The 72,089-nt window shown below is 42.3% G+C and overlaps 1 protein-coding gene across 1 annotated transcript; it reads left to right on the forward strand.

The window, feature by feature from the left end:
* Positions 1-13,700: 13,700 nt before the first annotated feature.
* LG02H3orf52 (linkage group 02 C3orf52 homolog) lies at positions 13,701-55,048 on the forward strand. The gene is made up of 6 exons (XM_073616053.1): positions 13,701-13,883; positions 30,625-30,739; positions 42,474-42,613; positions 47,131-47,204; positions 50,728-50,897; positions 54,479-55,048. Exons 1-6 carry the CDS (start codon positions 13,785-13,787, stop codon positions 54,484-54,486), a joined length of 606 nt encoding a protein of 201 aa, XP_073472154.1. The 5' UTR covers positions 13,701-13,784; the 3' UTR covers positions 54,487-55,048.
* The last annotated feature ends 17,041 nt before the right edge of the window (positions 55,049-72,089 follow it).

A 72,089-nucleotide genomic window follows, 5' to 3' on the forward strand; every position in this document is an offset into this window, starting at 1 on the left:
AAGAGATCATGGGAGGATCCCAGGTTAACAAAGACTCCTTAGGGGAGCATCTTTGTGTTTGAGAAACATTTGCAAAGGGGAGGTATTAGTAGTATTAGTAGTAGATGACCATGCCTACGTGGGGGCGCCCAAAATAATTCTGCACCCAGGCCTCTGTGACCCTAGGATCGGCCCTGCTAACAAGGTAAGATATTTGAGAGATACATCAAACCTCCAACTGCCCTGGATCCCAAAGGACTGTCCTGCTATTTACTAACTGAATTCCAGTCTCACTGGTCCAGGTGGCAGCTAGGCTAAGCGGTCTACCATAGAAATTAATTAGTGGCCACTGAGCCAAGCTGTCTGCTGATTCATTTCTATGACAGGCAGTTTGGCCCAGCAACTGTGTATTCACTTCTAGGGCATACGGTTTTGCTGCTGTACTGGGGTATATGCTGATGTTATTGTAAACACGAGTACAGCATACAGGCATATGCATAAAAAAATTCTAAAATCTTTTATCTGTGTTGAAAATATACAGTACATGAGTACAACAGAGCACAGCCATTCATGTCTATGAACCCGGTGAAGCTTTATGCTGCACCTGAGCTTCCTGGGTGGCGGGAAAGACGTCGGCATTTACATTGAATAGGCTGTGTCCCCCATGTGTAAGAGCTTTAACTATGCCTCTTTAAGCCAATATTCAGTGCAATACCCATACCCATTATTTGCCATCAACATGTGTCCTTCTTGAGGGTGTATTTATAATAAATTTGCAAAGCTATTAATCCTGTGATACTGTCTGTACATATTTACTCTGTGTGAATGGGGACACGTCAAATGTTATCAGGCTATCTTCTCTCCAGGTCAAATGCTTTTCTTCATACAGAATAGAGTGAATCAGAGAAATACAGAGGTATGGCCACTAGATGGAGCTTATGATCATAGTAAACAATTATTTATAGCCTATGGTCATCAGCTCCATCTAGTGGCCATAATGCAATATTTTTCCAGATTCTCTCTATTATGTATGAATAGAGCCTATTCATAGCCTAATAATAGCCTAAGAACAATTGATTTGTCCCAAAATGTAGATATTATTATTTATTTATTTAATAATAAAAAAAACCTAAGTGCCCCTTTTAAGTTGTAAAGTTAGTATATATATATATATGTAGCAATCAAGTTTTTTACTTGGATAACATTGAAAGTCCTTAAAAGAAGTCACAAAGGGGTTTCCCACAGCTCTGTGACTTATCTCAGAAATCAGGTACTTTCATAAAAGAGGTTTCTCTTCTGATTCGTTAGCATTTATTGAATGTGGGTGCTAATGTATTACAATAGACATATTTATAAACTGACAAGGGATCAATTCTCTTATTGATTACTCCTGTATAATTTGTCACATTTATAAACATTCCTTGTACACTAAACTATTGATTTCCCCTTCTTCAATGGGAAATTGAGGTAGCAGTAATATTAGCCGTGTAAGTAATGTAGCCCATGTTACATTTGCCAGTATCTATCACATTTAACCACTTTAGCTCTTTATAACTCTTCTAAACTCCTGTATCTTTAAAACCCTTTTGGACCACAGATATTTTTTTAACTTCAGCCATTAGCCTGTTTATTTGGTAATAACTTAAGCGCTTACTGCCCAGAGGCCATATATACATGGCCTCAGCAGAAAGTGGTTATACCAGGATCATGGCTGCAGCTACTTTCCAGTAAAAGTGAATGGCTTTACAGCCGCCCAATAATTTTTACAGCTCAGAATGCACCTCCCAAGTAGAGCCTGGGATAACTGTAAGCAGATGGGCCAGCTGTGCACGGAGGAGATGGAGGATCATATGTTCCACAACCTCTTCTGTGACAAATGAAGCCATTTGAGGATTTAGTCACTAATGCCTAGTACACCTGATCAGAAAACTGAATGAAAAATAGTGCTTTTGAAGCAATCGCACGATAATCTGATCATTAGTACACAGCTTTCGAGAGCCGATCACAACAGTTCATGTGAAATTATCTAAATGGGACAAGCATGAAAAAATTTCTCGTATGATACCAGAATGAAGACCACGTATGCTCGTAAATGAAAGAATACATTACAATACAATTCAACATATTACATTACTTCTGAAGTTATATTCTGTCGTTATAGGAATTTTCATAATTTTAGTATCCTCTTCATTTTCGATATGAGACTAGCATGCAAAAAAAAAAAACTGGACTATCATTCGTTCTATATTCTCATATTGTGTACATAACTCATGTTTTATTCTAAACTGATAACCTGTAAAGGCTTTGAAAGCATCACCTATGGACAATTTTCTGTACCGTAGTGTGTCGCCATTTAACAGGCATGCACAATTCTTGGTTTAGTATCTATTTACTCAACATTGTCTTATATTTTACCCAAAAACTTTTTAAACGTGCATCTTCTTTTTAAAGTGGTAGTAAACCTGTACTTTGATTTTCTGTTAAAAAAAACCTGTACTTTGACTTTGTACATACAGGTTACCCTATAAAAAGGCATACCTCTGGGTACAGTGGGATATCTCCTAAACTTACACAGTTTAGGAGATATTCACACGGGATGCAGCCGGTGACATTCTTGGCGCATGCGCCCTGAAGGGTACCGTGCCGTCCCTACAGACGTCTGTGCCATGAACATGCGTCATGACGTCATGGCAGTTCAGCCATTTAAGCGGCCGCAGCCCGCGAACCCGGAAGGAAGACCGAGTGAAGATGGAAGCCCTGTCAGCGATGACAGCACACTGCTGGAGGGCTTCGTTTTTAGGTAAGTATGCCATAATGTGCTAGTATGCGGTTCACACTAGCACATAATAGCTTAAACCACCAGGTGCCCAAGTTTTTTTTCTTTTTAAATAGCAAGTTTACTACCGCTTTAATACTTTGACCAGTGTTAGTAAAAAAAGGTAGCTCTACTGTAAATAAAAAGTATACATTCTATAATTTGTCCCATTTCAATTAACACTAAAATTATGTTTCTGGTACAGAGCATGGCACAGTTATTTGCAAAGAAAAAGGCACTTTTTTTTTTCTGTGCTTCTTCATGCACCACTGATAACCATAACAAGCAAACAAAGTAAATAGTAATGGTAATATCTACTTTGTAAATATTAATGGTAAAAAATTTAAATAAATAAGTGCTAAAAATAAAATAAGAGCAAAGGGGAGTAAGGAGTTATTTAGGACTCATTGAGGTTAGTCAAGGTTAATACGGGTTAAATAGAATACATTTAATTGTATTTTTTTTTTTTTAATCTTAAAAAAATTGTCATATGTTGGTCAAAGATTACACCTATGATCTATATAATGAATGAAATAGTAACTATAATGTAACAATACATTGTCACACTGTATTACTCAGTGACACTTACAGACTATCTGAAAGTGTCATTATACACAGAAATAGCTGCATTTTGACATTTGCCAGTAATAGCTGCATGGTTTTGGCCACGAAGGTAAAGGAGCTGAATGTTAATGTTTTTGGTGTATATCCTATGTGTAAAACTCTCATATGGTTAAAGCAGTAATAAACCCCAAAGCAAATGTTTATTATATTGCAGCTTACCAATTCTGAGATGTGATGGCTGCATTAGCTTTCTTACTTCTCTTTTCATCTGGTGATCCAGCCAATTAGTCTTTTGTTTTTCAAAAGAATACACAATCCTTAAAATCTTCAGCACATTCAGCTGGGTTGGAGCAATCAAACACATTATATGGTATGACCACTGGGTGGCTTCGTGTGTGGTGCCCATAGAACACCAGCCCTGACCAATGTGTGATATAAATGTGGATGGTTCCCAAATTGTGTAGTCTACAAGAAGCTGTATGAGTTCCAACCAGAATGTGGAAAACATTTAAGAGCCAGTCCACATGTATGCAAATAAGTACAAAGAGATGGGAAGGTAATAATAGTTTTCTTTATTAAACAAATAAAAGTGCAACTTACATCCAAAAGATAATCACACTCCAACCTCCAAAGTGTATCTTAGAAAGCTGTGTCAAAAGAAGTTTCATCTATACTGCCTGTGGCCACCAGGTAGGCAAGAACCGAACAATGGGCAAAGTGAACAGGGGGTAAGGGATACCTAGGGACCACCAGGAGGTAAATAAGAAGACTTTAAGGAAAAAGAGTGCATATTTTTCATGAGTATGGCCTTTTTTTTTTCAAGAAAATCGTCAGTTTAGCATGACAGATCGTTGGGGGAAAGTGACTCATACAGTCCAAGCAAGACTTGCCTGAGATAGCACAAAAGCTTTCATAAACACAAGCACTTATATTCTCCTGAAGGGTCACAGTGACCCAAAGAGAAGAAGTGCTTAGCCTGTGGTACGGACCCAATGCTAGACAAACTTGTCTGTGAGAATTGTCTCCGGGACCTCTCCATGGACAGGGACTTTGAGAGCCAGCAGGTCGCAACCCTGCTCAGAAAAGTAATACAGGACTCACTGTCTGAATTCATTAGCCATTTTATGCAGGTGGAGCTGGGATGCAGTGTTAAAGACACAGCCCTCCCAGCAACAGTGAGGCAGCTTGATCAGTCCTCCCTAAATAGGGATGCTCCGGCACCTCTCAGTTATATGTGACACCAGCACAAGGGGCTACTTGGCACTATTCCCCTTCAGGAACACCAATGATGAGGCACTATTCCTCCCAGGAACACCCTCCCAGGAACACCAATGATGGGGCACTATTCCCCCCAAGAACACCAATGATGGGGCACTATTCCCCCCCAGGAACACCAATGATGGGGCACTATTCCCCCAAAGAACACCAATGATGGGGCACTATTCCCCCCAGGAACACCAATCATGGGGTGGGAAATGGTTAATACCTCACGCCAATTAATAATAAGAAAGCTGCTGCTCCCCTAACTAAGGTAGATGGATACTACTTTAGATAGCAATAGGTTTAGTGTGAGGAGGCGCTATTATGAGGACCGTCGTCCAATGGTAAAGTGCAAATGCTAGTGCAAATATAAATAAATAAAGTGTATTTGGTGTGCTGTATACAAATGATAAAAATAACACTATAACAGTGTTAATGTGCAATGGGCAATAATATAGAATACATCTTTAATATATAAACATCTTGTAGTGAATTCAGAAAAAAAAAATAACTGTGAATCAATAAAAAGTCCTTTTAAATAAACTTCTTCAGTACTTGTTATCTTCAATGTGACATCAAAGATAAATAATCCGTCACCAACTGAGCACCCAAAGTGCTCCATAAATTGATTCCACTTACCAGATGGATATGACCTCTTTAATTAAAAAGAAGGTCATATAGCGCTTTTAGCAAAGTGTAAACTTGCTCAATACTGTAGATTTGTTCTTGATATGAGTCCATCCTCTGCAAGCTCATGAGAAAAGTATATAAAAGATGGAAAGGGAACCAAATAGCGTAATCCCCTTTTATTCAAATAAATATTATAATACAAAGCAAAATGCCTGCTTACATGAATAAGTGCCTTAACCCGGCACTGAGGTTACTCGCGTGCTGACTGGAGCAATGGTGCCTCATGGCTCATGCTAACTTGTCTGTGTGCGTTCTACCGTACAGCATGGGGCACTATCCCCCCCCCCACGAACACCAATGATGGGGCACTATTCCCCCCAGAAATACATTCGATGGGACACTACACCTCCCCGGAATACAAATGATGCGTCACTATCCCCCCCAGGAACACCAATGATGGGGCACTATCCCCCCCAAGGAACACCAATGATGGGGCACTATTCCCCTCCAAGGAACACCAATAATGGGGCACAATCCCCCCCAGGAACACTATCAAGGAACGTCCCACACTCCGCTTGAGTGCCTCCGTCATATACCACTTCCTCCCAGTCTGTATACAGATATCAGATATTCCAACCTCTCTGAGCACAAAACAAGGCGACACTTGCTTGTTGCTAACATGAACTCACTTTATTTAGAATCAAAATTACAAGACTTTATATGCTGTTGGAACCTCCTCTAACAATACAACTGTAACCTAATTAACATAATTAACATGAGCTAATTAACTAAAAAATTTACCCAGACCAGATGACAGACTTGTGGGCACCGAGCTTCACACAGTAGTATAAACACAATAGCTGGAGCTAATTACAATTAATAATACAAACAACAATCTCCCCCCCTCCTCAGCCTAGACCGTTCGTTTCCTAGCCAGTGCTGGTGGCTAATGCGATCAGCTCATTCAATTAACATAAACACAGGTAGTTGGAGTTGATGACACCAGCATCTCCTCACAGGATGTGTCCCAACAGAATGAATCAGTCTTATCAGCAGGGGGCTGCTGGAGGAATCCCCCCTCCCTCTTCAGGGACACAAATCCACAGCAAGGAGTCCCCAACAGAATCAAACAACATACAATATATACATATATACACGATTGAGTCTGATTAGTACAGTTCAGACTGGATTTCTCATTCACCTCACAAAGAGTATTGTTCCATTGAAAATCCAGGGCCCATAATCAAAAGGCAACAGGCTTGCATTCAGTCCTCTCCAACTGCCTCTGTCCCGGCTAGGTCTGTTACAAACACCAATTATGGGGCATTACTATTCCCCCATTCCAGGAAAACCAATTACAGGGCACTATTCCTCCCAGGAACACCAATGATGGGGCACTATTCCCTCCAGAAACACCAATGAGGGGGCACTATCCCCCCCAGAACACCAATGATGAGGCATTATCCCCCCCAGGAACACTAATGATGGGGCACTATCCTCCCCAGGAGCACCAATGATGGGGCACTATCCCCCCCAGGAGCACCAATGATGGGACACTATCCCAGGAGAGAGGCGGACCTGCCTGGTCACATGAGTGCCGCTATGAGAAAGGTCAGGGCCGATCCTAGGGTCACAGATGCCTGGGTGCAGAAATATTTCTGGCGCCCCTACATGGGCGTGGTCACCTTACTCCTCCCCCTTTACAAACCTTTCTATGGCAATGACTCAAACACAGAGATACTCCCCTAAGGAGTCTTCGTTACCCTGGGATCCTCCCACGATCTCTTAACAATAAACAAAATACAGGAAGAGAAGCAGAGTGCTCTTATTGGACCTGATGGGGGTCTCTCTAATGGACAGAGAGAGGGCCTCTGTTAGAGAGTCTGTTTAGAAAGAGCCCCCAGACATACTACAGGAGATGGTCAGAGACTGCAGACATGATCCGCCTCCTAGACCAGCTCACGGCTCCTATGGTACAAGTCACACTGATTCAATTTCATGGCATTGGGTCAGTGTTCCGTCTGTCACAGGAGCCGGTCTAGAAGACGGGACTTTGTTACAGCGCCGCCGGGCATTTCAGACCAAAGCTCATGCGGTGTGTGTGACATACACATGGAGAGAAAGAGGGAGAGGAGCACTCAGAGCTGGTGCAAGGATTTTTGACTACATAGGCGAAGATGCATTTTGCCCCCCCAACCCATACGCACCATCCTCTTGCTACTCCCTTTCTAAAACCGAGCTGGTACCTCCTTCACAGTGTGCCTGTAATGTGATGGGGTGCGACGTGAAGGACATCACATGCCATTGAAAATAGAACTTCCACTAAACGGCAGTGTGTAATGAGGGGGTGGGGCTATGCATTTCTTGCTTCCCTTCACTGGCCACAGGCAGCTGAAGCCAACTAAAACTTCCAATGGTTGGGTTACCCCCATAAGCAACTCCAGGGTCACACCCCCCAAATACTCCCACTTTGATCACACCTCCCCAGATTCCCCCACCCTAATTATACCCCCATATACCCCCCCCACCCTGATCACACCTCCCCTGATAGCCCTACCCTGATTACATCCCTAGATACCCCCCACTCTTATCACACCCCCAGATAACCCACCCCACCCTGATCACACTTCCCCAGATACCAGTACCCTGATTACACCCGTAGATACCCCTCTACACATTGCAGAGCACTCCATCTCTACTAGAGATGGGGGGGCTGAGAGAGAGGGGGCTGAGAGAGAGAGGGGGTCTCAGACAGTGAGGTGGGGATGAGAGAGAGAGGGGCTTGGAGAGAGGGTGGTGGACAGAGAAGGGGCTGAGAGAGCGGGGGACTGACAGGGGGGGCTGACAGAGAGAGCAGGCTCAGAGAGAGGGTGTCTGAGAGAGAGAAAGAGAGAAAGAGGGGGTCTCAGAGAGAGAGGTGGGGCTGAGAGAGGGAGAGGCTGAGAGAGAGGGAGGGGTTGAGAGAGAGGAGCTCAGAAAGAGGGCGGTGGCTAGAGAGGGGGGCTGAGAGAGAGGTGAGGCTGAGAGAGAGGTGGGGCTGAGAGAGCGGGAGGCTGAGAGAGAGGGGCTCAGAGAGAGGGTAGTGGACAGAGAGGGGGGCTGAGAGAGAGAGGGAGGCTGAAGGAGAGGGGCTCAGAGAGAGGGTGGTGGAAAGAGAGGGGGCTTAGAGAGAGAGGTGGGGCTAAGAGAGAGGGAGGGACTGAGAGAGAAGGGGCTGAGAGGGGGGCTTAGAAAGGAGGGGTTGAGAAAGAGAGAAAGAGGGTTGTGGACAGAGAGGGTGGCTGAGAGAGGGGGGGGGGGGCTGACAGAGAGACTGCTAGCCCTGTCCCAGTCTGTATCTGCAGGTAGGTCCGTGTCAGTGTATATTGCCCAGTACCTTCTTGATCCAGGAGGTGCTCTGCTGCTTCTTCCAGCAGCTCCCTGGCAGCTTGTGTCTCTTCCTCTCGTCAGTGTCCTCCCGGCCTCACTGCTGATGCTGGAGCAGAGAGGAGGTTGGAGGAGACGAAGTCCAGGCTTTGAGACTCGGGGGATGCTTCTCCGCGCCACCTCGGGGGTCAAGGAGGCTGTGAAGCTCTTCTCTCTCCTGGGCTCCCACCTGACATTACAACAGGGCTGGTGCAAGGATTTTTTGACACCCTAGGCAAAAACCTTATTTTGCCACTATGGCACATGGAAGGCAGGAATGAAGGATCACTATGGCACATGGAAGGCAGGAAGACTATGGTGCATGGAAAGCAGGAAGACTATGGCGCATGGAAGGCAGGAAGTCTATGGCACATGGAAGGCTGGAAGACTATGGCGCATGAAAGGCTGGAAGACTATGGCGCATGGAAGGCAGGAAGACTATGGCACATTTAAGGAAGAGAGAGAGGGGAGAGATCACTCACCCAGGCTGCATTGTCTTAGGAAGCACAGGCAGCGAAAAACAGGACAGTATCACTGGTCTGGCTTCTTTGAAATCTCCCGCCCACACCCCCTTCCGGGCACAGATGGCTGCACAAAGAGGTTGTGGGTGGGCACAGCGGGGACATGAGAAGGGGGTGGGGCAGACCTAACTTACCTCCTCTTCCCTCCTTGTACGGATACAGTGGGCAGGGGATGCGTACATTGCAGCGGGTGCGCCGGTGGGTGGGTCAGTGGGCGGTGGAGGTGAGGGGCAATGAACGAGGCCACGGTGCCCTTGCTGACATGCGCTCTAGGACGATACACCAGCGCCCAGCCCTGATTACAAGGGGCAGCTGCTGCGGGCTGTACAATGCCGACTGGGCTCGAGGCAGCACACATGGGACCAACGGTGCCCTGGCATTTTGGCGCCCCCTCCTCTGCAGCACCCAGGTGCGGTGCACCCCGCGCACCCACCCAGGATTGGCCCTGAGAAAGTTATACAGCGGCGCCGGCTTGTACACATGGGATTGTAACGGGGATTGTAACACTAGGACGGAGGCGGGACTGACAGGCAGGGAGGAAGGTGCATGCCGTTAGCAGACCAACTAATCGATAATGAAATTCGTTGACAACGATTTTCATTATCGATTATTATCGATTTTGTTGGTTAATCGTTTCAGCCCTAGTTCCATTCCTTACCTTCGCATGCATGCGACTCCAGTTTATATCGTCCAGTCAGCTCATTCCATTTCTCCTTGTGGCTTAGACTAGCAGGGGTGACTCAGAGTGCATAAGTAATTTCCTGAAATAATGAATAAACACATTAAAACGAATATAGACAATCTTCCAAAACAAACATACTAATCCGAATATTCGAAACAAATTCCAAAAACAAATTATTCTAATAAATATGACAAAACAACAAAATTGTTTGCTTACAGAATGAATACGGAACAAAACAAAACAAATGTTTCCATTGTGAATATCTTTATACAGGGCTGTTGGAGTTTCAAAAAAGAAGGCATAGTCTCCAATGTGCTTGAAGTCCATGCAGCATTCATTGCACTAACCGCACTGTTGCCGCATATTCGGGGTTGCCCAGTCAGTCTGCACATGGACAACACAGCGGCAGTGTCTTACATACAGAGAGAAGGGGGAACGCACAACATTTAGAGCCCACTATGATCTTGACCAAACAGGACCTTTATGCAGTTTATTTTCCAGGGCCTCAGAATATTGAGGCAGACCATGTTTTTTCCAGATCACAATGAGTGGTCACACCATCCATCAGTCTTTGCCCATATCACTCAGGTTTTGGGCTCTCCGCTACTGGATTTGTTTTCATCCCCAGCCTAATATAAAATGTACAGATTCCTCTCTTGCTACCTTCAATCAAAGGTGCAGGGAGTGGACACTCTCACATATCCTCAGAGCTGCTGTCTGACATATGCATTTCCTTCTCTTCTGCTAATCATAAAGGTTCCTGAGGAGTCTGCTGCCCAAGAATTTTACAGTCCTTACAATTATTCCTTACTGGCTCCTCAGACTGTGGTTTGCCCTTGCAATGGATCTCAGTGTATGCCCACCTTTTCAGCTGCCACTGACTTCTCATATGTTATTTCCAGAGGAAAACACTCCATCTGCATCCTATTCATTTGGCCTTGGTGGCCTGGAAGTTGAAAGGCAAGGTTTACAGGAGCTAGGCTTTCCCCCCGGAAGTGATAAGAGCCCTGCAAGATTCCCAGAAATTGTCAGCTAAATATATTTTTTCCAAAATCTGGGAAAAGGTCAGAGCCTTCGCAACAGAGTGAGATTTTGACCCTCGCAGCTTTCAACCAGAAGTGGGCATCTGAGCATTTTTAGTGGAATGCTTCATGAGGGTCTCATAAGACTTTGTCACCCAGGAAGGAACAAGTTTCTCCTGTGGGAATTAACAGTGGTCCTGGATTTCCTCACCCAGGCTCCTTTTGCACCAACAGAAAACTGTTCGTTGTGGGACATCATGCAGAAAGCAGTATTTTTAGTGCCTATAACGTCAGGAGGCAGAGTGTCAAAACTGCAATGCTGGGGTCAACAGAACATTGTCTGTCTTGTTCTTTGCAGACAAAGTTGTGCTTTGCCCCTCTTTCAAGAGCCCCGGATGCCTACCTTCAGGCCACTGTCTCGTTTAGATCCTTCAAGAAGCTGTTTGTATTACTATCAAGAAAATCCAGAGTAAAGGAAGCCACATGTAGAATCTTGTCATCGTGGATAGTCAAGACCATCTAGAGAGCTTACAGAGCAGCTGGGCGAGAGCATCCAGAAGCGGTAAAGGTTCATTCCATTAGAGCCATCTCTATTCCCTGGGCAGCACATGCGAGAGTATCTATGGAGACCATTTGCAAGACTGCAGGTTGGTGGATACCTTTCTGAGACTAATGCTGGCCATACACTATATGAAAAATCCAATTTCCAAAAACCAACATTTGGCCATGAGAGCAAACGATAGTGCCATCATGTAATGACCGATAAATCGTTCAGTGGACATAAATGAATGCATTTTTTGTTCGTTTTTTTTTACATATACCTAGTGCAAACAGTTCAGACAAGAAGCACATTAACCTTTCAATTTATCGTTCATTCGGCAGAAAATTTCCAAACTTGTCCTTTGTTTTTTCAGCTCAAAAATGTCCCAACGATTTTCGATTTTGTGCCCATTAACTGGCTGAAAAACTAACGAACTGGCCAAATGACCAAATTTCGGCTGATTTTTCGTATAGTGTATGGCCAGCATTACTCCACAAAAACACTCTAGCTCTTAATACAAGGTGCTCCCAAGTATACTTAAGTGTGTAATGCTTCCTCAGGTACAGTCCTCCACAGATCTGGGAATTTTCAGTCAACTGCAAAAAAACACACACAACAGGGGCAAGCTCCTCATGCATTACCACTAAACAATTTATTAAACACCCAAAGACAAATGAATAATCATAAACCTATTAAAACAGCAGGCATATAACATGCATACTTTAGCCATGGATGGTATGTCCCATCATTGGACCATCTGATTGGAAAGCTAATGCGTTTCGAGACTGCCATGTTCAGAGTTGAGAAGCTGACCATATTATATGCCTGCTGTTTTTATATGTTTGTGAGTATTGATTTGTTTTTGAGGATTTAATAAATTGTTTGGTGGTTATGCACAAGGAGGTTGCGCTCTCTTGTGTATGTCATTTGAAGTTGACTGACAATACCTTTCTGAGACATACAGTATCTCACAAAAGTGAGTACACCCGTCACATTTATGTAAATATTTTATTATATCTTTTCATGTGACAACACTGAAGAAATGACACTTTGCTACAATGTAAATTAGTGAGAGTACAGCTTGTATAACAGTGTAAATTTTCTGTCCCCTCAAAATAACTCAACACAGCCATTAATGTCTAAACTTCTGGCAACAAAAGTGAGTACAACCCTAAGTGAAAATGTTCAAATTGGGCCCAATTAGCCATTTTCCCTCCCCAGTGTCATGTGACTCGTTAGTGTTATATGGTCTCAGGTGTGAATGGGGAGCTCTCATACTTGTCACTGGAAGTTCAACATGGCACCTCATGGCAAAGAACTCTCTGAGGATCTGAAAAAAAGAATTATTGCTCAACATAAAGATGGCCTAGGCTATAAGAAGATTACCAAGACCCTGAAACTGAGCTGCAGAATGGTGGTCAAGACAATACAGCGGTTTAACCAAACCAAACCAACCAAAGGTATTGAGTGCACATGCTCAGCGTCATATCCAGAGGTTAATGGCTGTGCGTGGAGTTATTTTGAGGGGACAGCAAATTTACACTGTTATACAAGCTGAATACTCACTACTTTACATTGTAGCAAAGTGTCATTTCTTCAGTGTTGTCACATGAAAAGATATAATAAAATATTTACAAAAATGTGAGGGGTGTACTCACTTTTGTGAGATACTGTATATGCTGCCACAGATTGGAATCAGGAAAGGAAAATTACAGTAAGTATTTGATACATATTTCCATTTTTGGTTTTGGGTTTGATACCATTTTAAATGTATTTTGTTTCATTACTTCTCAAAATAATTTACTATGAAGATCTGTCATGATTGATACTATTCACCACACATTCAATGCACTGCAAATTTTTACTTTTTCACTACATGTCAGCATTTACTATCTGCGACTGCTACAGAAAGATATTATAGATGAGAATAATCAGAGTGAATGCGAGCAAACTGTTTTTTTCTTTTATAAATATGCCTTTTGTAACACAAAATTACAAAAACAAAGAGCATCTTAAACATAAAAGATATGGATGGACAAGTGTCCATCTAACCTTGTCCCATTGAGTGGCTCAATATCAGATGATTTTAATCAGAAGGCAGATGCCAAGTGCTTTGATTATTTTGGAGAAAGTCATTTTGAAGGATTTGTAAAGTGATTGTTTCTCTTTCCCTTTCTCTTGTTAACTTGTATCTTTATTCACGCTTTCCTGTCTCGCCCAGTGCATGGGCTGCTGGGAAATGAGAGCAAACCAGAAAAACCAGTTATATGGTATTTGCTTAGTCTTGTTACTCTTTAACCATTTAGAGAAGTGATGGCCACTCCTTAAAACCCTGTAACTTCATCAGCTTTGAGAGCAGACTGAAATGCTTTCAGTATCCTGTAATCTAGGACTTCCTTCCAACATGGAATCAGAGCAGAATAACCACATAGCTCAGCTGGAGACTCTCATGCCAGAAAATGTGGTAAGTCTTTATGTAGCCTTACGTAGAGTGTGTGTTTTATTTGATTATTGATTTTTTTAATTGCGTTTCCATTGTGTAAAACCGTATGAGCTGAAACTACAATCTATCAAATATACGTAAACTTGACATAACTAAAGTTGTCCAAACATAGAGATACCTTTCATTACTTAACCACTTACAGACCAGAACACTTTCCCCCTTAATGACCAGGCCATTTTTTGCGATACGGCACTGTGTCGTTTTAACTGACAATTGCGCGGTCGTGCAACGTTGTACCCAAACAAAATTTATGTCCTTTTTTTTCCCACAAATAGAGCTTTCTTTTGGTGGTATTTGATCACCTCTGTGGTTTTTATTTATTGCTCTATAAACAAAAAAAAGCGACAATTTTGAAAAAGAAACAATATTTTTTTTTTTTACTTTTTGCAATAATAAATATCCCAAAAAAATGTCTTCATCAGTATAGGCCAATATGTATTCTTCTATTCTTTCGTCTACATATTTTTGTTTTAAAAAAATCGCAATAAGTGTATATTGGCTGGTTTGCGCAAAATGTATTGCGTCTACAAACTAGGGGATGGATTTATGGCATTTTTATTATTATTTTATTTCTTTACTAGTAATGGCGGTGATCTGTTTTTTTTTTTTTTTTTTTAGCGGGACTGCGACATTGCGGCAGGACAGATCAAACAATTTGACACTTTTTTTTTTTTTTTTTTAGACCATTTACATTTATACAGCGATCAGAGCTATAAAAATCCACTGATTACTGTGTAAATGTCACTGGCAGGGGAGGGGTTAACACTAGGGGGCGATCAAGGGGTTAAATGTACTACTATGCCCCTATACTATCTACTATTGAAGGCTTTTTATGATTTGTGTATAATACATTTATATATTTTTGTAAATTGACTGCTGTAAGTTTATACCGTACCACGAGAGTCCATGTTGCCTCCACAACTGTCCAAATTTCTAATTAGTAATAGGACGTAGGTACAAGTAGGGTTAAATGTGTTCCCTGGGAGGTGTTTCTTACTGTGGGGGGATGGGACTGACTGGAGGAGGAGAGAGTTCACTGTTCCTAATCACTACAAACAGCAGATCTTTCTCTCCTCCCCTGTCAGAACAGGGATCTGTCTGTTTACATTGAAAGATCCTCGTTCTGGCTCTCTTTCTCACGATCGCGGGTGGCCGGCAGACATCGCGGTCGCCGACCACACGCATTGGGTCCCCCGCCATGCAGCAGGCGCGCACCTGCTAGGGCTCTTAAAGGAGCTGAGGTACACTTACGGCAATTTGCGGGAACGAGCAGACCTGCCGCAGTATGACGGCGGCGGCTGATCCGCAAGTGATTAAGGTCCATACATTCATTAGATAACACTCACCTAATCCCATCAGTTATAGTCAGATTGAAGACTGTTTGTACCCCTCATCATGACACTTGCACTCCCCCCTTTTACCTTCAGAGGCAAATCTGATGAGAATTTGAAAGTCTATTGAATGTTGTATGCACAGCTGGATGCTATGTCTAGTAGCTTTTGGCTAATGTCAGATCACCTACATAGTATGGTCAGAGTTGCTAGTAAAAGCATAGTCCTGTCTCAGTGGGGTTGATTTAACAAAACTGGAGAGTTCAGAATCTGGCGCAGCTGTGCATGGTAAACAATCAGCTTCTAACCCCAATGAGACAAATGGATATTTTCCCATTCGTGTAAACAAAACCAAAGAGCTTACTACGAAAATACTTTGTAGAATGCTAGAAGATACTGCATGCAGTACTATTTGTAGTATGTGTTCTGTTTGCATGCTTATCCAACAACATGCCATGCTTTGCCTTGCAACCAATGTAAATACCAATATTACAGTTAAAGCAATTGCTATGAGTTTTATGTTAAAGGACGTGACAACCAGATGTTTTTACAGTGATTACATTTTTCTTCTTGGCTCACACATGGCACTTAGGGAAAAATGAAAAATGCCCAGAAGTCTGGAAAATAAATGTAATCAATGCTATTGATTGTCATTGCACTCCTTAATTTTTTTCAATTGATGCTAACATTTGTTGCTTGTAAAAGTCATTTAGTGCATGGTCATTAAATGAGCCCTACATCTTTGTGTGTGCTTCATCCAACAGATTGAAATGGCAAACACAGGGGTTACATCTTTCTTTCGACCTCTGTAGACCACCAGATCATTAGGGTGTGTGTGGCCAGGTGCTTGGCTAAGAATGGAGAAAACAATAGCTGCAGGTGCTCTCTGTGGCTGCTGCCCTGTCCTGCTGAACTGGTTAACAGCTATATCAGCAATAGGAGGGAGCTGCTGAGTTCAATAGACTGAGTCAGGCAGCCGTAGACTGTGGGAACTGTAGTCCAGGGGAGAGAGACTCAACTGTAATCAAGAGTTTTTGAACTGCATTTCCTAGAAAGATTGCCAGGAGGAGGGGAAAGAGCTGCATTTTATCAGGCTGTAGAGGACACAGCTTCCTTTTTGCCTTGAGCGAGACTGGATAGTGCACATCACTGTCCAGTGTGCCCCACCACTGCTGCATATTGGCGACCTGAGCAGGATTCAGAGTGCGGTGTCCAGGTGGGTCAACAGCCAGAGTCACCTAGGTGCAGAGCAGAGAGTGGACTTATTGCTGTGTGTATGACCCATGTGGTGAGCTACAGAGGCGTAACTAGAGCCTTCAGGGCCCCGGTGCAAGAAACCATGAAGAGTCCCCCCGACCCCTCCTGAGGCCCTTTCCTCTGAGCCTACGGCCCTTTCCCACTGATCCTGGGGCCCTTTACTCCTGTCGCATGGCCCTTTATTATAGTCCCACAGTAAATCCCTTTCACAAGTTTTGCAGTGGACCCCCTTCCTGCATCTTGGGGCAGAACGCCAGGGCCCGATCACAAGTGCGACCTTTACAACTCTGGTAGTTCCGCCACTGGTGATGGTAGGACTGTGAATAGTGTCAGTCAGTAGAGCAATGGACAGTGTCAATATGGCAGTGGACTTTATCAGTAATGCATTGGATGTGGTCAGTAGACAGTGGACGGGGTTAGTTAGTAGTTTTTCATTTTTGTTATTTTATTTTTTATTTTATTTCTGGGAGTTAACCCTTCATCCGATGCCTCCCTCACCTGCTCCTTACCTTTTTATCTAATATTGCTTTCCCTTGATCCACACCCCCCTAACTGACACTGCTGTCCCATATTCTTCATCCCCGCATTTAAAACCACCGTCCCTTGCTCCTCGCCTCCCGGCCATTCAGTACCATTTTCTCTCACTCCCTACCTCATTACCTTTAGACTGTTGTCCCTCATTTCTCAACCTCATCCAATACAACTGTCTTCTGTTCCTCAATCCCCCCCGCCCATCCAATGTTGCTGTCCCAACCTTTACCCCTGATCTGATGCTGCTATTCGCCATTCCTCATTCCCAATCTCATGCGGCTGTCCTCCACTCCTCTTCCCTGATTTGACCCTGTCTTCGGCAGCCATCTCCCTATCCCACGCTGCTTTCCCTAATTTCTCACCCCTTGATCTTATGCTGTTGTCCCCCACTCCTCACTCCTGATGATCTGGCCCCCGCCAACTTGCACCGTGCTGGCGCCAATCGAACTTAAAAATATCACTGTGTGACACTTCAATAAAGTTTGTTTTTAAAAGTATATATTGTGATGCGCTTAGATCAGTGCATCGGCAATACTTTAAATCTACTGCACACCAGTGTCTACATACTAACGCAGCTGATGATGTGAGCCAGCCCTATACACTACACTCTGCTCCACTATACAAACTTGCCCATTCTGGAATGGGCACACTTTTGCTAGAATAGTTTCCCTTTCCAGCAGTTTTGATATAAATATATTTATATCTCTTCTATTTTTAGTTACATTTTAAATAATTTATAATTTAGAGGAACCATTTTGTATTCTACTGTGATAAAACACACAGAAGCAGACAGTGACTAGGGATGAGCCGAAACACCCCCCGGTTCGGTTCGCACCAAAACCTGCGAACGGACCGAAAATTTGCACGAACGTTAGAACCCCATTGACGTCTATGGGACTCGAATGTTCGAAATCAAAAGTGGTCATTTTAAAGGCTAATTTGCATGGTATTGTCCTAAAAAGGGTTTGGGGACCCAGGGGACATGTATCAATGCCATAAAAACTTTTAAAAACGGACGTTTTTTTCGGGAGCAGTGATTTTAATGATGCTTAAAGTAAAAAAAAAAAAAAGTGAAATATTCCTTTAAATATCGTACCTGGGGGGTGTTTATAGTATGCCTGTAAAGTGGCGTGTGTTTCCAGTGCTTAGAACAGTCCCTGCACAAAATTTCATTTTTAAAGGAAAAAAAGTCATTTACAACTGCTTGTGGCTTTAATGTAATGTCAGGTCCTGGCAATATGGATGAAAATCAGTGAGACAAACAGCATGGGTACCCCCCAGTCCATTACCAGGCCCTTTGGGTCTTGTATGGATATTAAGGGGAACCCCGCACCTAAATTAAGGAAAGGCGTGGGACCACCAGGCCCTATATACTCTGAACAGCAGTATACAGACAGGGACTGTAGGTTTGTTGTTAAGTAGAATCTGTTTGTAATTTTGAACTGGTACATTTTTAACGTGTTTAGCTCCAGCCAAAAAATCTATTTTAAGCTTTTTGGAAAACATAGGGAAGGGTTATCACCCCTGTGACATTTGTTTTGCCGTCGTTTTGCTCCTCTTCAGAAGATTTCACCTCATTTTTTGTCCCAATGACAAATGTTTTTTGAAAATTTGGGTTTTTTTGTGAAACAAGGATTGGTAATAAAGCATCAGTGGAAAGGAGAAACTTTTTCTCATATTAACTCTTACAGGAGAAAATTTCCCTTCCTAGGGGTAGATTTCATCTCACTTCCTGTTGTCTCCTTCCGTTTGCAAGTAGGAGTCGTTTGTAAGTTGGATGTTTGAAAGTAGGGGCCTGCCCTATATACTCAGTAGAAATTTGGGCCTTAGGTGTTGTTGTGGCCACAACACTGTAAGCCCTCACAGGGCCCTGCTGTGAAATATTAGATCAAGAATTGTAATTACATGCCCCTGTTGGCAGAAAAATTGGGCCTTTGGTGGTGGTGGTGCTAGTGCCACAACACTGTAAGTCCTCACTCGCTCTTGGTGGGCGCAGAAATGGGCCCTGCTGTGAAATATTAGATCAAGAATTGTAATTACATGCCCCTGTTGAACAGGGGCTGAAAAATTGGGCCTTAGGCACTGGTGCCACAACACTGCAACCTCTCACAGATACTCTAGTTGGAACGCAGAAACGAGCCCTGCTGCAAAGTATTGCATCAAAAATTGTAATTACACGCCCCTGTTAAACACTGTGCAGAGGTCGCACTACACTAACTTGTAGTTTTAGCTGAACACTGTGCAGAGGTCTCACTACACTAACTTGTAGTTTTAGGTGAACACTGTGAGCAGAACGCACTACACTAACTTGTAGCTTTAGCTGAACACTGTGCAGAGGTCTCACTACACTAACTTGTAGTTTTAGCTGAACACTGTGAGCAGGACGCACTACACTAACTTGTAGCTTTAACGGAACACTGTGCAGAGGTCTCACTACACTAACTTGTAGTTTTAGCTGAACACTGTGAGCAGGACGCACTACACTAACTTGTAGCTTTAGCTGAACACTGTGCACTACACTAACTTGTAGTTTTAGCTGAACGCTGTGCAGAGGCCACACTAAACTAAATTGTAGCTTTAACTGAACACTGTGAGGAGGACGCACCACACTAACTGTAAATAGTCTAGCTGCCTGACTGTGGTACTAATAGGATCAAAAGAACACCAGCAATTTTCTTCAGGTAGCTGTAAATACTGTAACAAGACAAGCCTGCCTGTGAGTAGGAAGATAATAGGAACGGATCTAGCTAAACTGAATACAGTGTGTATATGTGCACATATATACGCAACACCTGGGATGCATATATATATACACTATAAGTGCATCTCTCTCTCTCTCTCTCTCTCTCTCTCTCTCTCTCTCTCTCTCTCTCTCTCTCTCTCTCTCTCTCTCTGCGGGTCATAGTGCATGCTTGGTCAATCATCAGGCAGCAATGCACTGCGATGCCGCAGTGAATTATGGGCCGTGACGCGCCACACGAATTTGGCGCAAACGGCCCATATCGTTCGCAATTCGGCAAGCGATCGAACAGCCGATGTTCGAGTCAAACATGGGTTCGACTCGAACACGAAGCTCATCCCTAACAGTGACTGACTTGGTCTATGCTTTGCAAACAATAAGACTGCAGGAACTGTATTTAATGTGTACATGTCAAGTGCCATTCCTAGAACTGTTAGAACAATTGCAGCACACCAATCCTGGATATTATTCAGCTGTTCTACAGAGGAAGGTGTTAAGCTGTTCATATATCAGTCCTATATTTTTTTTTTTTTTTTCTTGTTTTGACTGATACCTCTGAGATTCAAGCTTTGGTCTTAGAAATTTATTTAAATTATTTGAATAGCAAAATATGAAAAATTAAAATTTCAAAGAAGGAAAATCAGAGAAAACCTGTTCAAGGGATCATTGGAAGGGCCTAAGCTAGCACAATGTTCCTCTTCTGTATATTGTAGACAGTTAATTGAAAGTGAAACACCAACTCCTTCTTCTGAGGCACAATCTCTTCCATACTAAAACTGCAAAGTATTACTGTAGTCAGGTGCTTGGCTAGAGACAGGGAGTGATTTAGGATATTGTGCCCTCTGTGTTCCCAATGGACTTCAGCTGAATTGGTTAACACTACCTTGCCTCCATCCACCAGAGGGAGCTGACAAGCAGAAGGAGCTCCAGAGACTTGGTGGTTGGCAGCATTGAATTATGGAAGATGAAGAAACTTTACTATGGCAGTTAATGGACCACAATTCCCAATGTGAACTGGGTATGGGAAGAAAAAGCTGTATTTTCACAGGCTGAATACCAAGGAATTTCCTCTTTGCTGCGAGGAGACCGAGGTGTGCACATCAACCTACTACAAGCCTGTCATGAGGATCAGAGTCACTCATGGCAGACCCAGAAGAGAGCTAATCTCTGAACAGCGGGACCCCTGTTTCTGTATCCCTAGGACTGGTGAGAGGACCCTACTGCTATTAACCTGTTGCTGCTAGCAGAAACTGAGAACATAATGACATGCCATCTAACTGTCCGCATTATTTACTGTATGCAGACTCTCCTACAACTGTACTCAAGTGCACCACTGTGAAGACAGGGCCCCAAAGCTAGCTAGCTGAAGAACTAGGGCTAAAGACTGCTCACTCAGTTGCTTCACAATAACTTTGCCGATTGTCAATTAGGGGTACCTCTTTAGATAGTCTTTTCAATTTCATCACTGCCATTAATATAGATTACTGTTCACTGAAGTGGATACTACTGTTTACAGAGGAGTTATTGCTGTCTTGATGCAGCTTGCTGTTACAGTTTCTAATGCAATTACTTATTGCTATTCTTTCCTGGATTACCAGGTTTACTGTAATTTAGCTGCACAGAACTCCATTCTATGTTGCTATAGCCTAGTGAACATACAGTATTGTATACAGAGCTGTGATTGAACTAATCCTTTACTTACCCATTTATGTGCATACTGCTATTTATTGCAATCTATGATATATTGGGTTAATTTACCACTAACCAATGTGATGTTTGGTTTTTGAAACTGAACCTTGTTGTGTGCACTGTAAATGGTAAAGAGTGACCTAGATGTCTCAGGAGCCGCACATCGTCAAGACCTGCTGTGTAATAGTGAATGGCAGTCTCAGCCTAGGCCCCTGCCAGTACACCCCCTGCCCCCTGCCCCCATTGTGCAGCTCCCAGGACACCTAGTCACTCTCTACCATTGCCTGGAGCATGGAAAAGCTCCCTTCCTGGCCAGCCCTCACAGCGGTGGGCACAGGATTTTATTCCCACACAGCCTGAGTGACTCACACACATATCCTTGGTTTGTTGTGTGCACGGTATCTATATCTGTGCTCCCAGTAATTGTGCAGTATCCATTTGCTTATACTGGTGTGTCAGATGGGCTGAGGCTGTTCTCAGAATTGAGTAAGAAGAACAGAGAACCAAATCAGCCAAGTGGCTCCTATGGGGGTAGAGCTAAACTACATACTGCAGGACTGTCTAGAAAGTTGAATGGATTCCTGTAGATGCAGGCAGAGTCTCAAAGCCTGGCACACTCTGCTGTGTGTAAAATTCTTTGCTGTTTGTAGTCGGCTGCTTTGCTTCATAACTATTGGCTGAAGCTCAAAGCTGTTTTGTTTTCCTGTAATTGGCCACTCTGTGTGCTGTGGGGGGGTCACAGCTACTATCTTATGGGTTGGAGTCAGAGCAGATTTGAAATGGAGAACTCAGGATAGGTGGCGAGTGTCAGCCTGGGAGGAAATGCTCTTTAATCTAGTGTACAATGTCCAGGGCTGAATGTTGCTATAGAATAACCATATCGCCCTTTTTAATAAAACAGGGGTAAGGCACATATTTTAGATATTTTTTTGATATGTTTTTGAATGGCATCTCTTCCCCAGTCTCTTATATTCCACATATGAGGTATTTGATTTGTTATGGATTTATTTGTAATGCATATTTTATGTTTCCCTAGAGTTATTTTTGCAGGTATTAAGTGCAAACCTTTTATCCCAAAATAATTACTATTGATCTTGATGAAGCAGGGGATCCTGCAAAACGTGTAGACCTATCAACCTTCTGGAATGTACATGCCACAGCATTGGGAATGATCCATTTTCTATTGTAATCATTATTGCTTTACATTTCATAACAGTCATTAGTTTGACTTTTTGAAATTCTTTTTTTGTGAATAGAAGAATGTTGAGGAGGGTGCAGGAAAGCACTGTATTTCAGTGGATCAGCTATGCTCCCAACACAGTGCACATCAGTGGCTGCTTTATAATGCAGCTTCTATTGTTAATGAGCCCTAGGTGTTTATGCACTCTGCAGATACCCCTGATGTGTGTATATCTGGTGTTGACTGCGCTACCATCTAAATCAATCATATACAATATGCATCAATCAAAACATATACATCAGTGGTTTTCATTCACTATTAATATCGCCCCTCAGATTTATCATTCTATAAAACATATATAAAGTCCAACTTAAATACACTTGTGCTAATAAAAACGTGGGTCCCTAATTGGGTTCTCCACTGCCGTTGTGTTGTTGTGGTACTCTATTTTCTCCTTAGTGCTTAAAGTGCTATTCAGTGCCAACACCACCACCGCATATAAATTGGCCACTAACCAGATGCAAATAAATACAAGCCCTCGGTTCATTAAGGGATAACCAATCCGCTTTAAGCTGTCACCGATGCCGTTTAGCACGTCAATCCGTCCTCATAGGAAACAAATGGCATACATCTCGTTTGCCAGCGTGCACAACACTCCTCATTCCCGCTCGTGCACTCTGCAGATACCCCTGATGCCAGGCTTATGTTTACGCTAGGTTTATGCTAGCCTGCATAGTAACATGCAATGTTTTACCATGCAGGCTAGTGTTATGCCACGTACACACGACCGGTTTTTCCGTCAGAATAAACTCTGATGCTTTTTTCGACGGAGTTCTGCTGAAACAGACTTGCCTACACACGATCACACCAAAGTCCAATCGTTTAGAACGCGATGACGTACGATGGGACTAGAAAAAGGAAGTTCAAAAGCCAGTAGCCAATAGCTGCCCTTGCGTTGTTTTTGGTCTGTCTGAATAGCATACAGAAGAACGTTTTTCCCGATAGGAATTGATTCCGTCGGAAAGATTTAAAACGTTCTATTTCTAGGTCCGTCAGAATTTTTGAAAGAAAAAGCCTGATGAAGCCCACACACGATCGGAATATCCAATGGAATGATTCCGTCTGACCTTGTCTGAAAGTCCGGTTGTGTGTACGCAGCATAAGTGTTTGCTTTGGCAGGGAGTTATGTGTTGCACATTTCAACTCCCCTAACTGTTTGTGTTTTTTGTTTTTTTACTTTTCTTACTGATGTCTTTGCACAGCCGTACAGTGCATTGTACTGCAATGCGATGACCTGTGGTTCCATCCAGTGGGCTGCAGTGTCATAAACATAGGTTTCTCAGTACAACTGTAAACACACACACACGTAATCTGTCTCTCTATTAGTGCTCTGCAATCTCCTGCTAGGAGGAATACAATGATTTTTATACCTGGAACTTTTGCAGGTTATGGTTTTTAACTACTTTCTAGACTGAACCTCCTTCCTACCAAGGCCATTTTTCAGATTTTAACGCTGTCACACTTTGAGGCTCAGTTCACACCTAAACCGGCCACGGATCGCACGGCAACGCTGTTCGTCCCTGTTCTCTCTTTCAGGGACGAATCAGGGCAGAATCTTTGCCTGAATTCGGCCCTGAAACCGAGCCAAAGGTGCACAGTGTTTCTGTGCAGTGCGCTCCACAGCCGCAACAGAGATATGTGAACCGGCTCCATAGGGAGCCAGTCACATTCTCCTGCTATGCGAATTAGATGTGGAGAAAGCCGCATCTAATTTGCATAGGTGTGAACCTGGCCTGAATCACAATTACTCAGTTCTGCAACATTGTACCCAAAATATATATATATATATATATATATATATATATATATATATATATATATATATATATATATATATATATATATATATATATATATATATATATATATATATATATATATATATATATAATTTATTGTGGAGAGGTGACTCCAGGTCACGGTGTGTATTAGAACCTTCAGCCTGGTTTTTGCAAAGACAGGCATGATTGCACACCTGTGGGCTGGGTTTAGAAGAGAGCTCAGGACTCACACTTGGGAACAGCTCCACCCTACAGGCAGGTGGCCTGGTGTAGGAGTCGGGGGGGCTTTCAGGTGGAGACGGCTCCACGAAAGAGAGACAGGCGGTCTCTAGGAGTCTGAGCATGTATGTCTGCAGGAGGCAGATGTGGCCTGCGACCAAGCAGCACGCAGCTTAGGGTAGGGTGACCAGACGTACCCGGTTTCTGGGGACAGTCCCCTTATTGAGTACACTGTCCCCAGACAAAATCTGTCCCCGGATTCAGGGGCAGCGCCTATACCCATTGCTGACAGCCTAGCCCTAGCAGGACATGCAGCAATGTGAATATCTATACAGCATAGCAGGGGTGGAGGGGCAAGCCAGGGCGTATATGGCCACAAGTGAGTGGAGCTGTCAAATCGGAGCTCTGATGTTGGGAATGGGCGGGGCCGATATGCGGAGTCCGGCCCCCTTTGTCAAACAACCTGTGCATAGACAAAAAGCTGGCATTTATACATTGGTGGGCAGGGAGGAAGGTGGCAGGGGGCGGGACCAATTGTAACTACTGTATGTGTACCAGCGGCGGTGTATAATTCAGGTTTATCATGCACCGCTGTGGGAGCACATACAGTAGTTACAATTAGTCCCGCCCCCTGCCACCTTCCTCCCCACCCACCAATGTATAAACACTGTTTGTAAGTGCAGGGTTATCATCCCTGCCCATCCCCAACATCAGAGGTTGGACTTTACAGCTCCACTCACTCTCACTGCTCAGGTCACTGCCTTAGGACACCAGAACGAGGGGGCAGTACAATTAGAAACCCTGGGGGTGTGTTTGGACATAAGCATCTCCATCCAGCATCCTTCCCTGGGGAGCTACTGACCTTCCCCTACAGAGCAACACATATAGAGAGACCACCTGTACCTACCAATCACTGCACCCGGGGCATAACAAATCCTCAAGAGCGGAAGGCAGATCCAGGATGGTGGAGCAGCACTGCCTCAGAATTACCGGAGACACAACTTCTGAAGGGAGCAGCAGGTTTGCTCACTCTTTTATCAGCACTCCATCTCAACTATCTGCAGAGTGTTCACGATCTCTGGAGCACACACAAACTGCATACCTTGGCATCTCCTTCCCCCTCAGACACTGTGAGTAAAGCCTCGTACACACGATTGGATTGTTGGCCAAGACAGCTTCAGACTTTTGTCCAAAGGGTGTCTTGCTTACTAACGGTACAGAATTGTCGGCCAACAAACACGAACGTAGTGACGTACCATATGGAATTTCAGCTCTTGAGCGCCACCCTTTGGGCACCTTATGCTAATGTCGTGTTTGGGGAGCATTGATTCCGATCATGCGTGTTTGTACTTTAAATTTTTGTGTGACGGACTTGTGTACAGACGATACGAAAATCTGACAACAGACCGCTATCCGCCGAAAATTTACTAGCCTGCCATCCAACATTTGTTGGCCAAAAGTTGGACAACAATTGTCTGAAGGAGCATACTAACGGTTGGATTTTAGGCAAACAGTCTGTCATCGCACAATCCCCTGTCAACAATTGGATCGTGTGTACGAGGCTTTAGGTTACTCAGTTACCTACAACTGCTTTCTCTGTTAACTAATGATGTACCAAAAAAGTCCTGGCTGCAGTTCACACTTATGGCACTTCTCATAGATGATAATATGCTTTGGTTCACACTGTGCAGGCTGGTTGTGGGTCCAGGAATCACATCTGTTCCTGCAACTAAAAGCGCCCCCCCCATATCTCAGCCCATATGAGCTTGTGGCAACCGCAGGAAAATCACATGGTCAAAAAGACCATGTTTTTTTCCTGCCACTGTGTTTGTTTTTAAAAGGGTGCAGGCATTTTTTTTGTAGAGAACAGGCACAGCAGCCCATTCAAATGAATGGGCTATCCTGTCCACACAAGTGTGAACCAGGGCTAAAGGAGATGTATGGCCGAAGCTTATTTGACTGTACCTCTCCTATGGATCACAGGTGTGAAGTTTGTTCTGCACTCCTGTGACCCAGATTCAGCCAACAGCGGGCTGAAGTCCGCTGTCAGCTGATATCACAGAGCTGGTACAGACTCTAGGAAGATCACAAGATTAAAGTCGGGTTCCACCCAGATGCCTAACCACCATTAAGAACCTGAGCTCCCACCGCTCCACAGCCCAGCAAACCAGTGAGCATTGCAGGGACAGTCACAGCTCTCTGCTCAGAGCAGAGGGGAGTGATCAGCTGTGTTTGATCATTCAGTTCTCAGTGTGGAGCCAGCGGGGGACAGATGCAGTATCCGAGTGATGCCACATCCATCTACGTATGTATGTTTTGGGGTTTTTTTTTTATTATTATTTCTGAACTTTTTTTAAAATCCAAATCTTCAGCCACTTATTGGGTATTTGTATTTTTAAAATACCAGTCTTTCATTCCCTACCACTCTCCTACCTACTTTCATTGCACCCTCTCTCCTACCGGGCGCAACATGGACATTTTAGTTTGCCTCACCATCCATTACATAGCAGGCAGGTGGAAGAAGGAAGGGGCAGGGCCAGATCTAGCCTGTCAGTGGTATGGGCTGAAAGCCGGAGGACATGTCACAGAAGCCCCCATTGCATGCATGATCTACTGATCGCGGGTGCAATGCTTTCCAGGCCCCTGGTGGAAAAAATAAATGCAAATTTTTTTCTGCAAAAACCTGTGCATTTATTAATAGCAGATAAGGAGATGGATGAGGCTGCTTCTTTGCAGAGAGGCAGCAGAGTCCACAAATTAGATGTCTATGCTGTCTGGGCTTTGGGAGGACTCAACTGAAATCTGGGATCTGGGGGGGAAGGGGACTCAGCACTCTGTACAACACACTCCTAAACCTTGCACTATGTACGTAATACACTCCTGGACCTTGCACCCTACCCTGCACGTAGCATCCTCCTGCACCACGCACATAGCTTTCTCCTGCACCCTGCACGTAGCATTCTCCTGCACCCTGCATCAAGTGTACACTTTATTATGATTATATATAGGGGGGTTTCACCACTATTTTCACATTGCAGCTCTGCAATATTTCTTACGTTTAGCAGAGAGGGTGACACCATCACTACTATAATACACTGGTTGATTTGCATCTCTGTTATTATTATTGTATGTAGGGGGTTTCACCATTATTTGCACATTGAAGCTCTGTAATTTCTCAAATATTTTTGCAGAGGGGGTGACACAATCACTACTATATTGCAATACATTGGTTGATTTGCACTGGATATTATTTTATAGGTTTTACCATTGCACTTATAAGTCCATTTGTAGAATTGTATAAAGGAAGTGTAGGGTTGTGCTGAATTTGTTAGCTTTTTTTGCTGTTATAAGGAGGCCAGGATCACCATTGTACGATTGTACGCCGTGAAGAAACTTCCACTTGCTGACCATGCCCACTTGCTGGTCACAACCACTTTTTGCCATACACACAGGTAGCACACCCCATCCTTCCCTCCAAGTTTTTATCTATCTTATATTCTTAACATTTGGTAGTCATATCCCCAAAAATCCTAAGAAGTATCATATATTTTTTTTTTTTATCTCATTGACAAAATGTTAGAAATAACATATACATCATACAATCATACCACATACACTGCATATATCATTTGAGGAAAATATGCTTATAAAATAGATTACCATTCGCCAATAAAAAAAAAAAAAAAAAAAAGGGAGTTTGACTAAGTAAGAGTGAATGAGCCAGGAGGCTGAAGTTTTCTGTTATACAATGATGGTGGAAGCCCCTGCGAGGGAAGACTTTCTGTGAAGTTTGTTTTGTTTAAATAAAATTGGGCTGCAACGCCCTTAAAAAATATTCTGGACAGCAGCCCCAGATCCTACACAATAGAAATATGTGTATTCTAGAAAGTTTAACAATCAGCAGATAAAGATACTCCAAAAACCTGGTGTTAACGCTTCAGTCATCCCGGCACCATGGTTGTTGTGGTGTCAGGATGATTGAAGAGCATTATTTCTATTATTACATTGTAATATAAAATTAAATCATTCAACTCACCATAATGCCGAATCAGTCGGATCCCTGAGCGTGTCACCTGCCACGTCGCCTGCCACCAGCAGAGTCTGTCCTTGCATCGGGTGCCCCCGGCAGAGTCTGTCCTTGCATCGGGTGCCCCCGGCAGAGTCTGTCTTTGCATCGGGTGCCCCCGGCAGAGTCTGTCTTTGCATCGGGTGCCCCCGGCAGAGTCTGTCCTTGCATCAGGTGCCCCCGGCAGAGTCTGTCCTTGCATCAGGTGCCCCCGGCAGAGTCTGTCCTTGCATCAGGTGCCCCCGGCAGAGTCTGTCCTTGCATCAGGTGCCCCCGGCAGAGTCTGTCCTTGCATCAGGTGCCCCCGGCAGAGTCTGTCCTTGCATCAGGTGCCCCCGGCAGAGTCTGTCCTTGCATCAGGTGCCCCCGGCAGAGTCTGTCCTTGCATCAGGTGCCCCCGGCAGAGTCTGTCCTTGCATCAGGTGCCCCCGGCAGAGTCTGTCCTTGCATCAGGTGCCCCCGGCAGAGTCTGTCCTTGCATCAGGTGCCCCCGGCAGAGTCTGTGTAGACCCCCTCCATCAGTGCACCCCCACTCTATTAGTACAGCCACCCCCCCTCAGTGCAGACCCCCCTCAATGCAGCCCCCCCCGCTCAGTGCAGGAGCGGCCGGTGTGTTCTGACGAGAAAGTTCCCCTCGGCATGTAAGGACCCCCTGTAGTGCGCAGGCACAGCGCTTGCAGCAGTACGGGGCTGGGGAATTTCTCGGCAAGACACGGCGCCATCGCCGTGTCTTCTGCTTCAGTGGAGAGGGGAGGGGCCGTGCAGCTAGCCCATTGGCTGCACGGATCGAGCCCCCTTCCTCTCTCCACTTACTCAACACTAGGGGGAAGATAGAGCGGCAGTGCCGGCCGCCATTTTGCTGGAGCCAGCTGCTCCAAAAAAAAAAAAAAAAAAAAACATTCCCGATTTTCCTTATGGAAAATCCCGATTCGGGACAGCCTCCAATCGGGACGAGGGTCCCAAAATCGGGATTGTCCCGGGAAAATCGGGACTGTTGTCAACTATGGATGTGTCTACTGTGAGGGTTATTATTGTATGCTATAACTACACAGATATTAAAGCTGATACTCTGAACTACATTCCAGCAATCTTTGTATGGATTATATATCGTTTGTGACTTTCTTGGTTTTTATCCACTTACATTCTGTATTCTTCTGTTTTGTATTATATCCTTTTGCTATTTAAATGTATATCTATTTACTTTTTATATTTTTATTTGATTTGCAAGTAGTTTATTGCACTTTGTTTTTTATTTTTTGGTGTTTGTAGTTAACCAGTTTATCTGGTGTCCGTAGCAGCAACTACCTGTAATAAGATTACATTACAAAGCTTATTGCGCTTTGTGGTTTGAACTACGCTATATAGGATTTAACAGACGTACTATTTATGTCCCTAAATATTGCAGTGATCATTTATGATTTGACCATGCCTCTTAGACCACAACCATAAGGCCTTAAGGGATAAAAGCTGCCGACTTGGTATTCCTTTACACAAGCGTGAGTTTTGGAAAATATTTCACCAAAGATGACACTCCTAATCCTGTGGATTGCTGTAATTTGATTTAAAGGTCTGTGTAGATGTCTGGGAAAAGGATAAAACCACAAGAATGGGAGTGCAAGCATGGGAATACTGGAGTTGTAACATGCCTTGTACCAAACCCTTATGCTAAAAAAATACTGTGCACATGAAATGGCAATATAAATTCGTCATTAATCTACTACTAGTCTACTACGTTGTTAATTTTAGTTTTCCATGACCATCAAATGATCCCGGATGGTCTGTAGAAGTCCTTGCATACATATCACAATATAATGTGTTTTTTGTTATTATTTTTATTTTTTTTATTAGGAAAATGCTCCGAACAGGCACAAGAAGAAAATTTTTAAGAGACCTATATTCTGGATAGCCTTCATATTTGTACTGTTTCTACTTGTAATAATTATCAGTCTTGTCGTTTATTCACGTAAGTAAACATGCAATTTATTTTTATTTTTTTGGGTTTTTTTTATGCCATATATATCTTAAACTGGCCACACATCAGTTAGATTTTCATTGAAAGTAGTCTTTTAAGATCAGGAAAATTTAACACTACCTGTCTATCTAATTTATATCCAGTCAGGTAGTATCTCACATTACCTATTGGTAAATTTAGCTGATCTGCTAATGTGAAGAAAATCTGTTTTAAGGTAGTGTTGTTACAAAAACACACTGCAGCTCTCTGTAGAATCTAATTTGGAATCATCACATGTTTGTAATGGAAAGGGACAACCTAAAGAACCCATTCAATTTATATCCAGTTAGGCAGTCCCGTAAACGATATAGTTGTCGATCGATCATTATATTGAGCTTTGTCCATCCTGAAAACAGTTGCTCGAGGCTACTATTAAACAAGACTGGTGTCTGTTAAGTTGGCTATTTAATAGTAGAATTTTCATTTTAAGGACCTTTCATTTCAATTTTCTAATTGTTAGTGGGGTCAAATCAATGTTTTGTTTTTGACCACAATGACTAGACATCTTAAATGAGCAAGATGAAAATGTTTTTTTCTAAAAACAAATTTTTAACAGTGAATGGTTTCTGTTCTAAAATCGTATTAGTATTTTTGAATGACATCTAGTCCTTGAATCTGCAAAGAATGTTTGTACGATTGTGATGTATAATCAATACCAGGTTGGATACTACTGATCTATTCTTATTGTACCTGTCACCTTTATAAAGAGTGGAATTGGATCCATCTACAGTTAGCACCCATTGGGGTAGACGGATCAAAGGACACTATACAAATGTAGCGCTGGTAGATTTCTAATCTACTGCTGATAGGTAAATTTAGTGGGTTATCTGTTCATTCATAGTCAGATTTGCCTCTGTTCCAGCTCGGCTGAGTTGCATGTAATTTCGCACTGTGCCTGTGGGTGTCGTTGTTACTATGGGCCAGTGTTGGAAAGGCAACACATTGAAGTGTATGAGTGCTCCTCTGTCCCGGGGATAACTCGGTGGAGGAGGTCCTCCGAGTTGCATCCTGGGAGAGGGTATTTATGGTACAGACGCCATGTTTTGAGGTCATTTTCCGTCCACTTGCTGGCCCTCCTGGCCGACAGGTATGCGCTAAGAGTACTACCTCGTGGTACTACCTTGTGGTCCTCCGATCGGGAGGCCCACGTCGCTGTGGTGTGTGGGTGGGCCCAGAAGCCTGTCTGAGGCCTACCACAGCGGCAGAGGAACGGTCCTGAGCTGTCTATCCTGAGTGAAGAAGCTGGACAACTGAGAAGATCCCAGGGGAGGACCCGTCATGGAAGGATCATGCAGAGTGCTGGTCTGGAGAGGGGCCTGGTGACTCAGTTGGAGGACGTATCCTAAAGTAATCCTACCGCATAGTACTGCCGGGTTGGCTTAAAGGTTCTAGTGCTGTGTTTGCTATTCACCATAAACCATTACATCCTGTGGCACAGGATCGTATGGGTTTTGCCCCAATCAAGTCTGTGGCAGAGCCTTTTGTTCGTGCTGCGTACTGGCTGCTAGGTTGGTGAGAGAAACCTATCCAGGCGGGCAAAGATTTAATTCTGCAGAGAGAGTGTAATCGGCTACAAGCTTTCGATTTCTAAAGTTACATAAAGCACATTAAGAAAAGGTATTTGAGCTTCCCTGCAACTTTCCTTCTACCTCTTTCCTGCTACTTCCTGTAACTCAAGTTTATGAAAGCATTGGAAAAGATACTCAAGTGTCCGGTGCCTGCATTGTATGATGGTAAACTCAACGGGACCGTAGACCCGGTTCTAATAAAATAAAGGTAGCGAAGGTGACGGTAACAGCCCACTTTAAACCAGCAGCTCCACCGAGAGTTATTGCTACACAAACTTATTTCACTGCAAGATCTTGTACTATACAACGGTTTACTATTTTACTTATAAATTTATGGTTGTTTGTTGTTAAGTAATGTTAACCATAACATACTTACTGTAACTAAGAATGTTCACACTCCTTTGGATTGCTCTATATAAAGCTAATAAAAATGTAAAGTTAAAAAAAAAAGAATGTTTGTACGATTGTATGAATATTCATACAGATATTTGTGCAAGAATCTACTAGTGTTTTAGCCAGCTTTGCTCATTCTTTAAAATTAAATTAAGATAAATGTTAGTCTTGTTTATAATAAAATATTGAATATATGCTTTTTGACAGCTTTTTATAAAAGTTTTTTTTATACAGTAACAAACAACAACAACAAAAAAATGCATACAAGGCCATTACAAGACAGAAGTGCAAATATGTAAAACACTCTTTAAATTACAGAGATTGTACTGAGCTGAGTAAGAAACAGAGGAGTGAAAAGTAAGAAACCAAAGAGTACATTTTGGGAAAAAAAAAGAAGAAAAAGGAAAAATCATATATATTTGCTTTGAAGTTATTTTGGGGTTGGTTTGCTAAAGGAGTTTATAATGTTCACCTAGCAAAGTAAACATTTTGAAAAGTGTGTGTGTGTGTGTGTGTGTGTGTGTGTATATACACTATATTACCAAAAGTATTGGGACGTCTGTCTTTACACGCACATATACTTTAATAGCATCCAAGTCTTAGTATGTAGGGCTCATTATTGAGTTGGCCCACCCTTTGCAGCTATAACAGCTTCAACTCTTCTGGGAAGGCTATCCACAAGGTTTAGGAATGTATCTATGGGAATGAAAAAGGAAATATCCCCTGTGGGGTTTTCTAGGCAGCAAGAAATTATGAAAATGGTAAGCTGTAACTTGAAAAGGTTTTTATTTTGTAGAACTTTAATGGCAACATGATCACAGGGAATGACCATGATTGTTAAAATAAGAGCTGTGCTACAGGAGATAACACAAATGAAGCTGGCATAAAATTATACAATGTTCAAGCGCTATAATAGGATAATAATACTGACGCGTTTCGACCCCGTTGGGTCATCTTCAGAGGATTCAGGCGCTGTAACAAGATTTGCATATTGAAATTCATGGATATGAAAATGCTTTCACTCCCCATTCGTTTTTCCTATTCCCCTTTTACCCACCCCCCCTCCTTCCCGTTCATTCTTTCCAACCCCCTCCCTCTCCCCCCCTTTTTTTTTTTTTTTTGTCCTTTCCCTTTTATCCCCCCCAGTCAGTCCGTTCCCTCACATGTTTTCCTCGCATTCGCCTCTTTCCCCACATTTCTACATTCCCACTCTACTTTGCCACTTATCTCACGGCAATTATATAGACACCACCATTCACTGATTACTTACTCTGATATACTGACATCTACATGCAGTCATATCTACTTTTCTTTAATCCCCTTTTTTACCATCACCACTGTGGGAATTTCCGCACACTGCTGACCCCAATAAGTACAGACAACATTAAATAAATGATAAACAGAGTTATTTTTAAAAATAAAAAAGTGATAATGATACATATATTTCCACCCATGCTAAATATAATGCACTGATGGTACTGTTGTCTGTTGTTTGATGATCTGACTGCAGGTCCTGCTCGCTCACCCCCACGCCCCTCCCTGGTCTTGGGAAATATCCACTTGGTGTGACTCCTTGTAAGACACGCATGGGCGATTAGTCTCCCTCCCCCTGTTGACATGGTGAACGGCCTGGGACCCCTGCCGGGACCCGGTGGGGGAGACTTTGGAGAATTTTAGGCTAAGGAGAAACTGTTCAAATGCAATGTGATTGGTAATTATACTGTTAAAAACCTATATTTAGTACATTTTAATTTTTATGGTCATATCCATGAATTTCAATACGCAAATCTTGTTACAGCGCCTGAATCCTCTGAAAATGACCCAATGGGGTCGAAACGCGGCAGGATTATTATCCTATTATAGCGCTTGAACATTGTATAATTTTATGCCAGCTTAATTTGTTATCTCCTGTAGCACAGCTCTTATTTTAACCATCATGGTCATTCCCTGTGATCATGTTGCCATTAAAGTTCTACAAAATAAAAACCTTTTCAAGTTACAGGTTACCATTTTAATAATTTCTTGCTGCCTAGAAAACACCACGGGGGATATTTCCTTTTTCTTTTTGACAATAATCGGGGTGTGCAGCACTTTATATCTTCTCAGCATGTGTCCTTCCCCTGTATCTATGGGAATGTTTGACCATTCTTCCAGAAGTGTATTTATGAGGTCAGCCACTGGAGAGGGCCTGGTTTACAGTCTCTGCTCTAATTCGTCCCAAAGGTGTTCTATCAGGTTGAGATCAGGAGTGTGTGTGTGTGTGTGTGTGTGTGTGTGTGTGTGTGTGTTATTTTTAATTTTAGATTTTATTATTGCATACAAACCTTTGCTAATAAAAAGAAATAGCGCTTTAAAATTGTGACAGCTGCATGCAATAAGGCCCGGTTCACACTAGTGCTGTTCACATCACATGCGATGTCTGTGCAATGTGATTTCAGCCATACAAACTGTATGGCTGAAATCACATCTCATTTGCACCAAAATGGTGCAGGACCCTTTTTTTGGTCCACACTGGAATCGGATCGCATGGGTGTTCACACCTATGCAATTCAATTTCTGCACCCTTTTACAGTTCGCACTACGATCTGCGAACCGATCTGGGGGTGTCGTTAACTTCACATTGACACCCGCAGTGGTTCGCAGATCTCAATGTGAACCACTGTGCAATTCAGGTGCGATGCGGGAAGCAGCACTGTATTCGCAGGGTTCTTGCATCACACTAGTGTGAACCGCCACTCAATGTTGATATACTCCAAAATACCTCTGATCACTATATGAATTGCAGCGCTAACAATAAAATAAAGTTTTATTTTTATATATATATATATATATATATATATATATATATACTATAATGCCAATAAATAAATCAAATAGTCCACAAATGTGAAGGATCACACATGAACATTGGTGCACAGTTGCGGATTCATTCTGGTAAAGGAACTTCACACACATTTGGATGAGACTGTATTCTAAAACATTTTGTATACTCATTTTTTATAATGTTTTTCAAGCAGTTCATACCGGCTTTGCTGGGAAAAAGCCAGATGCTTGAACAGCTAAATAGCTTGAGTTGAAACATAATAGTTAAGTTTTAATTAGGGAATGTATAAAAGTAAACAGTTCTAGATATGCGGTCTTTAAGAAATTTGTAATGCTCTGTGAATCCTGTGTGCTCTTTATTAAATAGTTACTTTATAATTAAAAACATATTTTATATACATAGTAGAAAAGAAGATAACAAAAAACAAAGTGCACAAGATTCTACAAAAACAATCTATTAACATTAGAACAAAATCCATAAAATGTACTTGCAAAACAATTGCTTGCAGGCAGGTAACCAGTCCAAATATTAGGCAAATCTATATCAACTGATATATGTGCAGACTAATAAACCATTTCTCCAATTTTACTATACAGTACATTTTTATTTATTTATGTTTTGTATTATATTTAGTAATTATTTGCAGTGCTACTTTTAATATGGGTAAAGTTTTTAGAGTATTTTGCCAAATGTATGCAATTCACAGTAATATCCTCTTACTTTAATAGTTTGCTATGATAGTTCCTATAGTAGTGAAGCTGCCATGGGCACAAAGACTGCTGCTACATTCAAAAAAACACAATAATTTAATTGAATGATTTATTAAAGTGAAACTGAACAATATCCTTATTCTTCATGCATATGCAATGCATACTAGCGATTTATGACTTTACCTTGCAAAATAAAACGCCTTAAGGTAAAAAAAAAACTTCTGCCTTTTAGAACCACTTTAAATTCCTGTATCCTTGCACCAAAAAAATATACATTCCTTAGACAGGATGAAGTTCAGCTAATGAAAAGTCTGAAGAAATAACTGTCTCTTTAATAAGAACAAAACCCTCCACTCCTTTACAGCCAATGAAACTGTCATCTTACCTCTGCTTGATGTACAGTTGCCATTTGGCTGAAAATGTGATCAATTTCTAAACCAGCTATTTAATAAGTGCTAGTTCACACCAGATGCAGTTCCGTGCGCTTTTTCTGCACTAATAATGCATGCACAGTGTTCTCTATGTATTCCAATGCAGTGGCGGCTGGTGAAGTTTTAGGATGGGGGGGTGCCAGGCCCCGCCCTTCCTTTTTGGCCCCTCCCACTTGGTGAAATAGTGGGCGTGTCTCTAAGGTGGTGTGGTTAGTGTCTGAGATGAACGAGGGATGGAGGGAGAGGGATGGAGGGACAGCAGGCCCAGATCCTACACAACAATAGAACAATAGAAACATGTGTATTCTAGAAAGTTTAACAATCAGCAGATAAAGATACTCCAAACACCTGGTGTTAGCACTTCAATCATCCCGGCACCATGGTTGTTATGGTGTCAGGATGATTGAAGTGCATTATTTCTATTATTACATTGTAATATAAAATGAAATCATTCAACTCGCCGTAATGCAGAATCAGTGGGAGCCCTGAGCATGTCACTAGCCACGTCGCCTGCCCAGCGTAGTCCCTCCTTACATTAGGTGCCCCCAGCAGAGTCCCAACTTACATGCAGCCTATGTCACATAAAATGCAGCATGTGTCGTCACCAAATTGCAGCAGCATGTGTCGTCACCAAATTGCAGCAGCATGTGTCACCATCAAACCCCCATCCCCTGGTTACTTACCTTGCTGTGTGTTGTCTTCTCCAGCGGTGTCTCCTGTGGAGAGCTCCATTCTTCTCATACTTCCTGTTTCTCTCTCCTGGGCGCAATTGGAGAGAGAAACAGGAAGTGACATCATAAATGATATATTAAAGGTCCGCGCTGAGGAGATGGAAAGGTTGCAGCCTCCCCCTAATTAGTTCCCAATGGGAGCTATTGGAATAAATAGAGAGGAATTGGGATGTGGCGCTACCTAAAATGGGATACATAATCAAAATGTGAAACCCAGTGCATCTGGACCCAATTTAAGTCCACACCTCAATACGGATAGACTGGTTCCTATATATGTGAAAAATATCTGCATAAAAATAATATAAACAAATAATAAACCATACCAAACACTTCAACAATACACCTAAAAAATCATTTCACAGTGCATACACCCTAATTATGAACCAGTCTGGGTGAGTGCCAAAGTGTCCAAAGAATATATAATTATATATAAAATGTCCAATTCTCTCTCGTCCTGGTAAAGGTAAATATTGGACAAATATTACAACTTAGACCAAAAATCTATGTGACTGTGTGAAAATATTGTATGTAAAAACCATATAAATTATTCGTGTTGTGTTTTATATAATCCAATCCGGGATTTTAAAGGTGTCTATACCCAGCATGTATAGTCCAAAAGTAAAAGGTGAAAAGACAACGTGACTTCTGTGCTCAAAGAATCAGGTGACTTCAGGTGCTCCCCCTGTGTGCCCCCACTCACCAACAGTAGTCACCCCTGAAGGAGTAATAAGCACAGAGTGGGTGGCTTTGAATGGATGATCCCCTTGGATGTCTCAGCTCGTGTTCCACACCTCCGTGATCCCGCACCAGCACTCCCGTTCAGGGCCCCCCCCCGATATGCACTCCAGCCCTGGGCACCTCCGTGTGCTTAGTTGCACCAGTCAGTCCTCTCCTCCCGGGAAAAAGAAACAAGGGACTCCCGTAGTGTAGTAGGTTCAATTTATTTTAAAAGTTAAATCCATAAAAACAGCAGCGAACCCAGTGCAGCGCGGCCGTGTACAAGGTTAGAACCAGGAAGCTAGTCCTTGGCGTGCATTCCAGACTTGTGTTCCAGGCCAGCGCTTCCGGGTATGACGTATGAGCGTGACTCCTCCTTACGCGTTTCGTCATAGGACATTATCAAAGAGGAAGTGACATCATACTCAGATGTCAATCAAAAAACCCGGCCATAGTAATAGATACTAGCGGCAGGCGGAAGCTACTTGGTGCTTCAGAAAGCACCGCAAGGCGGGCTAAACGCCCACAAATGAAGCGCCACGTCAGCAATCTCGTGATTGCATAGACGCAGCGCTTCCCATAAGTGCACTGTGTCCAGCATCGCACTGTGTCTGCCATCCGAACACAGTGCACTTAAGGACCTTTTTTTTGTATTTAAATTTTTTTTTTTTGTGACTGCCTGGAGGGGGGGAGGGGGCGTCGCCCAGGCGCCCCCTATGGATAGGCCGCCACTGTTCCAATTGCTCTAGTTCACACCATGCAGCGACACCGGAAACTGACTGCATGGAGTAAACTAGAGCCATTGGAATACATGGAAAACACTGTGCATGCATTATTAGTGCAGAAAAAAAGCGCACGGAACTGCATCTGGTGTGAACTAGACCTTAGAGACTGGTTGGAAGCAGAAACAATTGTGACAGTTATCATTCATGGTATGCTTTGAATGTAAATGTTTTGGGAAACTGTTAAATAATGGGTTTAGTTCTGCTTAACCGCTTACAGACCGGAAGATTTGGCTGCTTAATGACCAGGCCATTTTTTGCGATACGACACTGCGTCACTTTAACTGACAATTGTGCGGTCGTGCGACGCTGTACCCAAACAAAATTGACGTCCTTTTTTTCCCACAAATAGAGCTTTCTTTTGGTGTTTTTTTTGGTCACCTCTGCGTTTTTTTTGGTTTTTTTTGCGCTATAAACAAAACAAGAGCGACAATTTTGAAAAAAAAAAGGTCTTTTTTACTTTTTGCTATAATAAATATCTCCAAAAATGTTTTTAAAAAACAAATTTCTTCATCAGTTCAGGCCGATATGTATTCTTCTACATATTTTTGGTAAAAAAATTCACGATAAGCGTATATTGATTGGTTTGAGCAAAAGTTATAGCGTCTACAAACTATGGGAAAGATTAATGGCATTTTTATTTTTTATTTTTTTTTTACTAGTTATGGCGGTGATCTGCAATTTTTAGCGGTACTGCGACATTGCGGCGGACAGATTGGACACTTTTGACACATTTTTGGGACCATTGACATTTATACAGCGATCAGAGCTAAAAAATGCACTGATTACTGTGTAAATGTCAATGCCAGGGAAGTGGTTAACACTAGGGGGCGATCAAGGGGTTAAATGTGTCCCCTAGTTAGTGTTTCTAACTGTATGGGGATAGGACTGACTGGGGCAGGAGACATATCGTTGTTCCTACTTACTAGGAACAAACGCTATATCTCCTCTTCCCTGACAGAACGGGGATTTGTGTGTACACACAAAAATCCCCATTCTAGTTCTCGTTCCCGCAATTGTGGGTAGCCGGTGGCGTTCGTGCCCGCCGGCCATGCGCATCAGGTCCCCCGCCGTGCCACGGGCGCCTCCGGCAGCTCTTAAAGGGGAAGACATACCCGTACGGGGTTTCACGGGAACGTGCCACTTTGCCGACGTATATCGGCGTGAGCCAGTCGGCAATGGTTAAAGCAGAACTTTACCCATAACACATTGATAAAAAAATGTTTTTTCTTTAGCAAGAAACATACATTCCACATTAATAATTTATGCTACCAAAATTAGTGTGTGCTGTAAATTGCCTCCTTTGGTGTGCATTACTCCTGTTTCTTCTTGCTGAGGCTGCCATTTTGCTGAAGCCCAGAGCCCCTGAACAGCATTAAAGTGGTGTTCCGGCCGAAATGATACTTTTTGAATAAAAATACCCCTATAATACACAAGCTTAAGGTATTCTAGTAAAGTTAGTCTGTAAATTAAGGTCTGTTTTGTTAGTTTATAGCAGTAGTTTGTTATTTTATAAACTTACAGCAGGCCGTGGCCATCTTAAGTGTGGGCATCTGAAGCCAGACTGTATTTCTTCCTGGATCTCATCCTTGCAGATCTCGCACATGCTCAGCACAGCACAAGCAGTGTAATAGGTTTCAGGTCAGGTTTCCATAGCAACGGCAGTGTCAGAGGATGTTACCGCCCCTTCCCAGAAGGCATTGCAAACAGGAAATGATGCGATGGGCCACGTCCAGGGAGGAGGACGTGAAAAATGAATACAGCAGATATACTGTAGGTGCTGAGAAAAAAAAAAATATCCAATTCGTTTACAGTGCACAGTTTAGTGAGGGATGCTGAAGAGTTGTAAAAGTGGGTGGAACTCCACTTTAAATCATAAAGTGGAACTAAACTCATCAATTTTCAAAAAACAGTTACATTCTTGGAATGCTGAGATTGCTAACTGTCCCATTTGCTTGTGTCCTCAACCAACATGTCAAATCATCAAATGGTTGGTGTCATAACTGATCACATGTACAGCACCATGGCAGTTGCAGAAGCAGGAAGCAGCTTCCTTGGCTAAAAAGGATAGGAGGATGTGCTTCCACTTAAAGGCTGTAATATTAGAAAAATTGGTACTGGACTTTATAGGCACTGAGGTACACAATGTTATAAATAAAAATATTTTTTTTACAAATTGATTAAAAAAAGTACAACCAAACACTATTTAAAAAACGTTGCAAAGTAGAGATTACCTATATGCTGTTACAGCACACAACCCATACACCAAGGTGTATATTCCTGAATGATCATGACGATGTCCTTGTTGAAGCAACAGTTAATGTTCTATCAGGTTTGGTGTGAGTTGATCATAGTGTGCAGTAGCTCGGCTCAACATGTTACGCGTATATACGCTTCGTCAGGAGCTTAGGCATACATTCTATAGAAAAAAACAACAATAAATCTTAAAACTAAAGGCTGGTATGCATCACTAATCAATCTATAGTACATAATAACGTAACACACGCTGACCGTCCATCAACCCATATAGAGGAAGAGAAAAAACACACAGACCCAGTGCAAAGGAGGCAGAGGTCACCTATGGGGACAGATGAAATGATGTCTTGCAGTATATATACCATCAAAGGGACAGTGTAACCCTATATATAACAGATCAGAGAAGCCCTGCATGCATTTATTTATAACATTGGGGGTTATTTACAAAAGGCAAATCCACTTTGCACTGAAAGTGCAGTCGCTGTAAATCTGAGGGGAAGATCTGAAATGAGTGGAAGCTCTGTTGATTTATCATCCAATCGTGTACAAGCTAAAATGCTGTTTTTTATTTTCCTTGCTTGTCCCCCTTGGATTTACCGCGACTTTACTTCCAAGTGCACTTGCAGTGCAAAGTGGATTTTCCTTTAGTAAATAACCCCCATTATGTACCTTGGTACCTATAAAGTCCAGTACCAATTTTTACAACATTATCTCCAGTTAAAGGGACGTGGCATGTGTGTGTGTGTGTGTGTGTGTGTGTATATATATATATATATATATATATATATATATATATATATATATATTACTTTGGTATCCACAGCACCACTCTGTGGTGATACCTCAAATTTATCATTTTCCGCTTTAAGGCTGTCAGCAGATCGGCCTCTACAAACTCAACTGAGCATGTGCAGAGCAGGGTGAAGCTGTGTATTACTGTATTTTAAAAAGTGTAGGCACTTATTTTTAAATGTTTTACATAGCATTCCTTTTCCTTTTTTCTTTCTTTTCCTTTCCTTTTTCTTTCATTCCTTTTTTCTTCTTTTTCCTTTTTTCCTTTGTTCTTTTTCTTTCTTCCTGAGGCTTCCACTGATTCCAGCTATCCAGTATTTTAAAGCCTCCTTAATACTATAGTAGACCCGGCCTAGTGCAAATAAGCCAAAGTCGTTTTGCAGATACAACCATGCACTGTGCCTGCAATGTCAGTCCTGATAAAAGTGTAACATTTATTTCACTAGAACATCTCTAAGATAATCATTATTTTTTTTTTGTAGATGTGTATGAAGACGAGGATGAAAAGCATTTAAAATTTTCACCAACAAATCAAACATGTACTTTCACAGGATTTCTGAATTTAACTGATCCCTGTCTTTGGGATTTCTGGATAAAACATAAACAAACATTTCAGGAGAGGGTAAGAGTCACAAATAATGATTTTAATTTGGATGCCACGTTGTACGTGTTTCCTACGCATAGAAAATACATTATATTACCAAAAGTATTGGGATGCTTGCCTTAAACTTTAATGGCATCCCAGTCTTAGTCCGTAGGGTTCAATATTGAGTTGGCCCACCCTTTGCAGCTATAAAAGCTTCAACTCTTCTGGGAAGTTGGGAAGGCTGTCCACAAGGTTTAGCAGTGTGTCTATGGGAATGTTTGACCATTCTTCCAGAAGTGCATTTGTGAGGCCAGGCACTAATGTGGACGAGAAGGTCTGGCTTGCAGTCTCCACTCTAATTCATCCCAAAAGTGTTGTATCAGGTTAAGGTCAGTCATGTTCCTCCACCCCAAACTCACTCATCCATGTCTTTCTGGACCTTGCTTTGTGCACTGGTGCGCAGTCATGTTGAATCAGGAAGGGGCCATCCCCAAACTGTTCCCACAAAGTTGGGAGCATAAAATTGACCAAAATGTCTTGGTATGCTGATGCCTTAGGAAATCCCTTCACTGGAACTAAGGGGCCAAGCCCAACCCCTGAAAAACAACCCCACACCATAACCCCCTATCCACCAAATGATTTGGACCAGAGAACAAAGCAAGGTCCATAAAGACATGGATGAGCAAGTTTGGGGTAGAGGAACTTGACTGGCCTGCACAGAGTCCTTACCTCAGCCCAATAGAAAACCTTTTGGGATGAATTAGAGTTGAGACTGCAAGCCAGGCCTTCTCTTCCACAACAGTGCCTGATCTCACAAATGCGTTTCTGGAAAAATGGTCAAACATTCTCATAGACACACTCCTAAACCTTGTGGACATCCTTCCCAGAAGAGTTGAAACTGTTCCAGCTGCAAAGGTTGGGGCATCTCAATATTGAACCCTACGGACTAAGACTTGGATGCCATTAAAGTTCATGTGCGTGTAAAGGCAGGCGTCCCAATACTTTTGGTAATATAGTGCATGTAAACCCAACACTGCGAATAATATTCAAAAGTAAAGGCACAGCTTTAATGCCTCATGCACACTGGATGTTTTTGCCAAACCTCCTAGACACCTTTCCTTCTGACAGCAGCAGTGTTTTGGCAGAAAAAAGACGATTGCCGCTTGTAAACTTGTGTAATGAATTTAGGCACATCAAGAGCTCATTCATATCATTGGCCAGAATAATAATTTACTCTGACAACTGAAATGAATGAATGCTCAGGCACTACACGCACCTAGCGTTAACACGCATGAAGATCCACAACAAAAATGGCCAGTGTGCATGAGGCCTAAAGCTGCACTGTTACCTGTGCAGAAGATAATTGTTTACTTGTAGACACAGATGGCAAAAGGTGGTGCCTGCTACAGTGCCTTGAAAAAGTATTCACACCCCTTGACATTTTCCACATTTTGTCATGTTACAACCAAAAAACGTAAATGTATTTTATTGGGATTTTATGTGATAGACCAACACAAAGTGGAAAGTGGAAGGAAAATAATAAATGGTTTTCAAAATTTTTTACAAATAAATATCTGAAAAGTGTGGCGTGCATTTGTGTTCATTTTTCTTTGCAAAATAACTCAAGCTCTGTCAGATTGGATGGAGAGCGTCTGTGAACAGCCATTTTTAACTCTTGCCACAGATTCTCGATTGGATTTAGGTCTGGACTTTGACTGGGCCATTCTAACACATGAATTTGCTTTGATCTAAACCATTCCATTGTAGCTCTGGCTGTATGTTTAGGGTTGTTGTCCTGCTGGTCTCAAGTCTTTTGCAGACTCCAACAGGTTTTCTTCTAAGATTTCCCTGTATTTGGCTCCATACATCTTCCCATCAACTCTGACCAGCTTTCCTGTCCCTGCTGAAGAAAAGCATCCCCACAACATGATGCTGCACCCACCATGTTTCACAGTGGGGATGGTGTGTTTAGGGTTATGTGCAGTGTTAGTTTTCTACCACACATAGCATTTTGCTTTAAGGCCAAAAAGTTCAAATTTGGTCTCATCTGATGAGAACCTTCTTCCACATGTTTGCTGTGTCCCCCACATGAACTGCAAACAAGACTTCTTATGGCTTTTCTTCAACAATGGCTTTCTTTTTGCCACTCTTCCGCCAGATTTGTGGAGTGCACAACTAATAGTTGTCCTGTGGACAGATTCTCCCACCTGAGCTGTGGATCTCTGCAGCTCCTCCAGAGTTACCATGGACCTTTTGGCTGCTTCTCTGATTAATGCTCTCCTTGCCCGGCCTGTCAGTTTGTCAGGTGGACGGCCATGTCTTGGTAAGTTTGCAGTTGTGCAATACTCTTTCCAACTTCTCAAACTTTATCCCTGACCTGTCTGGTGTGTTCCTTGGTCTTCATGATGCTGTTTGTTCACTAAGGTATTCTAACAAACCTCTGAGGGCTTCACAGAACAGCTGTATTTATACTGAGATTAAATTACACACAGGTGGACTCTATTTTCTAATTATGTGACTTCTGAGAGTAATTGGTTCCACTAGATTTACTAGATTTTACTACCCAGCATTCTGATTCCTGTAGTTTTTGGCATGTTCAAATAAAAAGGATTTTGATCTACAGTGGTGTGCGGCCATTTCTTCTAAATCCACTAGATTTTACTTAGGGGTATCAGAGTAAAGGGGGCTAAATGCAAATGCACACCAAACTTTTCACATATTTATTTGTAAAAGAAATTGATAACCATTTCATTTTCCTTCCACTTCACAATTATGTGCTACTTTGTGTTGGTCCCAATAAAATACATTTTACATTTTTGGTTGTAACATGACAAATGTGGAAAATTTCAAGGGGTATGAATACTTTTTCAAGGCACTATATGTGTTCTTTACCCCTGCTGAGCATTCTTTGCAATGGTTCCCATGCAAGGTAACCTGTGGGGGGGATTTGGAAATCACATGCACCAGTACAAAGATAAATGGTACTTTTTTTTATTAAAAGCTTTATTAGACCCAAAACTAAAAAATGTAACATATTGCAGCTTACCAATCCATGCGCTGCCTGCAATTGTTTTCTTTGTTACCCCCCCCCCCCTGTTTTCACCTGATGATCTGTGCAGTAACACACCTTCTGTATTAGAGTGCCCCTACTCTGGATGAAGGAGCAACAAAGACCAATTTTGTACAGCAGCATTATCAGGGAGGGGAGTGTTAGGTGCACTAGCAGATCTAGATACACTAACAAATTGAAGCCAAACTCCAGCTAACCCTTTTTAAGCAGTTACAGCAACATTTGTTTTTTTTTATTGTAATGAAGGATCTACATCAATAAAAGCTGATCATTTTACACACCCCTGTCAGTGGTAAATGGTTTGTCTCAAGCGCTATCTGCATGTCAGCTTGTTCTGTTGAAAAACAACAGACTTACTAGCCAGATCGCCAGGTGAAAAAAATGAAGAGAGAGCAAGAATTGGTAAGCTGCAATAAATGTTTGCTTTTTGGGCCTAAAACCATTTTTAATTAAATTTAAACCTTTCAGAAAGAAGGTGGTCATTTGTTTGCATGTTTTGCTGGAAAAGCAAAAAGTTTATAGAGCTAAATACACATTGTAGTGCCAGCAGAAACTTACACTCACACGTGAGTGAGTTCAATCAATGCCTCATCCACATCCCTTTAGACCACTTTATACAACCTATAGCCTAACTTTAGACAAAAATGATTTTGTGGCTTGGTATGAGTTTGGGGAGGGTTAGAACCCCTGTCATCTCCTAAAAGCTGTTATACTACCCATAGAAAAGACACGGGGGAGAAATAACCCAGCTGGAGACATGGACGATAAAAAGTTGAGAGGGCCGGTCCCTTTTCCACTGTAAAAATGGCAGGTATGAGCTATAATTTTCTTTAGGCTTTTACAATTTATTAGACAAGAAGCCCCTTTTCCCACAAATTTAATACAGAGCTAAACTAAGGCCTATTTACATATTGTGCAGAACAAAAATGCAAGAATACGTTTTTTTTGCATGCATATCCGCAAAAATGCACGCAAATACGTACAAGAAAAAAGGTCTGAAAAAGTAGATGCTCAAACAGGAGTATTGTGTGCAATTTAATATTCAAAGCAAAATCACCCATCCAACCATGTCTCCAGGCTTTTATTTTGCTGAAAAATCACTTTGAAAACCCCCCCAGCATTTCTGGCCACAGCCATCTTGAATAAGGGCAAATGATTTAAATAGCATTTTCTTCCTGGAATCCATCTTCCCTTAGTTCAGGCATGCAGATACGATGAAAGAAAGTGCCCATGAACACTCCTAGGATGTATGACATTAAAAAAAGGTTAAAACAAATAAATATAACATACCTTCCTATCCTATACTGTCCTGTTGATAGTTCAGTTCTGCTTTATGCCATAATCATAATGCACGGTAATATTTAACCCCCCTACAAGCTCTACATTACACCTTTAAAAACAACTCTAGTTTTCACTTTTAGTTTTTATTTTCCAGTAACTGTCCTTATGCTTTTTCTAATGATCTATATATTTTGTCTTGCAGATCAACAATTTGTATGAAAAATCTCCTTCGCTTCAATACTATTTTCTTGATGCCAACATAGACTATAATTCAATGTAAGCCAACATTTCATTTTGTTGTATGTTGACAGCTGTGAAAAAAATAATTACATACATCTTTTATATGGAGCCATATGGAGAGAGACATGATGTCATAAATGCTAATAATAACAGATGTTCACGCTCTTTCATGTTTTCAAACTATGCGTAGTTATTCTGTATAAATGATGAATAATAATAATATACAATCTCATCAGAACAGTAGGCACAGTTGTATGCATGAGAGCTCAGGATCACTCCAGGAAAGGGAATATTTACTAAATGTGGGAATTTTGTACAAAAAAGCATTGGTTTATATTTGTATCATCAATCGGTCTGTGCCAGGAACAGCATCCAAAGCTTTTCATATGTCTGCTGTGTGGACCTGAGAGCTCAGGTGCTTGCATTCTGCAAGCGCAAATGAAAAGACGCTTGTTGTAAGAAAAGTATTGCTGGCCTATTTTGATAATGTTAGTTGCCTGGCTGTGCACGGCTTTAGTACTTCTAAAGCATTGGCTTGACAGGCAAGGAAGTAACATTAGTTAAATAACAATGCATAGGTTTATGTTCTAAGTCAGGGGTGTCCAAACTTTTTTCAAAGAGGGCCAGATTTGATGAAGTGAACATGCATGAGGGCCGACCATTTTGCCTAACATTCTTTAAACCATTAAAATTTAATCTAAGTGTGTTTGTTCGAGCGCTAATACACTGCCCAACAAGAATTCTCTTGCCTTTGTGGCTGTGTGTGAGTAAAGAGATGAGCTCGAGCGTGTTATTTGGATATACCGTATTTATTGGCGTATAACACCTTCACTTTAAGAGGGAAGTTTCAGGAAAAAAACTTAAATTTTAAATAAAGAACTGTGAAGCAAAATAAGGGTCAGTGCCCATTTGCAACCACACAAGTGCCATGAATGCAGCACCACCATTGCCATGAATGCAGCACCCCCATTGCCATCAGTGCAGCACCTACCATTGCCAGGAATGAAGCACCCACCATTGCCAGGAATGAAGCACCCACCATTGCCAAGAATGGTGCACCCAGGAATTGCCAGGAATGGAGCACCCACCGTTGCCAGGAATGGAGCACCCACCGTTGCCAGGAATGGAGCACCCACCATTGCCAGGAATGCAGAACCCACCATTGCCATCAGTGCAGCCTAATTGATGCTCATCCATCTGCAGCCTTGGAGGGGACAGGGAGGGGGCGGGACGAGCGGCAAAAGATTACATACAGGAAAAACTTCTGTTTTCTCGGCAGCTTTTTTAACAGCGCCGGAGATGGGACTTCCTATTACAGAGGCTGCCATGCAAATAGGAAATACTCCTGTGTGTACGCCACTCGTCCTGCCTCCTCCCTGTCCCCTCCAAGGCGGCCAGCATATATATCTTTTGTGGCCCCGGCGCTGTGAGATCGTTGGGGGCCACAAAAGATATGTCCAGATAACCAGGCGGGCTGAGCTTTGGACATGCCTGCTCTAAGTGGACAGTGTTCCCTGAAGAAGCCCAGATTATATAGATTACTATATGTACTTGCTGTGATATTGTTTTTTTTATATAATTTTTAACCTATGTTAACCTAAAATGTTAAATAGTTACATAGTTAGCAAGGTTGAATAAAGACACCAGTCCATCTAGTTCAACCTGAGTGAGTGTGGGTCTACAATTGTCCCTATTCCTGTACATTGTGTCTCATTAAGATGCTCATCTATTATAGTATTATTTATTTAAGGTACCCATATAGCAGCATCAAATTACACAGCGCTCCACACATACATCACACACTCACATCGGTCCCTACACTCAATCCAAGATCCCCAACTCAGATTCATATACTAGGGCCAATTTTTGGACAGAAGCCAATTAACCTTCCAGCATGTCTTTGGAGTGTGGGAGGAAACCGGAGTACCCGGAGGAAACCCACGCAGACACAGGGAGAACATGCAAACTCCAGGCAGGTAGTGTCGTGGTTGGGTTTCAAACCAGCGACCCTTTTTACTGCTATTCGAGAGTGCTACCCACTACACCACTGTGCAGCCCAACACCACTGTGCCGGCGAAATGTCTTTCTTTTGAAACTTTTCTTGGATCTATTTCCTAGTATACGCACCTTTTAAAAATCCCATAACATACTCGAATACTTCCTAGTTGGAGAAGGGCGATAAGGAGGTGGAACTTTCTTCCACAATTGGAGGTGTCAGCGGGGAGTATTGCTATTTTTTAAAAGACTCTGGGACATGCATACAAGGATATGGGAAATGATTATAGACACTGACACACGTACACCTACACAAGTTGAACTGGATGGCCTATTGTCTTTATTCAGCCTTACCTACTATGTAACTATGTAAGGTAAATGAACCAAGTAAAATCCTTTTCCAAGAACTTCCACATGTCTTTTTACTCTAGCTCTAGTGTCTTAGGCCATGCTTTTAACTTGCCTCTAAAAATATCATCCTTCAACCGTAGGCAAATTTACTAATTAGAGGGACAGTCCTCTAAAACAAATCTTTGTCCCCTCTTTCCCCTTCAATTGTCCCTCTCTTTGGTCTTATGCAAAATCCTTTTTTTAAAATGCATTGACTACCAATAGTGTTCTACTACACTAAACAATTTAGCCAAACTCTAAATTATCACATTAATGCAACACACCCCAGTGGCAAAACGTAAACCTAGTTCAACTGAATTTTTGTTGCCATATTTAATTATTTATTCTAAAGCTAGCCATGGATGGATCAAAATTCATCTGGTTCAGCAGGGACCAGCTGAATTTTGATCTATTTATGGCCATTCCAGCTCAACAAAAGTTGATCGATTAATTTCTGTTGAATGATGACAAATTTTCAAGGATTTCTGTCTCCCAACAACCTCAAATTGCTCTATTAAAAGAACCTGTTGAAAACCTACCTCGATGTAAACGACTCATTTTTTTTTTGTTAGCAGCAAAACTCACTATAGCCTGCTCATGGAAGAAGACTTTTGTGTGTATGTCATTTATACAGAGGAAAGGTATCTGGGATTATGCTCAATGAACGAAATACTGGTGTGGTCAATGACACTACTAAGCGTTTTGAAGCTATCTGGAACCCTTGGGCTGACTAAGTACATGTGAAGCTCTAGGGGAGGTGGTTAGCTTGGGGTCACTCCCTTGCGCTTTATGCTGTACCCCTCTCTCCGGCTTTCTGTCTTTTTTTTTTTTTTTTTTTTCCTTTTTCATCTCTTTTGTTCTCTTTCTTTTGTTTTCCATTGTATGTAATGACTTGTCATGACTAATTGTCTTCTCAGATGGTCATATAGACATTCCATATGGTTCTGTTCTGCAATCTAATTTTGGAGGGATACAGTCTGAGATTACTTAGTCTTCCTTATTGTATGGCTTTGCAATTTTGAAGAACGTTTACTTTTTTTTGCTGTTTGTGAAAGCTGGTACCAGGGCTCTGGTTGTCGAAATGACTAATGTGCGTTTTCTCTCTCTCATTTAAAGTTTTCAATAAATATCATTGAAAGTAGAAATACAAGCTATTTATTTATTTATTTTACAGCAGTGAGAACAAATCCGCAGTTATAAAACTGGAGTTTTCAAGTCCCTCAAAAACATCAGAATACTTCATCAGTACAGAATTGGTGGAGGGTATACTAATGCAAGATATCCATGATTCTGCATGTCAGCATTCTAATAAATTGTTGGATGCATTTCAAGTCACTTTGCTGAGTAAGTATATTCTGTAAAGAGTAGCTAAAATGTTTCATATAGAACATGGTTGTTGGTATGCAGGGCCCTAAATAATCACTACGGGGGTCACATTTTTTTTAAGTATGTATCTGTCTGTCAGATGCATTCTTTTAGCTATGCTGGTATACATTTTTTTTTTTCTGGAAGAAGGGTTAGATCTTGCTTCAGGCACAAGATACACAAAAGCAATCCATATCATAAGTATGACATGACCAGTGCTGGTGCCACATCCATTGAGTTTGGTGTTCTTATCTCTACTATTATTAAATGTGATGGCGAAAGTTATACTATAGTGTACAAAACACAGAATATATAGCTTTTAAATGCTATGAATTCTATACATTATTTCATACACATTATATATTCTATCTTAAGCATCAGGTTTCCTACAGAGTGAAATGTTTGCTTCAAACACCCAATCATGGGCAGGACATGTTCATATATTTGTTTTATTTGGTGCACAAAATGACATAATAATATTAAAGAATACAAATAAAAAGTAACAAAATAAGCAGCAGAAAGGTTTAGTTGACTTCACACATTTGTAAAATGGGCCATAATACTCCTTGAGCGTGTGCCCTTGGATTCATCTTTACAGTAGTACGACCTCTGCTTTAACTAATCTGCCAAAACCAAATTTTCTTGGAAAATAAACATTTTATGGGGAGGGATAGTGTTCATAAATTGGGACTGTCTTGTAAAAATAGTAAGAATTAATGTGTATGAGATTGTAGATCTGTTTACTCAGAAAGCCCAGTGAAACATCCACAGCTCTTACTGACTGCTCAGATGTCTGTGTGTCTGTGTGTGTGTGTGTGTGTGTGTGTGTGTGTGTGTGTGTGTGTGTATTTTTTTCCCCCATACATATAGCATGTATGATACTGTTTATATACACCAATCAACCATAACATTATGTCGAGGCATGGACTCCACTAGACCTCTGAAGGTATGCTGTGGTATCTGGCACCAAGTTGTCAGTAGCAGATCCTTTAAGTCCTGAAAGCTGCCACATGGATCCTCCATGGATCAGACTTGTTTTTCCACCACATCCCACAAATGCTTGATTGGTTCGAGAGCTGGAGAATTTGGAGGCCAAGTCAACACCTCAAACTCAAGGTGGAGTTCCTCAAGCCATTCTTAAATTAATCAGACCATGCCACCTTCTTTCATGGCTCCGTGGTCCAGCTCTGATACACACACATTCCCACTATAGGCACGTTTGGCCATGGACACGAGTCAGTTTGGGCATCCTGAGTGACCTGTGGCTACGCAGACCCATATGTAACAAACAGATGTCATGCAGATCCCTGATGGATCCCGTTGATTTGTCCCAGTTATCTTTCCCAACTGGATCCACAGGCAGCCAAGCACACAATACTTGAACAGTCTCTCTCACAATTACCAGGCTGTGGATGTATTTTTAGGCTTTATTGCTGATTAAACTTAGATGGGGTGTGGGGAAGCTTTGGGATACTCCAGAATTTAGTGCACAAAGTATTTGGAAGGCTCTTGCTCTCTTTTGTCTACTCTCTTCAGGGGTATCCCCCCTCTTGGCAGAAACTAGAGACACAAGCACTTTTGGGACTCCCTTCAGGGCAAATTCCACTTTAGCAACACTAGCACGGTCACACAAGGGGTTAAGCGGCATACAGTCACTAGGATCCTATTTCCAGGCCTCTACTCACTGTGTCTCCAGATACATGGATACCCTCTGTCCAATATTGACTAGACACTGCATCCTGGATCTCCAGACCCGATCCTAAGTGCACCCACTTGTCTTGGCTAAAAAACTGCTTCCAGAAACAATAGGCCCCCCCAGCTCCTCCTGAGCTGGGACCTGACTGAACTCTATGCAATAGCCCCCCCAGCTCCCACTGAGCTGAGACAATGGTGAGATCTCTGCAGGTTTCTGCTAGCCTACTCAGAAGGGCATTAGCCCTTTTGGGCTGGGATCTCTTCCTCCGCCCCAGGCCTCAGACTATTTCCTTCTCAGCCACCTACTGGGCACTCTCCTCCAGGGATTAGACAAGACCACTTACATATTCAGGCCCAGGTTATGCCTCCTCCAAACCACTACATTCTAGAACCTACTAGAAGGCAGGGAGAAGCGGTTGAGAAGCGGTTGAGCCCACAGCCTGTGAGACCCAGAACAGCCAAAAATAATCACACACTGCTCCAATGTTTTTTTTCAGCAATTTGAACTACAGTAGCTCTTCTATTGGAACGCACTACATGGGTCAGCCTCAGGGCTGGATTTACATCTAAAGAGCCCATAGGCAGAGAATTCTGAAGCCCCCCCCCCCCCAAATTCTTGATAAATTACTGCAAATTTCAGTAAAAAACACATTAAAGTGAATTTTAGAGCAAACAAATGCAATAAACTACACAGAGTAAATGGATACCCAACATGTCAAACCTTAAATTTGTGCGTGCATGTGAAATGGCGACAGCCACTCATATGCTTCCAAGTGATAGGCAGGAGTCTGCTTGTCATTTTGCACACAATCCCGGTGGCTGCAAGTCCAAATGACGTACAGACCTGGCAGTGAAAGGGTTAAAAAAATAAACTCATACAGACGGTCGCCCTTCTAGCAAGGGTACCTGTAGGCACATGCCTATAGTGTCTAGTGGGAAATCCGGCCCTGGTCAGCCTTTGCTCACCATGGGCATCAATGAGCCTTGGCCATCCATGACCCTGTCACTGGTTTGCCGATTTTGCTTCCTTGGACCACTTTTGGTAAGTCCTGGCCACTGCAGACCAGGAACATCCCACAAATACTGCAGTTTTGGAGATGCTCTGACCCAGATGTCTAGCCATTACAATTTGGTTCTTGTCATAGTCCCTTAAGGCTCGATTCACATCTATGCATGTTGTTTTTGAGCGTTTTTGGAGTTTTTTTTGTGATGCTTGTCACGTTTTTGAGCAGCGTTTTTGTAGCGTTTTTGCCGCATTTTGCGTTTTTTTTTTTTTTTTTTGGTTTTTTTAGACTGTATACAGTTAAAAAAAAAAAAAAAATTTTAAATAAAAAAAACGCCCAAAACGCATCAAAAATGCTGTAAAAACGCTGCACTTGCGTTTTTGATGCTGGTCCATTGGATTCTATTACATGCAAAACACTGCATTTTGCATGAAAAAAAGTCCCTGACCCTTTCCAAAAATGCAGAGGTACAAAAAGGCATTGATGTGAACATATTCCATAGGAACCCATGTTAAAAAATTCCCATGCATTTCTGCAAAATGCAAAATGCATCAAAAAACGCGCTAGTGTGAATGGAGCCTAAATTCTTACGCTTGCACATTTTTTTTTTTCTGCTTTCAACACATTCAACTTCAGGGACAACATGTTCATTGCTGCCTAATATATCCCACCCACTTCAGGTGTAACAAGATAATCAATGTTATTCAGTTTGCCTTTCAGTAGTCATAATGTAAGAAAAAAATAATATTTATACAGTATATATAATTATATTTTTTTCTCTCCTACATATATGTGATAGATTATAAATGATAACAGTATATATATATAACAGCTTTGTTTATCCTTTACAATCTGTTACAGGTTTGTAAGCAGCACTCTGACTACATCAGTTCAAATGCCACCACAGTTCAGACACTTCCGCAGTGATGATGCTTCAATACTGTCATTTGCCTGTTGTGGTTTCAGTAAACATATCAAACTTTTATAAGTCAAAAAGTGTGCTACCTTTCATACAGCAAACACCCCTAGCTACTGCATATGTAATTGGCCTTTGTTGGCTGAATATGAATCTCGTGGTACTACGACCCTTCCAGCTATGCTGCACTTACAGACAAACATACTTTTTTGGTATGTATATGAAGACAATGATAATGTGATACTGCATACTGTTTAGTGAGTTAGCAGATTCATCCATATAGTTGATCTGTGCAATTTAACCTATAATTTCACATCTTTTGTACTTTTTTTTTATGTTTTGTAGACTAATGGAAAAAAAATGTCTCCTAACATCTATGCTTTATGTAAACCAGAATATGATGTAGTGACTGATTCAATGTGACAATGTAATTTTTTTTTCAATTACATAACTTAAACCAGAATGGCATACTGTAACTATGTCTGTCAAATAAATTAGTTTATATTTTTATACAATCGTGGACTTTATGGTGTGTTTTCTGGTCATCAGATTGTTGCATTATACATCAGTAACACACATAGGGTAGAAGGAAGTAAAGTGAAGGTACAGATGATACTTGGGTCCAATGCTAAAGTCTTGGTGTATATAAGAACAGCAATTTTTAGAGCCTACTCAAATCCTGCCCCAATATAGTATACATTATATTACCAAAAGTATCAGAATGCCTCCCTTTACACGCACATGAACTTTAATGGCATTCCAAAGGTGTTCTATTAGATTGAGGCCTGGACTCTGTGAAGGCCAGTCAAGTTCCTCCACCCCAAACTCGCTCATTCATGTCTTTATAAGCCTTGTTTTGTGTACTGGTCCAACTCGTTTGGTGGACGGGGATTATGGTGTGGGTTTTTTAGGGGTTGGGCTTAACCCCTTAGTTCCAATGAAGGGAGCTCCTAAGGTGTCAGCATACTAAGACATTTTGGGCAATTTCATTCTCCCAACTTTGTGGGAACAGTTTGGGGATGGCCACTTCATGTTCCAACATGACTGCGCACCAGTGCACAAACAAGGTCCATAAGAACATGGATGAGCAAGTTTGGGGTGGGGGAAATTGACTGACTGGCCTTCGCAGAATCCTGGCCTCAACCCAATAGAACACATTTGGAATGAATTAGAGCGGAGACTGCGAGCCAGGCCTTCTCTTCCACATCAGTGCCTGATCTCACAAATGCGCTTCTGGAAGAATGGTCAAACATTCCCATAGACACACTCCTAAACCTTGTGGACAGCCATCCCAGAAGAGTTGAAGCTGTTATAGCTGCAAAGGGTGAGCCAACTCAATATGGGATGCCATTAAAGTTCATGTGCGTGTAAAGGCAGGCGTCTCAATACTTTTGGTAATACAGTGAATATGTTGTTGTTGTTGTTTGATGTGGAAAGCTCAGTTGTCATTACCTATGAAGCCAAACACTTTCACAATCGAACCTCTTTATAGTGACCATTTACAAAGTGTATTGAGTAATGCTGGTAACTGGTTAGACTTAAAAGCTGAATTCCGAGCAAATCAAAAATTTTAAAAATCCCTTAAATGAAACATCCCTATATTAGCAGTGGTTCGGTTACTACCTCAGTCCACAGTCACAAATAAATGAAGCGCTAAAAACATACATGCCGTGTTTCAAGACTACATTGGACTAGATTACTGTTTATTATATATGGTAAAAACATTTGACATTGGATATATAATAAATTATAAGCTGTATCTTTAAAAGCAGTATCTCTATTGTGCACTGCAAAAACACCTAAAAAGCATTTGCTAAACCACAATTTAAAAGTACTCCATGTCCCTTTCATCAATCATAGCTAAGTAAAGGATATTTATCAGTGTTCAGTAATAGTAAATACTGGAGCATAAGGACTCAAAAGATTTCAAAACTTTAAAGCGTTTCATTATTCCACAATGCATATACACAGTTACATATGCCTGTATACAGTTGGTTGCATATGCCTATATACAGTTAGGAATTGATCCCCATTCATACTTTTTCTATATTGTCCATAACTCTGTCTACAGTGTTCACGCTGGATCACGCTGGACTGACTCAGTTGCAGATCCATGGTTAGGTGATGGTGGGGGTGGGTTGGAACCGTTTTCTTCCAATGCTTTCTTCCCAACTAAAAAGGGAGGAGGTAGTGAGCCCTTTTTGGTGGCTTGGGTTGCTGCTTCTGGGTTCATCCTTGAAGTTGTTTCCACGTGTACTAGTAGAGGACAAGGTAAGTAAAAAGGGAGCTCCCGATATCCAATGAAATGCAAGTTGAAAGGTAAATTTGTGGTAGTTCATTGAAAGTAACAACACGTCATCAAGCCAATGTGTTTCAGGGGAAAAGTGACTCCCCTTTCCTCAGGGTGGCTGCTAAGTTTGCAGCAGCAGCATAGAGCTTTATGCTGCCGCTGCAAACACAACAGACACCTATCATTCCAATCTTGGTGTCACAGACACACCGGTTTGGGATTCTTCCCCATCGGCAAACAGCAGCAGCCCAGAGAAAGAGGAAGTCTTTTTTTTCACCCAAAACACGTTGGTTTGAGCAGTTGTTGCTACTTTCAATAAACTACCACAAATTCACCTTTCAACTTGCATTTCATTGGATATCAGGTGTTCCTTATTTACCTACCTCTACTCTATATTCTCCATGGCACACAGGAGTACATCTCTCGCATAAGCACAATCCCAATGTTTTAATATTCAGTTCAACAGGATCTATTGTTCCATTGTATTGTTATTCTGCATAATATATCCACAATAATTGTAAACTTGTCTCTCCACTATTGTGGCGGAATCTGGTATAATATTGCATTTGGTCCCAGCAAGTGACTATTCTTAATTTTTTGAGCCACTCCACACTGGTGCGCAGCAGTTTCCAACTATACAGGTGAACTGCCCCTTAGTGATAAGATTATGTATGTAGCACCCTCTAGAATGCTAGTACAGTCAAATTTATTTGGCTCATGGTAAGTGTATCAGGGCACCATCGGCAACAGCGGTGCTGGAAGACCTGGCATCTCTGCCAGTACCTTGCATGGCTGCAATAATTCACACTGGCACAAAAAAATGCACAGGAGCATGCATGGATGTGCATTGGCGAACAGGTGCATGCACTGATGCATGCCAGGAACACGCATGCGCACTGGTGCACAGTTATGCACTTTCCCTAGCTTAGTTTTGCACCAAACTGCCTTTATAAGGAAGCCAGTCAGTATCTGTAGTTGCTGGTTGATCCTCGGCTCCTCCAGTGCTTGGTTACTGTGATGTTACTGACTTGGCTTGTCTTGAACCTGTCTGTCACTTGCCTCCTGACCTCAGCTTGATTAACTGATTTTCTCTTCCTGTTCTCCTGTGTATGACCCCAGCTATCCACCTGACGACATTTGCTCTGAAACCCACCTGGCACCTTACCTTGGCTTCTAACCATCTGCTCTCCTATCTCTGTGCTACCAAAGACCTGCTATGCCTCACGGCGCCACCTGTCTATATCCGTTGTACTCCTGGGTTCCACTGCAAGCATCCCAGCAGGCGACCTGTGCTACTTTGGGCCTGATGCCTCCTGTTCCACCTTCAGGGGAGTCAGGAACTTATACGCAACACCAGATACATGATAGGGAGTTTGGAATCTGGGTCATGGTTTATTGCAGGTCAGGCTGGATGACTCATACAGGCAGGTCTCTGGTGTCTCCCCCTGGTTCTGGAAGTTTGGAGAAATTTAGTGGGTGGAGGCCAGGAGGGTTGATCTGCATACTTAGGGGAACTTAGCAAGATGAGTGATGCCAGCAGGGAAGTCGGGTGGAAGGTGGAGGTCTGAAGAGACTGTCGTGGCCTAGGAGGGGGTCTCCTAGGTCTAGGGAAGACCCCTGGTCCAGGTTGGGCTCAGGCTGGCTCAGGGGGATCCATTCAGCAGAGTGGTTGTACATGGAATCTTGCCTGAAAAGCAGTGGGAGCAAGGAGGACAGTGTGACTACATCAGCACTCCCAGGGACATTCAAGGGGTGATACTGCCACATGTAGCAAGCTTTCTATAAGGAGATCTTCAGAGCAGCCAGGAGGGCTGGTAGGGCCTGCAAGCGGTGTAGCTGGGAGCAGATCTTCACAAAAAGAGGATACACTCCTGTATGCAGCTTGCCTCAAGTTTTTGTGCGTTTTCCAAAAGGGGCTGAGAGCTCCTAGCCTGTAATGGACTTTTGCTACTGAATCCACTATTGACTATGTGTATATACAGGAAGGAAAGTGGTCCAGGATCTTTTTTACAGAGGAAAGAAACTGTCCCTGTTGTTTTAAATTCAGATTTAGTATCCCATAGATCCCTTCACCCATCTAAGTTTTTCCCTTAATAAAACAAAGCCAAGGGACTAATTTCTTGTGTCTGGATGTAAGTGGAGAATGCGTTTTGCCTGGCTGTGCAGGGGTAGAAGATCCAGTTACCAGCGGCCCCTTCAGGTGTGGGCTACATGTATAAGAGTGTTATATCCGTAAAACAGATGTATCAACTGTATCGCTCCTAGCAATTGGGATCATCAAATGTGTCAATTTTTACTTATAAATCTTGTCTAGATTTTCAGGCCTGTCATGTGATGCACAGGGTCCCGATCCTCTTTAGATCTTCTCCCGGCAAAGAGCCGCAGTTTGCATCATTAAAATGTTAGTCCATATTGCAATGGTGACATCCTTTCAGGGGGTGGGTCCAGAATGCCTTGCATTCACATTATGCCCCCAGTCTTCTGAGTTACATTATGCTAGGCAACCATCACCCCAGAAGACTGAGGATATCTAGTGGCCGTCTGGAAGTACAGATCCTTTTTAAGAAACCTGTTTCAGCAGTGAAATCTTTTAAATAGGCTATAAGAATATTACCACTGCATGACTGAGACCCACACTGACTGACATTGCAAACGTAGCATGATGTCATGACTACAAAATGCATTGGGACCTTTTTGTCTCCTTATGTGAATTGAGGAGAATCATTAATGGACATCGAGAAGCCATTAGTTTTGTTGTGACTAGCAGGTAAAAGGCCATGTTTCCCATATGCAACCTCTTCACCTGGATTTGGTGTTCTTCATGCACATGTACACACCTATATGGAAGATTTACACCATATAGTGACCCATCAAATGTATGAATTTAAGCTGTTAAAGTAAGACACATTTCATCTCTTTAACCACATATAGGTCAAGTAATTACTGCATTCCAAAATTCTGAGAATTTTATTACAGAGAACGTTAATGTGCAATGGAGTAAGAAGCCATTTAAATTAAAGATACTGTATATTCACACAACCCATGTGTTAATAAACCACATGTCCCACACATTCATTTAAATAATTGAAAGTCAGAAGAGCAAGTTATGATGCTCTCGTTTAGAAATGAATAGCACAGTTGTTTGCTTATTTACAGAGCTGATCTGTTCATTGCTGTATTTCTAAAAATCCCATGGCTTTAATATTGAGTAACAGAGCCAGAACAAGCATGAATCCACTGAAATCAGAACTCTAGATTAGTGACTCAGAGAGTAGATGCATAGATATAGATCAGTATAGATTTTGTTTGGTAACACACATTCCCAAAACGCCCCAGATTCCGCAGGACTGTCCCAGGATTTCACCACTACCCCAGTACTTTACAGCAGTGGTTCTCAACTCTGTCCTCAATTACCCCCAACAGGCCATGTTTGCAGGTTTTCCTTTATCTTGCACAGGTGCTTTAACCAGTTCCTGACCAGCCGCCGCAGTTGTACAAAGTCATTGTACGTTGGTCGCGTACATAGCAATCTATGGGCGCGCGCATACCATCGGAGGTGCGAGCGCATGCCCATTTGCTAGCAGGGGAGCCAATCAGCGGGTCCAGCGGACTCGATCTCAGCCGGCCACCTGCGATCGCTCCACAGAGAGGCAGAATGGGGATCTGCCAGTGAAAACAAACAGATCCCCGTTCTGTCAGGGGAGTAGAGTGAGATTATCTGTTTCCTAGTTATTAGGAACAGTGATCTCTCTCCACTCCCTGTCAGTCCACTCCCCCCACAGCACCTCCCTAGGGAACATTTAACCCTTTGATCGCCCCTTGTGTTAACCCCTTCCCTGCCAGTGTCATTTGTACAGTAATCAGTGCATTTTTATAGCACTGAACACTGTATAAATGTCGCTGGTCCCAAAAAAGTGTCAAAAGTGTCCAATCTGTCTGCTGCAATGTCGCAGTCCCGCTAAACATTGCAGAGCACCGCCATTACTAGTAAAAAAAAAAATTAATATTAAAAATGCCATAAATCAATCCCTTATTTTGTAGACGTGATAACTTTTGCGTAAACCAATCAATATACGCTAATTGGGATCTTTGTTACCAAAAATATGTAGAAGAATACATATCGGCTAAACTGAGAAAAAAATTTTTTTTTACATTTTTGGGGGATATTTATTATAGCAAAATGTAAAAAACATTTTTTTTTTTTTTTTTAAGTTGTCGCTCTTTTTTTGTTTATAGCGCAAAAAATAAAAAAAACAGAGGTGATCAAATACCACCAAAAGAAAACTCTATTTGTAGGAAAAAAAGGACATCAATTTTGTTTGGGTACAGTGTTGCACGACCGCAAAATTGTCAGTTAAAGCAACGCAGTGCCATATTGCAAAAAATGACCTGGTCAGGAAGTGGGTAAATCCTTCCGGGGCTGAAGTGGTTAAATCAAGGTCAGTGGCTTGGGATTTTGGACAGCTATTTTATCTAAGAGACATTCCCAAAACATGGCCTGTTGGGGGTACTTGAGGACAGGGTTGAGAACCACTGCTTTACAGGAACAAAATCATCTCCTGCTTGACAGTCTGTATAGTTTGATATATAAAAAACACTTACGCCATGCTGCTGTCCCAAACCAATTATGTTATATAATCCTCAGAAGTAACCTACAAGTGTGTTGGCTGTGTGTGTTAAAACAGTGCTTGCAAAATTAAATAATTCACTATAATACAACATTAAAGTGTATGTAAACCCAATGTCATCCTTTCTAAACTACTGCCATAGGGGTTATCTATAAGGATATATATGCCTCCTGCATGTATCTTTACCTGTCAAATGTCTCCCCTCTGTCTGTTATGAGAGCCGAAAAACTGCAGATTCTGTGGGTGGGTCTGTTGTCTGGAGCTTGGTGGATGGAGTCATGATGTCAGTAGACTCCCCGCCCACTTCTACACTCCCCTTGTCAATATGCATTTTCTCTGTGTATTTCTAACATTGAACTTCTGCTATGATCTCTAACATCCAGTGAAAAGACAGGAAAGTAACCACATGACTTCAGCATGCCAAATCATGGTGAGGTGTGGAACAGCCAATCCTTGCAGAGCTGCTGAAGAAAGGAGTGGGGGAGGGAATTAAAAAATAATGCCTGTGTCTTAGGCTAGTGCACGAGATATGTAAATCACCTGTCACTCACAGCAAGAGGGAGGATTTGACAAAGTTTTTCTCAGTTTGTCAAGATTTTTCTCACTGAACAATAAAAGCGGATTGCTCAGAGATGGATTAACTCTTTGTGGCAAGATTGGGCTCAAATGATAGGAAATCTTATACTCTACATTATGATAAAAAAAAAAAAAAATTCGGGTTTACATCCACTTCAAGATCTAAAGTGAGAAAACAATTTTTCAAATGATATGGTGCTCAGTCCTGAATAGATTAATAATAAAATCCAATATGAAGATCCTTTCATACAGTGGGGACGGAAAGTATTCAGACCCCCTTCAATTTTTCACTCTTTGTTATATTGCAGCCATTTGCTAAAATCATTTAAGTTCATTTTTTTTCCTCATTAATGTACACACAGCACCCCATATTGACAGAAAAACACAGAATTGTTGACATTTTTGCAGATTTATTAAAAAAGAAAAACTGAAATATCACATGGTCCTAAGTATTCAGACCCTTTGCTCAGTATTTAGTAGAAGCACCCCTTTGATCTAATACAGCCATGAGTCTTTTTGGGAAAGACGCAACAAGTTTTTCACACCTGGATTTGGGGATCCTCTGCCATTCCTCCTTGCAGATCCTCTCCAGTTCTGTCAGGTTGGATGGTAAACGTTGGTGGACAGCCATTTTTAGGTCTCCCCAGAGATGGGATTTAAGTCAGGGCTCTGGCTGGGCCATTCAAGAACAGTCATGGAGTTGTGAAGCCACTCCTTCATTATTTTCGCTGTGTGCTTAGGGTCATTGTCTTGTTGGAAGGTAAACCTTAGGCCCAGTCTGAGGTCCTGAGCACTCTGGAGAAGGTTTTTGTCCAGGATATCCCTGTACTTGGCCGCATTCATCTTTCCCTCGATTGCAACCAGTCGTCCTGTCCCTGCAGCTAAAAAACACCCCCATAGCATGATGCTGCCACCACCATGCTTCACTGTTGGGACTGTATTGGACAGGTGATGAGCAGTGCCTGGTTTTCTCCACACATACCGCTTAGAAGTAAGGCCAGAAAGTTCTATCTCGGTCTCATCAGACCAGAGAATCTTATTTCTCACCATCTTGGAGTCCTTCGGATGTTTTTTAGCAAACTCCATGTGGGCTTTCATGTGTCTTGCATTGAGGAGAGGCTTCCGTCGGGCCACTCTGCCATAAAGCCCCGACTGGTGGAGGGCTGCAGTGATGTTGACTATCTACAACTTTCTCCCATCACCTGACTGCATCTCTGGAGCTCAGCCACAGTGATCTTTGGGTTCTTCTTTACCTCTCTCACCAAGGCTCTTCTCCCCCGATAGCTCAGTTTGGCCGGACGGCCAGCTCTAGGAAGGGTTCTGGTCGTCCCAAACATCTTCCATTTAAGGGTTATGGAGGCCACTGTGCTCTTAGGAACCTTAAGTGCAGCAGAATTTTTTTGTAACCTTGGCCAGATCTGTGCCTTGCCACAATTCTGTCTCTGAGCTCTTCAGGCAGTTCCTTTGACCTAATGATTCTCATTTGCTCTGACATACACTGTGAGCTGTAAGGTTTTATATAGACAGGTGTGAGGCTTTCCTAATCAAGTCCAATCAGTATAATCAAACACAGCTGGACTCAAATGAAGGTGTAGAACCATCTCAAGGATGATCAGAAGAAATGGACAGCACCTGAGTTAAATATATGAGTGTCACAGCAAAGGGTCTGAATACTTAGGACCATGTGATATTTCAGTTTTTCTTTTTTAATAAATCTGCACAAATGTCAACAATTCTGTGTTCTTCTGTCAATATGGGATGCTGTGTGTACATTAATGAGGAAAAAATGAACTTAAAGCGATGGTTCGCTGAAAAAAAATATTAAAAGCCAGCAGCTACAAATACTTTATAACTTTTACACAAATAACTTTTTTTAATATATGGACACTTACCTGTCCAGGGAGCCCGCGATGTCGGCAGCCGAAGCCGATCCATCCTTCGGCTCTCGGCTGCTGCCGCCGCCATCCTCAGTGAGGGAATAAGGAAGTGAAGCTTCACTTCCTGGTTCCCTACTGCACTTGCGCGAGTCGCGCTGCGCGTCCTCTCTGGTCCCTGCTGTGTTCTGTGTCTCACAGAATAGAGCGGTGGAGGAGAGCGTAGGTGTCGGAAGTGGTGTAGGTCACCGCAAGCACCGCAATGATCTATGCCAGGAAGTGGGAGCAAATACCTGTATTAGACAGGTATCTGCTCCCTCCTCCCCCCTGAAAGGTGCCAAATGTGACACCGGAGGGGGGAGGAATACAAAAAGTGGAAGTTCCATTTTTGGGTGGAACTCCACTTTAAATGATTTTAGCAAATGGCTGTAATATAACAAAGTAGTGAGTGTACAGCTTGTAAAACGGTGTAAATTTGCTGTCCCCTCAAAATAACTCAACACACAAAGCCATTAATGTCTAAACTGCTGGCAACAAAAGTGAGTACAAGTGAATTTGTCCAAATTGGGCCCAAAGTGTCAATATTTTGTGTGGCCACCATTATTTTCCAGCACTGCCTTAACCCTCTTGACCATGAAGTTCACCAGAGCTTCACAGGTTGCCACTAGAGTCCTCTTCACCTCCTCCGTGAAGACATCATGGAGCTGGTGGATGTTAGAGACCTTACGCTCCTCCACCTTCCATTTGAGGATGCCCCACAGATGCTCAATAGGGTTTAGGTCTGGAGACATGCTTGGCCAGTTCATCAGCTTTACCCTCAACTTCTTTAGCAAGGCAGTGGTTGGCTTGCAGGTGTGTTTGGGGTTGTTATCATGTTGGAATACTGCCCTGCGGCCCAGTCTCTGAAGGGAGGGGTGATCATGCTCTGCTTCAGTATGTCACAGTACATGTTGGCATTCATGGTTCCCTCAATGAACTGAAGCTCCCCAGTTCCGGCAGCACTCATGCAGCCCAGACCATGACACTCCCAACACCATGCTTGACTGTAGACAAGACACACTTGTCTTTGTACTCCTCACCTGCATCATCTTTAGAAGAGGCTTTCTTCTGGGATGACAGCCATGCAGACCAATTTGATGCAGTGTGCGGCGTATGCTCTAAAAAACTGACAGGCTGACGCCCCACATCTTCAACCTCTGCTGCAATGCTGGCAGCACTTATACCTCTATTTCTCAAAGATAACCTTTGGATATGACGCTGAGCACGTGCGCTCAACTGCTTTGGTCGACCATGGCGAGGCCTGTTCTGAGTGGAACCTGTCCTGTTAAACCACTGTATGGTTTTGGCCACCATGCTGCAGCTTAGTTTCAGGGTCTTGGCAATCTTCTTATAGCCTAGACCAGTGATGCGAACCTTGACACCCCAGATGTTTTGGAACTACATTTCCCATGATGCTCATGCACTCTGCAGTGTAGTTGAGCATCATGGGAAATGTAGTTCCAAAACATCAGGAGTGCCAAGGTTCGCCATCACTGGCCTAGACCATCTTTATGTAGAGCAACAATTCTTTTTTTCAGATCCTCAGAAAGTTCTTTGACATTAGGTGCCATGTTGAACTTCCACTGACCAGTATGAGAGAGTGAGAGCGATAACACCAGTTATCGTAAGTACATATTTGTAAACTGCTACAATAAAACACTATGGAATGAAAACATTGAAATATACATTCACTTTGCTGCACAATTGTTTTATAAAATTCTGCCTGTTATTATTACAAAGTTCCAGTAGATGGCGATATAGCCCTATTAAAAAAACTGCTGGAGAAAGAATCAAAAAGGACAAACACACATACGCTGGGCCTAATTTACTTGATCCACAAAAGCAGAAAGGAAATTGCTATGATGATGATTATGTTGAAAGTTTGCTTGAACACACAGACTTTTATGCATTCAATAAACACAATGTTTTAAATGATCTGGTAAAGCATATACTCTTGTTCAAAGCATATGTTGCAATCCACACTGAATGTCCAAATGAGGTTGTTTTTGTGCCTTATATGCAGACATGTTGCAATAAAATACAAGTTCAACTTTCTCTACACTAATGCTAACCTATCCACCCCCACAAATATTGGAGATAATTCCATTTTAATTCTAGGTTTGCATGCATTTCAATGCTGTAGTGTTCACTGCTTAGCCGTTTGTTACTGTTTATTAGAGCAGTGTGTGCACTGTTACGTTTTGCATATTTTCATACGCAAACGTGAAAATACTAGCAAGTGCTTAAAAAAAAAAAAAAAAAGACTGCAAACGTGAAAAGGAATTCCCCAAATGCCCAAATCAACAATATACTGTACTAAAAAAAGAGGGGGTTGGGACTTTAAATGAAGCAATGGCCTGTTAGGGTCATATGCCTCCATCCCTATCAATATGAAAAAAAAAGAAAGAAGGAAGTGGGACTTTAAATGAAGTACGCGGTTGCAAATGAGTGGAATGGTAAATATATGATACACTGATAAAAATGATTCTGTTGGCTTGTAATTTTAGCATAAAAATCATCTTCAACATATAAATAAATGTTAATTAATTTACTTTGATATTTTAAGTACCTTACTTAATTTTCATTAGTCCTATAAACACACCTTTTAGATTTACAAAAATAATGTATAATATTGAGTAAACTAGACAAAACTTTTAAGGTATGTGCATTTCCAATTTCTAATTGAGTTACATTTACTTAAAAAAATTATCTTTTCCTTTGACTGAAATTGCGGGACACATATGTTTGCCAAACATGCAACCGCATGAGTTTTGATGCTGTCATTTTAAAGACTTTGCCGTCTTTTGGAACTTTGAAAGCCTGCACAAGGCAGTTCCCATACATTTGAGGCCCGTCAGGACAAAAGAGTGCCACCAGTGACAAGAATTTTTCTAAGTCATTACAAAGCCATGCAATGCCATTGAAAGGTAAGAGTGAACATTGAACACATTATTGAACAGATTAGTAAGAGTGAACAAATTGAACAAATTACAAGAAAAACAGAAATGGAAGGCAAGCATGCCTAGTGCATTACCAAAGATAATTTAATAATAAAAATGTTTTATATAAAAGTGGGTACTCACAAAATGCAACTGACAAAAGGCCATAAAAACAATGCATGGACATGCACAGAACACGGGGTACAGCTAACGCGTTTCGGGGCGCACCAACTTCCTCAGAGCTAGGGCTAAAAAAAAAGTATTGCCATTTTCCCAAAACTCGTGGCAAAATATAAAATATTCCATGGACTCAACATGCCTCTCAGCAAATAGCTTGGGGTGTCTACTTTCCAAAATGGGGTCATTTGGGGGGGGGGGGGTTGTGTCATCTGGGCATTTTATGGCCTCCGAAACTGTGTAAGGTAGTGAAGAGTGAACTCTAAACTTGACGCCCTTAGAAGGCCTGAAGGCGGTGATTCGCTTTCTGGGTCCTGTACGTGGCTAGGCTCCCAAAAAGTCTCAAACGTGTGGTATCCCCATACGTAGGAGAAGCAGCAGAATGTATTTTGGGGTGTAATTTCACATATGCCTATGGCATGTTTGAGCAATATATCATTTAGTGACAACTTTGTGAAAAAAAATTAAAATAAAAATGTATTGTAATTTTCCCGAAACTTGTGGCAAAACATAAAATATTCCATGGACTCAACATGCCTATCAGCAAATAGCTTGGGCTGTCTACTTTCCAAAATGGGGTCATTTGGGGGTGTTTTGAACTGTCCTGGCATTTTATGCACAACATTTAGAAGCTTATGTCACACATCACCCACTCTTCTAACCACTTGAAGACAAAGCCCTTTCTGACACTTTTTGTTTACATGAAAAAATACTTTTCTTTTGCTAGAAAATTACTTTGAACCCCCAAACATTATTATTTTTTTTTTTACAGCAAAGTCCCTACAGATTAAAATGATGGGTGTTTTGGAAAAAAAACACTTTTTTAATTTTAATGCACTAAAACACACTATATTGCCCAAATCTTTGGTAAAATATAAAAGATGATCTTATGCAGAGTAGAGCGATATCAAACATGTCATGCTTTAAAATTGCGCAGAACCGTGCAGCGGAGACAAACTACATACATTTTTAAAAAGAACTTTAAAAGCCTTTACAGGTTACCACTTTAGATTTACAGAGGAGGTCTACTACTAATATTTCTGCCCTCGATCTGATGTTCGCGGTGATACTTCACATACATGGTGCAATTGCTGTTTACATATGATACGAGGCCGACACTTGAGTTTGCCATTGCGTGCAAGCACGGGGGGCAGGGGTGCTTTTTTATTACAATTTATTTTGCTTTTTTATTTTATTTTTACATTGTTCCTTTCATTTAATTTTTTTCTATCATTTTTATTGTTATCACAGGGAATGTAAATATCCCCTATGATAGCAATAGGTAGTGACAGGTTCTTTTTTTTTTTTTTAATTGGGGTCTATTAGACCCTAGATCTCTCCTCCGCCCTCAAAGCATCTAAACACACCAAGATCGGTGTGATAAGATGCTTTCCCAATTTCCCAATGGCGCTGTTTATATGACTTCGGCGAAACCGAAGTCATGAAATGCTCATAGCTTCCAGTTTCTTAGGCCATAGAGATGATTGGAGCCATTCTGATCTTCTATCAGCTCTATGGTCAGCTGACGGAACCAGCAGCTGCATTCTCAGGTTCCCCGATGGGACAGGGCAGCCTGAGAAAACCATGGAAGACGGCGGAGCGGGGGGTCGTTCCCTCCCACTAATTAGCTGCTAGGATTGCTTTTACCTAAAAGCTGACCGCTGGCTGAAAAGAACGATACCAAGATGATACCTAAACCTGCAGGCATCATTCTGGTATAACCACTCGGTTAGCAACATACTAACCGAGTGGTAAGTCCAGCAACATACCAGTACATTGCTGGTCCTTGTTGGGCATATATTGTAATGTTCTTTTTTTTCATGCAGGTTGTGGACTGAACGGAAAAAGAGATTGATCGGTGGGTATGCCCACCATTAGAATACTGCCCTGCACTTCTAATGATGGGCATACACAATAACTGTTGTAACGGTTCCAGGTTTGGGTCTCTAAAAATGCGATGGCATTTTTGGAGACCCTGTGTAAGTGTGTCCTAGTCTGTGCAGTGCTGTACCCTACGCTAATACTCCACTAGTGTGTGGCAGCGTTCAAAACATTCACCGATGCAGAGACCAGGTTGGTCAGGGCAGGAGGGACAACAATAGCGGGTGTCACGCCTAAATCTGTGCTACAGACACGACATCTTCTTTGGGGTGATCGATTGGTAGGGGTACCAGGGAAGACATACTGAAAATGCCTCCCATGTAGCCGCCTCACTGCATTTACATTGGGAAGTTGGGCTACAGCACCATCTGGAAACAAAAGGGCTGTGATGATCTCTACCTGGAATTTAAGGAAGGATTCAGTTCGTCCTGAAGCTTTGTATAGCACATAAGCGTTCAGCAGAGCCAATTGGAATAAGTATACAGACACTTTTGTGTACCAGTGCCTGACCTTATTGGCAATTAAGTACGGCGCCATCAACTGGTCATTGAGGCCCACCCCTCCCATATTAAAGTTGTATTCATGTACACAGAGGGGTTTCTCCACAACACTAGTCACCGTTTTAATTTGGACTGTCGTGTCTGCGTGAAGGGAGGACAGAACGAAAATATTTTTATTATTCCTCCACTTCACAGCGAGCAAATTATTACATTTTAAGCAGGCTCTCTCCCCCAGCCAAAGACGGGATTCTATAAGCCACTGGGATAAGCCCCGGTGATTAGATCGCACGGTGCCACATGCGCCAATTCCATGATCAAAAAAGTGACTAAAAAGTGGCATGCTTGTGTAATAATTGTCCACATATAAATGTTACCCCTTTCCGAATAAGGGTGACACCAAGTCCCACACAATCTTACCAGCGCTCCCTATGTAGTCTGGGCAGTTCTCTGGCTCTACGTAACTATCTCTTTCCTCGTAAACCATAAAACTATATGTATAGCCTGTTGCCCTGTCACAGAGCTTATACATCTTGACCCCATATCTGGCACGCTTGCTGGGAAGATACTGTTTGAATGACAAGCGGCCAGAAAACGTAATCAGGGACTCATCAATGCAGATAACTTGATCGGAAGTAAACAAGGCTGCAAACTGTTGGTTGAAGTGGTTTACGAGGGGCCAAATTTTGTAGAGCCGATCATATTCAGGGTCACCCCGAGGACGACAGTGTTCATTGTCATTGAAATGCATGAACCGCAAGAACTGCTCGTGTCCTGGTCATGGAGGCAGAGAACACAGGCATATGGTGAATTGGGTCAGTGGACCAATATGACCGCAACTCACTTTTTTTAACTCTGCCCATGAGGAGGGATAGGCCCAGGAAGGTCTTAAATTCGGAAACCGTAATAGGTTTCCAATCTCTGGCAAGGGTCAACTGGGGATTAGTGGCGATGAATTGACCAGCATACAAATTGCTTTGGTCCACAATTGATCTATTGAGATCTTCCAGCGAATAAAAATCAAGTGACGTAAAAACAACTGTTTTAACCTGAATTCTGGGTTGACTAGTGAATGGGGGAAGTACGGGTGCTGTAGAAGTGGTGGGCTCCCAATTCGGATTGGCAATTGCAGCAGGAAGGGCACTATGGGCTCGATGGGACTGTCTTTGTATTCTTGGTGGCAGCGGGACACTAGTTGTAGTAGCCACCTCACCAGCTTGAACTGCACTTATGGGACTCGCCATGTCACCACGTGATACTGCAGTGCTGGTTTGACTATGACCAAGATGTACTAGGCCACTGGTGCTTGCCAGTTCACCAAAAAGGATGAATGTCACTAGTACTGGCTCTCTGCTCCATACAAGAGCCCTGCGGTTCTTGCACCACAACAACAGCAGAAGAACGGGGTCGGGTACGCCTGACCTTGGCAGGGACCACAACTCCGTTGTCAGAGCTATCTGTCAGGGTGCCGCTGCTGTCTACGGGTTCGTATTATGAGCCTGAATCTGACAGATGGGTGAGTTCCTCTTCACTCTCATCTGTCATGCTCAGAAATGTGTAGGCCTCTTCACTAGTGTACCTTCGATTGGACATTGTGGCCTCTTAATTTACTGGTACACTAGTGAGACTCACAGGAAAAAAGAGCACCGACTGTCAGCGGCTGCTTCAAACGCTACCAAAAAAACAGTTATCGTTCTCAGGGATCAGGCCTGACTCTGCAAATGCTGCAGTTTTGTGTTTAGTGTTTTGTAAGTAACGGTGATCGATTGATACTGCACTTGGGTGGGCTGGGCTGGGTTGGGCTTGGCGGAGGGGCTAAACGCAGGTTCTAGCAGGTATCTGTGCTGATCCCGCTAACACTGCTTTTTTGGGAACCCCAAACTACTGGGGACGCTAATAAAAGATCTGATCTGGTCAGATATTGATCCGTTCAGACACTATACTACTAAGAGAGGTGTATGGTGCGTGCGTGGGTGTTAGCGCTACTGGTACTAATCTGAAGCTGCCTGGGGCGACACACACCCTGACTGATGATAAACCCAAACTGATATCACCCGCTTGGTGATCAGGGGGTTAAACCTTTATTTAAGTAATATACGGCAGGTACCCTGATGCTATAAAAAAATAACTAACCAGCATCACCCGTAACACTTATACAGTGATCACTGGTGACAGGGGGTGATCAAGGGGTTAAACCTTTATCGGGGAGGTTAGAGGGGGTTAATTTATTTTTATGTATTATTTTTATATAAAAACCTTCAAACATATATCAAATACATTTGGAAAATAGGTTTTACCAACTTAAAACAAGTAAGTTAAAAGTTAATATCACTTAAAACTAAGTGCATAAAAACACTTTCCTCTAGCAGCAAAAGGGTCGATGGTTCGAATCCCGACCATTATGCCGCGTACACACGGTCGGACTTTACGGCGGACTTTGCCCGGCGGATTTTTCGACGTACTTTCCGACGGACTTTGTGAATGAACGGACTTGCCTACACACAATCCACCAAAGTCCGTCGAATTCGTACGTGATGACGTACGACCGGACTAAAACAAGGAAGTTCATAGCCAGTAGCCAATAGCTGCCCTAGCGTGCCTTTTTGTCCGTCGAACTAGCATACAGACGAGCGGACTTTTCGACCGGACTCGATT

This window comes from Aquarana catesbeiana, linkage group LG02 (assembly GCF_042186555.1).
Source record: "Aquarana catesbeiana isolate 2022-GZ linkage group LG02, ASM4218655v1, whole genome shotgun sequence".
In the NCBI taxonomy this organism is placed as follows: Eukaryota; Metazoa; Chordata; class Amphibia; order Anura; family Ranidae; genus Aquarana; species Aquarana catesbeiana.

What these genes read in the sequence shown, in the direction of transcription:
- LG02H3orf52 (XM_073616053.1), top strand. Translation starts at nt 13,785, where the DNA reads ATGCTTTCAGTATCCTGTAATCTAGGACTTCCTTCCAACATGGAATCA. An exon ending in CTCTCATGCCAGAAAATGTG is followed by an intron (nt 13,884 to 30,624) that starts GTAAGTCTTTAT and finishes TTTTTTTATTAG; the next exon opens with GAAAATGCTCCGAACAGGCA. An exon ending in CAGTCTTGTCGTTTATTCAC is followed by an intron (nt 30,740 to 42,473) that starts GTAAGTAAACAT and finishes TTTTTTTTGTAG; the next exon opens with ATGTGTATGAAGACGAGGAT.